The sequence below is a fragment of the Cervus canadensis genome, chromosome 25 (genome assembly GCF_019320065.1).
Source record: "Cervus canadensis isolate Bull #8, Minnesota chromosome 25, ASM1932006v1, whole genome shotgun sequence".
NCBI classification, from domain to species: domain Eukaryota; kingdom Metazoa; phylum Chordata; class Mammalia; order Artiodactyla; family Cervidae; genus Cervus; species Cervus canadensis.
Window position 1 is genome coordinate 8,147,670 of NC_057410.1, and position 72,089 is coordinate 8,219,758.

Here is a 72,089-nt window from a genome sequence, read left to right on the forward strand (position 1 = left end):
CTAAAGCATAGGGGTAGAATAGCTAAAAACCTAATTGAGACTAGGCATGTGTTACATGTGAGAAGTTGGAAGTCAGTAGGCAGTGATTGTAATTTAGAATAGCTAGGTAGAAAAAATGTACACAGAGCACTTAGAAACTTGGGTCAAAAGCAGTTAGAACTAAATACTGGTTTTGGAGTTCTCAGGTTGTAGTTTGTTAAGATGGAGTAGTAGGAATGAATGAGAGTTTCTAAGACCAGGACAGAAAGAACTTTGGCTAAAGCAAGAGTCAGCAGAAAGCTAGAAGTAAGACCAAAGGTGTGAAAGTTAGGGGAATGGGGGGGAGTTGGGAGGGGGGTTCAGGATGGGGAACACATGTACACCCATGGCGGATTCAAGTCAATGTATGGCAAAACCAGTACAATGTTGTAAAGTAAAAAAGAAAAAAGTTAGGGGAATAGAGTCATGAAAGAGAAGACTGGTTAACATTGTTCGATGCTAGAGAGTCAAGGAGAATGAGGAATAACAGTAAGAATGATATTTACAATTCAGAAGTGTTTATCTTGTCCTCAGAGTTGTTATTTAGACACACACAGAATTGAATCAAGTGGAACATAATATTTGAAAATTATTTACTTCATTTTTCTATTTTCTCATTTATTTACCTGACTGATCTCCTCTTGAGGTGAAAGTTTACGTTTCCTCATTAAAAAAAACAAAAACAAAACTATACTCCATTTTTAAGTGATAGCAGTGGAGCAATATGCAATGATGAGCAGTGAATGGGCAGTTAGTACACGGAGAAGAGTAGAATAAAGAAGTGAGAAGGAAAGGAGAACTGATAGGAGAAACTTGCACAAACAGTACAGTATTATCTCCTCTCAGGAACAAGTTTCCTTAGAAGGATCATTAAATTGTGACCTGGATTGATTGGGCTAGTGGGTCAGGAGTCAACGTAGATAAGGAAACATAAAGAAAGCCTCTGATTCAGGAGCAGAACAGGAAATCCAGATATTAATGCAGGGAGAAGTACATTGAGGAGAGTTGGATTGCTTTTGTTTTGATAGCATCCTTTCGGTTGCACTAGGTTGGAGTCCTAAACATATTAAAGCATTTAAGTTAGATTCAAGTTTAAAGATGAAATTAGCAGGGATTTTGTTTGTTTGTTTTCTCAGTATTGGATTTATTGTATTTGGTTGAGGCCATTGTCTCAGCAACAGAGTGCTGTAAGAAAACCGTTTTCAAACTGTGTCCTCAGTTCCTTTGTAGGTGTTGAGAAGGGGTGGGATTAGGAGTAAGTTTGTGGAACTCTTCTCCCTTCCCTCTACCAAGTTTACCCTTAAAAGCCAGATAATTATTACGAAAGTTTTTGCATCTAGAAGTACTAGCAGTTGGCAATGAAGGACAACGGTTTAAGATATCAAATGACCTGCTCTTTATTTAGTATTTCAGTTCAGTTCAGTCGCTCAGTTGTGTCCAGCTCTTTGCGACCCCATGAATCGCAGCACGCCAGGCCTCCTGTCCATCACCAACTCCCAGAGTTTACTCAGACTCATGTCCATCGAGTCAGTGATGCCATCCAGCCATCTCATCCTCTGTCGTCCCATTCTCCTCCTGTCCCCAATCGCTTCCAGCATCAGGGTCTTTTCAAATGAGTCAACTCTTTGCATTAGGTGGCCAAAGTATTGGAGTTTCAGCTTCAGCATCAGTCCTTCCAATGAGCACTCAGGACTGATCTCCTTCAGGATGGACTGGTTGGATCTCCTTGCAGTCCAAGGGACTCTCAAGAGTCTTCTCCAACACCACACTTCAGAAGCATCAATTTTTCGGCGCTCAGCTTTCTTTACTGTCCAACTCTCACATCCATACATGACCACTGGAAAAACCATAGCCTTGACTAGACGGAACTTTGTTGGCAAAGTAATGTCTCTGCTTTTTAATATGCTGTCTAGGTTGGTCATAACTTTCCTTCCAAGGAGTAAGCATCTTTTAGTTTCCTGGCTGCAGTCACCATCTGCAATGATTTTGGAGCCCAAAAAAATAAAGTCTGACACTGTTTCCACTGTTTCTCCATCTATCTGCCATGAAGTGATGGGACCAGATGCCATGATCTTAGTTTTCTGAATGTTGAGCTTTAAGCCAACTTTTTCACTCTTCTCTTTCACTTTCATCAAGAGGCTTTTTAGTTCCTCTTCACTTTCTGCCATAAGGGTGGTATCATCTGCATATCTGAAGTTATTGATATTTCTCCCAGCAATCTTGATTCCAGCTTGTGCTTCTTCCAGCCCAGCGTTTCTCATGATGTACTCTGCATATAAGTTAAATAAGCAGGGTGACAATATACAGCCTTGACGTACTCCTTTTTCCTATTTGGAACCAGTCTGTTGTTCCATGTCTGGTTCTAACTGTTGCTTCCTGACCTGCATGTAGGTTTCTCAAGAGGCAGGTCAGGTGGTCTGGTATTCCCATCTCTTTCAGAATTTTCCACAGTTTATTGTGATCCACACAGTCAAAGGCTTTGGCATTTAGTATATAGTACAGACTTAATTAACAGCAAACTGGACAAATCACCCTATCTTCCTGTGTCTTAGTTTTCTCACCTGGCTACTAAATTCCTGTTTCCTAGTTTATTGAATAGGAAGAAGGAGGTGTGCTTTTATTGCTATTATCTCCTATATAGCATTTTGTTCTTTCTTGCTGATATTTTCATTTCTAAAGATGTTAATCATCCTGGCACTACCCACAGGCTTCCCCCAGCATGCCTGTGGTCCACTCTGGTAGACTGAACAGGAGCACCCCTCTTTGCTTTCTTTTTCAGTCCTGTGAGCCAGACTCTGGTTTTGTGATCTTCTGCATTTAGAAGAATATTTGTTTAGCTGTTAGCACTGCATAACACTGCATGTTAATGTGTCCTGAGTGCTAAGTGTTATTTTAGCAGCTTTATGTTTGTTAACTCTTCCAGTCCTCACAATAACTCCATTTTTTCAGAAACTGAAGCTCAGGGAGATTAAGTAACCTACCCAAGTTACTAGAAGTTAGCCAGAGCCAGGCTTCAAAGCAGTCTGGCTTTAGAATCTGTGTTCTTAATCACAATACCATATTGTATTTTAAGTATTCATATATTGTTCCAATTTAATTTTCAGGGCCCAGAATGTGTTCAGTATCTTCAACAGGAATACCTGCCTTCCTTGCAAGTAGCTCCAGAGATAATTCAGGTAAGAGCTATTGTAGCAGATTTTCCTCTTAATCTTAATTAAAGAAGTTGTTGTTTAGTCCCTAAGTCATGTCCGATTCTTTGTGATCCCATGGATTGGAGCCCAAAGGCTCCTCTCCATGGGATTTCCCAAGCAAGAATACTGGAGTGGGTTGCCATTTCCTTCTCCAAGGGATCTTCCCAACTCAGGGATTGAACCTGCATCTCCTGCTTGGCAGGTGGATTCTTTACCACTGAGCCACTGTAATTCAGTTTAAATTTTGACTGGAGAAAGCCAAACCTGGAAGTTCCCTGGTGGTCCAGCGGTTAAGGCTTCACCTTCCGGTGCAGGGGGTACAGGTTCCATCCCTGGTCAGGGAGCTAGGATCCCACATACCTCTTGGCCAAAAGACCAAAACATAATCATTATTGTAGCAAAATCAATAAAGAGGCTTTAAAAGAAAAAAGAAAGCCAGAAACTATTACATTCACCTTGACTTAATACACATAGGATAGCCAAAGTCCAAACATCAGAGGGCCTGTGAAATTGAATGGGAAAAAAAAACTTTTTTTTTTTTTTTTTTTCAGTCTAACAAATCTAACTTCCTACCATTGTGTAGGTAACAGATCATAGTAGTATTCACATTGCCTGTGATTTTGTCACTTATAGGAATCACAGATATTTTTAAATCACATTACATTGTTCCAGAGATCTTGAAATAGCCACTAGACCTTGTTATCTAAGTCAGTAAGTCTTATTCTGCCACACATCACAAATATATTTCATAAGCATAATTCATTATCATTAGTTTCCTTTGTAACCCCATGTATTTTAAGAGTATTTTTTAAAACATTCTGAAAGTGGTCTAATAGGCTCCCCCAGTCTGCCAGAGGGGACTGTGGTATACAAATGCGTGGTCTGAAAGTTTGTGTCCGGTGGTTAATTTTACACAGGCCAAGCTCACCTGTGCTTAGCTTGTGAATTTGAAATCATATTTTGAGGTAAGTGGCACATCATTTTTATGATGGCATTCAGTTGTTTTCTGAGCATCTAGTTATCCAGACCTCTTGTGCAGTAGCACATAGTTCTAACGAGCTATCAGAGTCCCGATTGAAACTCGAGTTAGGATCTCTTGTGTAGATTCTAAGGATTGTTTCTTCATCAATAGTATTTTATAATGCTGTTTGTAAGAGGCACTGGAAAAACTGAGTGAAAGATAGACCTCACATAAGAGTGCTCACAAAATTCATTTTTAATGAATTTATGATCTCTAGTTTTATGACATATCTTTAACTTGGATATTAATTTTCTCACTTACCATTTGTTAGATAAGTAAATTAATATTTTATAAAAACTATGTTACTAATTACTTATGATCTTAATGCATCAGAAACAGAAGTATACCATTCAATTTTGAATAGCTCAAATAGTTTCCTAGATTCCTAAACGAAGCGCTATATATATATATATATATATTTCTGTCTAATAATTTGCTTGTAAAAGATAATGATTCCCAGTTTTCCTTTTCTCGTATGCCATCTGACTGCGCCTCTTGCACAGCTCTATTGGAGAGAATTTTCTCTTTCTCATTTGCTCTGGCTCCTCACAGTTACCCTTTTGCTAGATGAGAGCAGCTATAACCATGTAATCTCTGTCCCACTCGCCCTTCTGAGGCAAGAGTCAGTCTGCCCCAGAACAGCTGTGTTCTCTAGAGTAAAAACAGCCTGGCTGAAAAGCATTACCTTTGGAAATGTCATATAACCTTTTTGGTAAGGAACTGTTCAGGTTAATTTTGATAAATTATAATATGAATACTGGAGGTGTGAAGCAACCTGAATGTCTGTTGACGGGTGAATGGATAAGACAAGTGTGCTGTATACATAGAACGGATATGGTTCAGCCTTTAAAACAAAAAGGGAAATTTTGTCGTATGCTACAACATGGATAACCTTGAGGACACTACGCTAAATGAAATAAGCCAATCACAAAAACAGATACCACATTATTCCACTTAAATGAAGTATCTGAAGTGGTCAAACTCTTAGAAACAGAAGGTAGAATGTTGGTGGCCAGGGGGTGGGGGCTGGCGAGGAAGGGGGAACGGGGATTTGTTCAATGGGTGTGGAGTTTTAGTTTTGCAAGATGAAAAATTCTTGAGATCTGGTGCATGACAGTGCATATAGTTAGCAGTGCTGTGCTGTATATGTGGTTAAGATGGTCAGTTTTATGATTTTATTATCATAATTTTAAAAGAATATTGTGGTTTTGAATTTTGATGAGTTTAATACAAATGACTCATTCTTTTACCTCTCCTCCCCTCCTGGCCCCTCAGGAGTTTTGTCAAGCCCTTCAGCAGCCTGATGCTAAAGTTTTTAAAAACTACTTAAAGGTAGGTATTTGGAAAATGTACGTATCTTCATACAATTAGGGGATGTTTCAGAGCCAGTACATACTGCAGCATACTGTGTCATACTGTAGTTTGACCAGCAGTTACATAGTTACATATTTGGGAATCTCTGCTCTAAAACCTGCTTCTAAGAATCCACAATCAATAGCTATTACTACACTTCAGTTTTATGTGAAGGCCCTTTCAGCTGAGCTCCTACAAAAGGTTAAAGGAAGTTAGATAAGCACACTGAATTGTATATGCCTGACCATGGTGATAGGAAAATCTCATTTCCTTTTACAGTTTTGTGATGTAACTAAATAGGACCTAGAGAATTGGGAGAACAAGTAATATTTAAGAACAGCTGCCCATATAGAGTTGAAAGTAAGGAACTAAAAAAAACACAAGTATGAGTTACTTGGTTATATGCTATCTTGAAACTTTTGAATTTGCAAAATGGACAAAAAGTAGAATCCTCAGATTTGGCCAGTAAGGCTCTTTTTACATTCATAAAACCACTGAATTAACCAAACCAACCTCCAAGTATTTACTTGGTATTCATTTTTACAGTTAAGTCCATGAAACAGCTGTCTTGCCCTCACCCAGCTAGTCACTCAGTCAGTACTCTGACTGCCTTGTTACGTGACACATACTCTCCTAACTGCTGCAGACACTGGTATGAGTGACTTTCCCTGCCCACAAGGAGCTCATGGTCCGGAATTAAAGTTATAGTGTGACAGCTTGAGGAACTGTTCTTTACTTTTTTAATTATCTTCAACAAATTTCAGGGTAAAGCATGTGCTAAATTTCTTAGTGATAAGTAACTTAATGGCTCCCTGGTCCTTTTGCCAAAGGCATTCAAGTCAAGGGATGTCGCTGTGTGCTATCCTTCAACTTTGGTTCTACCATCTTCCCTTGCCAGTTTTTCCCCTAGTAATAGTTTGTCAGCTTAAACTGACCAAAGAGTTTGTGAGAAGAGAGTTATCATTGGGAACCCTCCCCTTTCCCAATTCCCCATAAAAGCAAAGTACCTGTGAAAGTAACCTCTGTTAAGTAACTGATCATCACACTGGATTAAAGGACTAAAAATAAATTGTAACTCTCTGTTAGAGGTATCTGTTCCAGCAGGTCTAGGTACATTGTAGGAGGCTTGTGCTCCAAGTATACTCATCCCAACAGCATTTATAAAGTCTTCCTCCCAAGCGCAGCTTCTCTATGGCGTTATTCTTCTAGTTGGAAAAAAAAATGAAGTTCCTTCTTTTGAGCCTCCTCTGTTCCTGTCTGATTAATCCTTAGATCTTGTTGATTGTCTCCTCCTCGCTGTCTCAGTTGTTTTCTGTCTCCCCTGCTCCCACTCTGGTGTAGGCTTCTGTTCTCACTCTGATTTCCCTTCCCTTGTTCTATCCAAGCTGATCCATTGGAAAACATTGAACAGTTTTCTGAAATTCATTCCTCTTCTTCATGATCTTCATATGCTTTAACTGTTGACTAAACAGTAACATATTCTTTAATTTGGCATTTAGGTGCTTTTTTTTTTCCAGCTTCTGAGCTCAGACTACCTTTTTGTTTTCTCTTGCAGGAATATCCCTTACTATTCCTGCTGTTCTTCAAATATTCACTCTTGTTAGCACTCTTCTCCTTTAGGAATTCTACCCATTCTTCAAGGCTAATCTTAATCATGGCCTCTATATAAGGCTATCTTTTGCTTATATAGTGATGCTTCTTTTCTCTCCACTTAGTCAATAAATAGTTAATAATTGTTACGTGAATGTCTGATCTACTAGGTGTTAGAGATATAATGACGAACATGGTCCTTATCCATAATGAGTTTACTGCCTTCTATTTACTCTTTCTGGTGCTTACTTAACAGGAACCCAACTACAGAAGGGAGTAATAATGAGCCAGTGCTTAGCACAGCCTCTAGCCTACACATTCATAGTCTTAGATGTTAAATTGGAAGTATTTTTTTATAATCAAAGAAATAAATAGTTAAGGGATAACGCCTGCTGTCTTTAGCTTTGACTTGTTTCTTCCTCAAAGTTTAATTTCCTGGCACTGACTTTGGCAGTAGTGCCAGTCAGCAAACCGTGGTCCAGAGCGTGTTTCCCTCTCGCTGCTTGGCTCTCACAGCACTGGAGGTAGCACCACACTTTCACTAGTTTCCCAGCTGAGTAATGGCAACATTAGTTATCTCTAGACTTTGCCAAGTTGTCCAGAAGAGAAAGTTTTTGTCTTGTATTATGTGTGGATTTATGGAGTATATGAAATGTTTTAGAAGACTGGCTAGCACCCAGTAACATGGAGCCCTTTCTCAGGTAAAAGGTGATAATCATCTGGCATCAGTACTAATTGAACTAATACTTTATTTACAGGTGTTCTTCCAGAGAGCAAAGCCCTGAGGACTAGATCTCCCCGTGCCTACGTCATGATCAGGAATTCCAGTTAATAATTTATAAAGAAACAATTTTTTGTGTGCCGTTCACACTGGTCTTTTTAACATTGCTTTGAGCTTATTGCAGTATATGTATTGGGATTTTTTTCTGTAAAATGGGTGTAATTTTCCCTAAATTACAGGTATGTGACAACATAGAGAAGTTGCATGCCGATTAAATCGTTCTATATAAAAATGCTGTTGTAAGATACAGCAGAGTTATTCTAGTACCTTTTTTTTTTAACTTGAAACTTTTAAGTCCTTTATAAAGACCATAGCAAGAAAGCAGTGTACTTCTTTTTCATTACTGAATATAAAATGTTTGAAAATTTAAATTTTTGTTTTATGTGTGCAGACTCATAAACTGTTTCATTTATGTGTGCATACTCATAAAAAAGTGGGGGGGAAAATCAAAATTAACTTTTTGTAGATAGCTATTACATTTCCTTAAACTGTTTCAATGCCAATGTGTATTCTACAAAACAGAATGGTTTCATAAATTAACTGATTGAAGAGTAGGTGCTGGTGTTATACATTTTTTATAAAAAAACAAATAAATTTTACATAGTGAAATATATCAAGTCTTTTGGAGTTATTTTAAATACTTGAGCCTTATTTTTCCATCTCTCCTGATTTTCCATTTAAGGGACTGCACATACTGTATGAGTGTCTGGATGATTTAATTGCACTCCTAAAAGAGTATATCCTACTTTGTTCTATTAAACAATTTAGAATCTTTTTTCAAGTGCACTACAAAAAGCCTGTGTGCATATGTTGATAGAATTAAAAATCTAATATTTTCCCTCTTAACTGGATTTACTTAGGGTACAACATACCTGTGTATTTACAATGCTTGTAAGTAGTAGCTGCCGGTTTAGTTCCCCTGCCTTGCCCCATTTTTATTCATAACTATGCAAGAAACCTTCCCTGGTGGCTCAGACAGGAAAGAATCTGCCTGCAGTTTGGGAGACCTGGGTTCAATCCCTGGGTCGGGAAGATCCCCTGGAGAAGGGAGTTGCTACCCACTCCAGTATTCTTGCCTGGAGAATTCCATGGACAGAGGAGCCTGGCGGGCTACAAGGAGTCAGACACAACTGAGCGACTAACACTTTCACTTTCATGCAAGAAACCAAGATGATAAGACCAGTAGTACTATTGGAAAATTAAGAAAGGATGGACAAAATTGAGCAGCAGAATTACTATAGTCATCATTTAAGTTTAAATTCCAAACTTCTAAGTAGGGTTTTAGGGTGGCTAAGGGTTTTTTTAACCTTTGGCCCATGTGGTCCCTAGAGGTTTCATGGATGGGCTTCAATGGTTTTCTAAATTTCCTAAAATTGTATCCTGAATTTTATATAAATATTCTCCTGGGGTTAATTTCAGAAATGATTTTAAACATTTTCCTAACATCATAGAATAAAGGTGCTAAACTAAGTTAACGGTTAATTGTAAAAAGAGATCAATGAGATGTATATTATACAGTCAGCCCTCTGTATGTGCAGGTTCCACAACCTTAGATCAGAAATACTTGGAAAAAACAATTTCCAGAAGGTTTCAGAAAGCAAAACTTGAATTTGCTGTACTTGAGAACTATTTATATAGTGTTTACATTGTATTAGGTATTGTAAGTATTCTAGAAATCATTTAAAGTATGTGAGAGGATGTGCATGGATTATATGCAAATACTGTGCTATTTTATATAAGAAATGAGCATCCAAGGATTTTGGTATTGGGGGGGAGGTCCTGGAGCCAATCCCCTGTGGATACTAAGGGATGACTACTTCAGTAAAAATGATTTTAAAAATAGATGAGTGAGAGCTATTGTTCCTTTGACAAGTTCCCCTGTACAGTGGGAGAGATCATTGCATATATTCCAATGATCTTTGAACTGATTGTTCAGAGTATACTGAATTGCATAGCATAATAGTTAAGAGCTTAGACAGGCTCGGGATCCAGATTCAGTAGGTTCAGATAGCAGTTATGCCAGTAATTGGTTTTAGAACCTTTGACGAGTTAGGTAAGTTCTCTCTGCCCCAGTTTACCCATCTGTAAAATGGGGGGGATAATGGTAACTACATTATAACTAAGAATTAAGTATGTTAAACATGAGAAAAGCTTACTGCAGCATCTGCTTATTGATAATAACTATTGTTTAGTTACTAGGTGGTGTCTGACTCTTGTGCCCCATGCTATTTTATATACTCTTTTTGTAACCTGCTAGGCTTCTCTGTCCATGGGATATTCCAGGCAAGAATACTGGAGTGGGTGGCCATTTCCTTTTCCAGAGAATCTTCCTGACCTAGGGATCGAACCCGTCTCCTGCCTGGCAGGCAGGCTCTTTACCACTGAGCCACCTGGGAAGCCCCCAATAGCCATTGTTACTGTACTGTTTATTCCATATGTGTGAAGGTGACACCTCCTTCCTTCCTGGCTCTTTAAAACCCTTCGGAAGATTCACAAGTGTTCAGAGCTAAGAGAAATCAAAACAGGGGCATTAAGAATCTATAATAGAGATTAAAACTTCATGTTATCTAATCCTGTAATATTTCACACCTTCCTTGCTTGAAGTTGTCTAGAGCACTTCACTTAGGGGGTGCCATAGCAGTTAGGAAACTGTTTCATCATAAATTGCCTTACCTGTATTGTATAACAGTCTCCAAAAGCAAACACCCCAATAATTGTCTCAAGGGTGAATCTCACCTTAACAAAGCCTCACTGAGGCAAAAAGACGGGGATTTGTATGTCTTAACTAAGGAATTACAAGTTTTATGAGGCCTGGTATAGTTCTGGGCCTAACAGTTTACTTAAATCTTAAACACATTAAATGCTTCATAAACGGCTTGATCTTCCAGAAAAAGTATTTCAGCGTTCCTCACGTAATGCAGTAAACATTTTGAATCAAGGCCTTCAGCTAATCACATTTTCTCCCATTCAGCTTTGAGATGTAGGTTATACTATTGTAAGGAATTTTGACTCAAGGCCGCCTTCTTGGCATTAGATAGGGGTGAACTAAAATTAGTGGGAATTGTAAGCAGTGAATAGACTTTGTTAGAATGATTCTATCATTAAACATTGTTTAATGATTTAATAATGTAAATTCCTTTGTAACAAACATTATAGTGGACTTTTGTTATCTCTGTTTTGTACCTATGACATGATAAAAACACGCTTAAGGACTTAAGTGTTAGTTGCTGAGTCGTGTCCGACTCTGCGACTCCATGGACTGTAACCAGACAGGTTCTTCTGTCCATGGGATTTTCCCAGCCAAGAATACTGGAGTGTGGTGCCATTTCCTCCTCCAGGGGGTCTTCCCCACCCAGGGATCGAACCCAGGTGTGCCGCATTTCAGGGAGATTCTTTACCTTCTGAGCTACCGGGGAAGCCCTAAAAAACAGGCTTAGGTTAAAAAACAAATTGTCTAAAGTCAGCTCATTTTAGTTGCTCAGTCGTGTCCGACTCTGCAACCCCATGAACCGCAGCACATCAGCATTTAGGAAAAAGCGCTGGGACTGCAATCCAGGTCAGCTCCATTCGAGAGCCTCTGCTCTTAAACCACTCTGCCACAGTTTCCTTCTTTCACCCCTTGCTCCTGTAGTTCTCACCTGGGAAGGACTCCCGCCTTCCTCCTCCTTCCCTCCGGAATTTATCCCTCAGCAGCAGAAGTCTCTTTAGCCTCTAGCTGAGAAAGGCTGCAGTGTTGTCAGTGGGCCAGAGGGATCTCTAGGGGATAGCTGCTTGAACTCTCAGAGGCACAAATATTGCAGGGCACGTGACTTTAGTCCCTAGATTCTCCAATATTGTCATTTTCCAAAGCAAGAGTACTGGAGTGGGTTGCCATCTCCTTCTCTAGGGGATCTTCCAGATCCAGGGATCGAACCTGCGTCTCCCGCGTTGCAGGTAGACCCTTTACCATCTGAGCCACCAGGGAAGCCCAAAATACCATCTAAAGAGCGGGAATTAAATGAGCTTGTTTACATTCGATAATCTGGCTCCCCTGCAGCCAACGTGGTCTTTAAAATACGTACGACTCTATCCCTGCAGCGATGGCCCCGCACGTGTCAGTATTCTGCACATCTGTGATTATTATGTTTGTAATCATCGGTCCCTATCTGTCTGCCCCACTATCGCTGCACTGGGGGACGCGGCAGAATTTGCCGCGTGGGAATCTGAATTCTTGCGCTCACCGCGCAGGGCTCTCCGGCTTTACCCTCAGAGTAAGCGGGAGACAGGGGGTGGATGTGGACTGGGTCGGACTCAGACACCCACCCAGCCTCCTGGCTCTTCGTCACAGAAAATCGCGGACCCAGCCGTGCGAGCAGCCTCGGCGGCGGAGGCTGAGGCCCAGGCCGGTCCGGCGGGAGTGCGCACGCGCACCCGCGCGCCGGCCGTCGGTCACGTGGCCTCTGTCCAGAGCTTGCGAAGCCGGAAGTGGCCTGAGGCGCAGGGAGGCCGCGGGAGCCCGCTGGCGGTGGAGCGGCGGAGACCGGGCGAGGTAAGCCGGGAACGCTCGGGCGGAGGGGCTGCAGACGCGTGGGGCACGGGCTGCGGAGCCAGGCATGGCCCGCGAGAAGCAATCCCGCCCCCGTGGGAAACTGGGGTGCTGAGTCAGGGCGGAGGCGGGGCGGGCGACCCAAGGAGCCTAGCGGGACCCGAGGCCGAGCCCTCCCCGACCCTGGCTGGGCGGATACCGCCTCCCGGGTGTCCGGGGCGTGCGAAGCCGGCCGGAATGGTCGCGCTGGCCGGTCCGCTGCGTCTGGACTCCTCGCCCCATGGCCGGCCCTTTGACCCGGGCCCTCACGGGTCTGGTGTCTTTGGGCACCGAGAAAGAGGATGTATCCGTTACTGGGGTTGGGCCTTGGCCGCCCGGGCAGGCGCGCATCGATGCCCCTTTCCCTTGGAGTTAGACTGGCTGCTTTCTCCCGTCTTTCCGAGCGTGAATCCGGTCGTTTGATTTTTCAGATGGTTAAGAAGACATGTCATTAGGGTTTTAATGAAAACAGCAAGGGTTGGCTCACCGGAAGCTAGAAGCCGAAGACGTTTTTAATGTACATACATGTAATGCATATTCCCAAACGTTTCCTTTGGGAAATGACTTACGAGTGTATTTTCCAGTCCGTTTTCCAGGTGTTTTCAATTGGTGTCCTCAAAACAAGTTCTCCCCAGTAATTGTCAGTGCGTAACCGAAGCCCGGCTTTTTTCGCTGTGGAACGCTGAATATTTTGTTTAATAAATGATTCACGTAGTGGTAGAGTTTAGAAATCCTGGAACTTTGTCCATATGCGGCGTCACCAAGCCGGTTTTCATCTATGGACAAATGGTAACTTTCATTTTGGACGGTATAAGGAAGTAAACTTAAGGCAGGATCACCAATCTCGTACTTGTTGAGTGCCTGCTTCTGTTGTGTCAACATTTTGGAAAGATTTATATAGCAAGCACCTTCTAGGTGTGCTGAGTCATGTTTTAGCAAGCTGTTGTTGTGGGGTAATTGGTAGATAGTTTGAAAAGGCATTTCCCCAATCATTGTGACACCGTAGTTTAATATCTGCATATAGAGAGCACCGTATCTTAGCTGATCAATGTGTTTTATATTACCCATTGGATGTAAATAGGTAGCTAATGACATTATTTGTCAGTTATAGTTAGCTCAAGCAGCAAAGTTACATTAATTAGGGAAGCTTTTCATTCTTGAGAAATACTTGAAGATACTATTGAAAAGATATTTGAGAATTTTATTATATCAGTAGCTGATAAATGTGTATTCCATATTTTGAAAACAGAATCTTATTTTTACTGCTTATTTCCCATAAATTGCTGCATATAAAATTATTCATCTGAATTAGATGGGGGTAAAATTATATTCGTGTATCTTAATATATCAAAGATTGTTGAAGTTTGGACTCTGCCCATTCTTTGTGTTCTTAACCCTACTTGGAATATTGGCATTCATTAATTCATTCCTGAATATCTACTTCTAACTTACTGTGAAAGGATGTTAAGATTAAATGTGACATTACATCAGGTTTATATTGGCATGGTGGAACAAATGTTTATGCTATTTAGCATACCTCATTTTTACTCCATCATGGAGCACAAATATTCACAATATCCTTCTAGATACACAGCTTTACAATATTGAAGGACAAAGGTGGGGGTATTGTTTTTTTTTTTAATAGACTTAATTTTTTTAGAGCAGTTTTAAGTTCACTGCAAAATTGAGCAAAAGGTACAGAGATTTTTCCATATACTTCTGCCTCTAAACGTACGTAGTCTCCCCTGCTTATTTTTTAAGACTTGTTAATATACACTTCATATGTGTGTATTTATGTATTTAGAGATTGGGAAAACTATCCTTAAGTAGAATTTGTGACTGAAAGGTCTCCTTTGAATCCTGGTTGTCAGGCTCTGAGTAGATGAAATTTTAAATTAGGAAAGTGTTATGTAGTGGCAACAATTGCTTTTGTTAGTGTTGCCTTGCACCTGAAAGAAACAAAGTTACTTTTTCCTATATTTCTGTTGTATTTTACCTTATTTTATTTAAGACACTTTAAAATATGATGCATCAGTGATTAATCTTTCAAAACATTTTAAGGAGGTAAATATCACTTTCATTGACAGAGAAAAAATTAGAAGGAAAATAGATATTTTTTTCAGCCCTGTGAATAAGTGAATTAAACTGAACATATAAGATGTCATTGGTTAAAGGTTTTTCAGAGCCCACGCAGCATGTTAGTCTTTAATATTGGTGGAAAGTTAGATTTTTATTGGACTGTTTGTACACTTCAATTTAGCAGTAAATTATAGGTGCTCTTTCTTGAGACTAAAAGTGGCTAACATTTGTTTCTTAAATGTATTATTCCCTTAAAACAAGCATGCAATTTTTTTTTCTTTTCTCCTAGTATAACAGGAGGATCGCCTGATTACACCGAGATGCAGAGCACTTCTAATCATCTGTGGCTTTTATCTGATATTTTAGGCCAAGGAGCTACTGCAAATGTCTTTCGTGGAAGACATAAGGTTGGTGCGGAGAGTTCTGTGAAAGCTCTGTATGTGCAGTTTTCTGAGATGTATGCTTACACGTGGTGGGTTTGATTATTTTGTCTAAAGAGAGTATGTGTTTTTGTGGTTATTTAAGGTATTGCTTGTGTCAGGCAGTGTTATCTACCTGGTGGTGGCAGAGGTCGTGTGCTGGGGAAAGGAGAAAACAGAAGGTTGTATGGAAAAAGGAACTAGGGAAAATTCATGTTGGCCTTTTTTTTGGTTCTTTGCTCCACCTGGTCCTCCTGCGGTGGAGAGTGAGCTCACTGACCGTTCAGTGCAGCGGTGATTTGGGGTAGGAGGCAGGAGAGGGAGGCGTGGTGAGGAGCAGATGGGAACTTCGGAGGGAAACCCACGGATGATTCTGCTGTGCTGTAGTAAGGCGTCCTGCCCCTGAAGTAAACCAACATTCTGCAGAGTAGATTGGTGTAAAGTGAAGGTACCAACAAGGAGCCCAGGTTTCAAAGGCTATATCTTGGTATGAGGTAATCAGAACTTGTTAGGGGCAGGGGAGAATAGAATAAAAGGGCTAATCCCAGAGGCATTTCAGGAACCAAAAGGACTCTGTGTCAGCTTCTATACTGGAGAATGAAATGAAAGATAAAATCATTTAAAAATGAAGAAAGTTAAAATCATTAAAATTCCTGTTCTGGGAAGGAAGCTGGAAAAATAATAGAATAAAAACATCCTTTTATGTTGCAAATAATCAGCCACTAGTTTTTCAGCACTAAGAATTCAGCCCAGGAGCTCAAAACACTTTAGTAAGGAGGAGTTTCTATATATTTTTCTGTAGCCCTGAGACCACCAGTCGGTTCTGTCTGTGGCAGTGAAATAAGTATTCATAGATGGGTGCTATTTCCTCTGTGGGTCTTAGGGAGTGAATCCGAAGTGTCGTACCGTTTTTAGCTTTTTTTTCACCTCCAATTTCTAGAATTATCCACAGGTTCCGGTCCTTGATCAGATTGATAGTGATCAGCCTTGGATATATTCCTGTCCTCGAAATTGTTTTTGTTCTGTGCAGTGTGCCAAGAAGAGAAAATGGGTGGCAGCACTGAATTTTAGCAGTGAGACACATCTGACCCTCTGTCTTCCTGTGACCCAAATTAACTTATCAGACTTTAATAATCACCTGGTATATGTCAAACACTATGAGTGGACCTAGTGATTTTAACCACAGATAAAGTACAGCTCCTGTGCATGAAGAGGTTTGGGTTTAGCAGCAAAGGTGGCATTGGAAGGAACGTAAATTAGAACCTGAGGGAATGACGGTAGTCAGTAGTGACAGGAACTGAGGGAGGCATATTTAAAGTGCCTGAGGCTAGAAAATATCTCTATTGACCAGTGCCTTTCCTTACGTAGATATCCAGTGTCCTTCATGGTAGTACTTAGATTTAGTAGGTGGTATATATGCTTGATGACTGAAAGAATAAATGAATGAATGAGGGCAAACTACAGTAGACTACCCTAACATGACCTGAAGTTCTTCAAAGGAAGTAAAAATGTTCTTTATCCAATAGAGTTCAAAAACCTCAAATAAGGATTTGAGAGGCATAAGAATTGACTTATAATATTGCCAACACCTAGTTTAGTATTCAAAATGTGTTTTGAGAAACCACATTTGTTCTCAGTGACATCAGTTTCAAGGGTTTAGGACTATACCCCCAAAATCCTGCTTGTCCTTAATTACTGTGTGTTTAAGGATCTTTCACTGTATTAGCTAAACCCTTTTTATGTCATTGCTGGGAGTGACCAGGTCCCTAAGTTTACCATTTTTTGTTGTTATTGATTAGTTACTAAGTCGCGTCCAACTGTTTATGACCTCATGGACTGTAACCCGCCAAGCTCCTCTCTCTGTGAGATTTCCTAGACAAGAATACTGGAGTGGGTTGCCATTTCCTTCTCCAGGGGATCTTCCCAATCCAGGGATTGAACTCCTGTCCCCTGCATTGGCAGGTAGAGTCTTTACCACGGAGCCACCAGGAAGCCCTATACAAAATATGAAAGTGAAAGTGTTAGTTGCTCAGTCATGTCTGACTCTTTGTGACCCCATGGACTATAGCCCACCAGGCTCCTCTGTCCATGGGATTCTCCGGGCTAGAATACTGGAGAAGGTAGCCATTCCCTTCTCCAGGGAATCTTCCCAACATCAGGATCGAACCCAGGTCTCCTGCATTGCGGGCAGATTCTTTCCTGTCTGAGCCCCATGCCAAGTTTATTACCTGCTCAATTTGTCTCTTTTTCATTAAGTTGCCTGGAGCTGCTACCATGTGTGGTTGGGTATGCGTGTGATAACTAGGTGGTATAACTAGATGGGTATGCGTGTGATAACTAGGTGGTATAACTAGAGGGGTATGCGTGTGATAACTAGGTGGTATAACTAGATGGGTATGCGTGTGATAACTAGGTGGAGTTAAAGGGGGAGAGCTGTAGGAAGGACATGTTGACCTGCACGTTGTATGTGTGTGTACTGGTGAATCTCTAAATAGTATTCGTGGTGCTTTGACTTAAGGACAGTGACCAACAGGTGACTGTGCAGTTGAATAGAGGGAAACTGGGACATGGTGTCATATGTCCCAGTGAACTCATGGCTATGTTGTAGACCACAGAAGAGTGGAAAATACTGGCCTTGGTCACAGTGAATATATTGCAGCATTGTGTTATTTCCCCTGCTTGCTCCTCTCTTAGGATTCTCCTCATTTCAGACTAAGCTTAAAACAAGTGTCCTCAAGAAAAATCTCTCTGTTGGGTGGTGATAGATTTGACAGTGTTCTTATCCTGCTGATCAAATGGTAAAACAGTATGATTGAGCCTTGGTTAACTTGTTCCATTTTCATTCTGTCTGAAAACGGTCAGTGGGTCTCTTCCTCGTAAAGAATATACGTATATCTGGTGTGGAGGGAGCACAGGAGAAAGGGAGGAGTGATCTCATCACACAGATGATGGTGTCCACAGAGTGCACTTAGACTGAGCTTGTGAGACGGCTAAATGGTCTTAAGAAGAAGATCATGAAATTCTAACGTGAGGGGAGGAGGGTGACGAGCTATAGGTGGTTAATCTGTGTGAGAAGCTATAGAGAGGGCTTCAAAGCAGGAAAAGCGCAGGGTCCTCAAAGACAGAGAGCCACGAGAAAGCTTTAGGAAAGGTATGCTTGAACCCCAAGCTCATAGAGGAAACGAGCTTTCCACTAACTCTAGGCGGGTTCAGCCTTGGGTTGTGGGAAAAGTAAGGTTAAACTCAGAGAATCTGGCCTGAGTGATTGGAACGAGGTGAGAGGGTCTGCAGGAGAGCCTTTAAGGTTGATTCTGTGAAGAACATGAGAATGCGATGTTTACCTGGAATGAAGCATGTGTTTTGTACTTCTAAGATACCTTCCCAATTTCGGCTGTGCTTTGTAATTCTGTGTTTGATGTACTTCCATGTGCCCTGGGAGAGTGAGAGTTGGGCTACTGCAGCTGCTTTGGTGGAGGAAAGGAAATGTCTTTGATCCTTTAGAAATGATGTGGGAAGCAGCAAGCTGCCCTAGTCATCTAGGTAAAGTTGCAGAAAGTTCCCAGCAGAAGCCATGGCGCAGTCCAACAAGAAGGGTCTGCTCTAACCTTACTCTTTCAACTCCTCTACTTCCACATGCACATACATGCACATTTTATCCAGCTAGGGAATCTTAAAAGCTAATTGCCTTACTTTGAGATTCTTACTAAAAATTTCATATGTGGAATATTATCTTTAATCTTTCTCTTCCTGCTTTGATTAGTTTAAAATTATTAGTTCCCAGAGAAACCTTGTGAATTTCACTTTCTATTTCTCATTCAAAATACATGTTCACCTTTACTACTGTTGACTGTCTTTGCCACATGTATCACAATGGAAGCTTTATTTATAATATGAAAGAAAATAGCCTTTTCTACATTCCAAAGCATACAATTTGAAATAAATACTGAGCAGTTGATTGATGTATTTTAGCTTTTTTTAAAAAAAGATCAGGAGTCCTAGTACAAACTACCAATGCTTAAAAATATTCAGGGTGTTCTACAAAAAAAAAATAAATTGCTGTATCTAGTTCTAATGCTACCTTTTTTATTTTCTTTATAAGTAAATAAATCTTTCTCTCCTTTTCTTAGAAAACTGGTGACTTATTTGCTATCAAAGTATTTAATAACATAAGCTTCCTTCGTCCAGTGGATGTTCAAATGAGAGAATTTGAAGTGTTAAAAAAACTCAATCACAAAAACATTGTCAAATTATTTGCTATTGAAGAGGAGGTAAGTCGTCAAGCTTTAGTTAATCCTGTCATGTTTATTGTTAATACAATTCAGGAGAAATAATCTGACATAAAAATTGTTTTATAAAGAGTGGGTTTTTTAATGCTGAAAATTAGGGCTCATACAATCATCTATTTATTCTCAAAAACAGATATATAACAATGGAAAGTCTCATGGAATCAGAAAAAGTAGTATAAGTAATAAAAGAATATACAATGTGGTTGCCAGTATTATGACTGAAAGCAAAAGCTAAGTGAAGTTAAATTGACATAATTACATAAGGAGAAAATCAAACAATGCAAGGAAGGCTTTATAAAGAATAAAAATCTTTGGAATCCAGAGAGTGATATATGCATCCAATTGTCAAAGACAGAATTGGTTTTAGTGGGAAACAGTGAAAATAAAAATGTCATTAGAAAAATAGAAATCTCATTAGTATGGGTAATCAAATCACACCTTTTGAAAAACAATTTGGCAGTTTATACTCCTATCAGTGATTTCATTTTTAGTGATTACTTCTTAGAAAGTAATCAGAAATGTAAACTATAATTTTATGCACAAAGATGTTCATTGCTGTCCTGTTTATAATAAAGAATGGTTAAGTAAGTTAGAATGTTTGATGGATTGTTACCCAGAGTTGGCTATACTGAAGATTAAAAGCATAGCCCTCTGGACTGCCAAGTCTGTTCAAGACTTCTCACACGAGCCACAGAAGAGTTTGGCAAGCTGTGCAATCGGAGAAGTCCCCATCAGACTGCTCGTTCAGACGCGAGCTGCAAGCTCAGGAGTCCTCAGGGCCATCTTCCCTTAAGACCAGCTGGCTACAGATTTGGGGCTTCCCATGACTGCCCTCAGGTTTGGTAATTTACTCGAACGCTGAATGACTCACAGCACTCAGGAAAGCACCATCAGTGGGCCCTCGGACTGCACAGGTTTGAACTGCACGGTCCACCAATGATACTGTGAATTTTTTCCCACTAAATATGAACTACAGTACTACATAATCTGAGATTGGTTGAATCTGCAGATATGGAACCACAGATACAGGGGGTTGACTGTAAAGTTACATGTAGATTTTCGAATGCATGGAAGGTCAGCACCCTTAACCCCTGCTTTGTTCAAGGGTCGACTCTACTTACAAGTTAGTATCTTAGCAAAGCAGAAGGATATAAATTAGAACTAAGCAGAGGAAGAGATCCATAGGGCCACAGGACAGAATATACGAGGGTTCCGAACATGAATCTTCCTTTCCACGAGGATACGTTATCCTCGTGGCACGGATGCTCACTGTGACAGTACGCTCAGAGCATTGTCAGCCCTGGAGGCTTACCCACGCCTTTGGTGTGCAGAGCTTTTACTGAGGCTCGATCACATACTGTCTGCATGGCCAGAGTTTAGTCTCCAGCCCTTCCTGTGGGTTCTGGCTGATTCCTTAGCCTCGGGAAGTCAAAACGGAAGTGCACGTCCTAAGATCCCCATCATAAATCACATTTTTAGACTGTCACGTGGCCAAAACCCCCAGACAGAGACACTTTTAGCAGATAGGACATTCTAGAGGTCTATTGAATCAGCTCCCAGTAGCCAAGGGCAAGTGCTAGACCTCTCTGGCTAAAATTAATTCTGTACTGCACAGTGGTTAAGCAGTAATAAAAAGAAATATTTAACAAAATTTCAGTCACCTGGGAGCATGCTTACATACGAAGTTTTGTGAGAAAATCAGTATTAAAAATATTTATGCAATATGATCTTGAATAGTATGGTATACAAAGTGTTACGTGTCTATAATGTGATTCATTACATAGAAAAAAGACTGAAAGGAAACACACCAAATATAAACATAATTATCTCGGTGATGAAATTAGAGGTATTTCTCAAATTTTCAACTCCTCAAAACTCAGTTATTTCATTATGTAAAAGCAACAGCTTTTTTCTTTTAAAATTATTTCTTTCATACCACCCAATAGTAAAGAAGTTTTTAAAATATAGATTTATTTTGGGGATATATAGAAAAAAATTATAAAAGGAAGAAAGAGTAAAAAGTGATAATGGCTACTGTATTTAAGACTCATTCACATTTTCAAGTTTCTGAAATGGGCATTATCTTATAATCAATGTGTATTTGTAATTTGGTAATACTTCTTTTATTCCTCTATAAAGCTATTGTTAAATTGATGGTGTATCTTATAATCAATGGTACATTAAAATCATGGTTTAAAACAGATCAGCAGCTCAGATTCCTGAGCTGACTAGAACTTTGCTCCAAGGGGACCACTCAGTTATTCTACCTATTTGTTTTTAAGGCTAAAACTCTGGGAACTCTCTGGCAGTCCAATGGTTAGGGCTCTGGGCTTCCATTGCATGGGGCACAGGTTGAGTCCCTGATTGGGAAACTAAGATCCCACATGCCACATTATACTGCCAAAAAAAAAAACGCTGAAACTCCACTCTTTGAAGTAAAAGTAGTGAAAGTGTTTGTCACAAGAAGAATTCAAGTGTTTTAAGAGTTTCATTACAAAGCTAATACCCTAAATGTACTATTATGTGTTAGAAATTAAACAATTTTGAAAAATCCATTATAACATTGTAGCAGTGATTTTCTAATTAGATTTAGCCAGCTTTTACTGTGGTTTGTCTTTAAAAACAAATCCAATTTTAATATTAATTTTGGAAAATGTTAACTCTCATCTGTACAGTCAACAAATATTTAACAAACCCTAGGTAAAAAGCAGTTCAAAGTACCTTCATTATTGTAGCAAATCCAACTTTTAAATGAAATCAGATGAGTATTGGCATATTATTAAAAATTTATTTTTTAGATTGAGTCAATGTCAGTGATTTTTTTTTTTTCCAGACAACAACAAGACATAAAGTACTTATTATGGAATTCTGTCCATGTGGAAGTTTATACACTGTTTTAGAAGAACCATCTAATGCTTATGGACTACCAGAGTCTGAGTTTCTGATTGTTTTGCGAGATGTGGGTATGTTTATTTATTTATATGATTATATATGTGTGTAAATATAATTTAATGACATAAGAATTTTTAAACATAAATTTCTTACATTCAAAGCTAAAGACCTTTATGGAGTGCTTTCTTAGATATGATATCAAAAGCACAAGTACAATAAGGAAAAAGTAGATAAATTTCATCGTTAACTTGTGTGTGTCCAAAGGAAGTGTCAAGTAAAAAGACAACTCGTAGATGGAGAGAAAATATTTGCAAATCAGATGTCTGGTAAGGAATTTTTATCCCAACAAGTCAACAGCAAAGAGACAACCTGATTTAAAAATTAGTAAAGGATTTGGTAGACGTTTCTCCAAAGAAGATATGTCGGTCCCCAACTAGTATATAAAAAGATCATTACGCATTAGGGAAATGCAGATCAAAACCGTAAATAGATGCCACTACATACCCACTAGGATGGCTGAAATCAAAAAGACAAAACAAGTGTTGGTAAGGATGTAGAGAAATTGAAACCCTCATATACTGTTGGTGGTATTGTGAAAAAAAGTGCATGCAGAAAAAAAAAAGTGCAGGCACTTTGTACAGTAGACTGACAGTTCTTCAAAAAGTTAAACAATTACTATATGACTTATCAATTCCATTACTAGGTGTTTATCTAAAAGAATTTAAAATATTTCCACACAAAAACTTGTATATCAGTATTCATAATAATAGCAACAACAAAAAAAGGAAGCCCAGTATAAATGGGGTACATACAATGGAGTATTATTTGTTTGTAACAAGAATGAAGTAGTGGTACATGCTGTAACATGGATGCACCTTGAAAAATTATGCTTAGTGAAAAACACCAGACACAAAAGGCAACAATATTTGTATGATTTCATTTATGTAAAATGTTCAGAATAGGCAGATCCCTAGAGACAGAAAGCAAAGTAATGGTGGTCAAGGCCTTGAGAGGAGAGTGAAGCCAAGGAGTGACTGCTAATAGATACAGGGGTTCTTTTTGTATAATGGAAATGTTCTGAAATTGGTGGTGATGGCTTGTATACTCTGTGGCTCTGTACTAAAAACTACTGAATTGTATACTTTAAAAAAAAGGAGTTTTATGATATGTGAATTTTATCTCAGTAAACCTGTTATTAAAAAAAAAAAAAGAATATGGCAGTCACAGGGAATAATATCTTCTTGGAAAGAAATGAATCAATATTTGAAGAATAGGAAAAGCCCAGTGTTACAAAGTATGACGTTAGTGGGAATTCTTGAAATTGATACTGGAAGCAGTAGAGGCTACATAGGTGAGGGTAAAATGAAAGAGAAGCCGTATAAGCTACAAACTATTAAGTCAAATAGAAGAGGTAGATAATTGATCCCTTCCTAAGTATACTGGTAGTCCTGAGTTTCCGTAATTGAATGTTGATATCTTTAAACTTACTTTTATATGTCATGCTTGGACATTTATCTATCAGCTGTCACACAAATGGTTCAGACTATCATTCTATGACACTGCATGTCAGTTAGCCCAAACAGCTTAATTTCAGCAATTGCCATTAATTTTTTTTTTTTTAACTATATTATGTATTGAGTCCAGTTTACTATTTTGTGGAATTTTTTCCCCAAAGTAAAAATTTAAATTATGGTGAAAGATTATTTTTCTTGGGAATCTGTATTCTTGGGTTTAGGTAGATGGCCCACAGGTATATAACAAAAAGTAATTCAGGAAGTCATAGGCTTAAGATCATTGTGTTCCATTTTCTTGACAGTATTTAAGAGAGACTCTTCCTTAGACCGTATTGATCCCTGTCCTTCTAAAATTTCTCATTACTCAAGCATGAAATACAAAATCTAAGTATAATCTATTACTTCTTTGATTAAAATGACTTTGGACCAACTTATGTAAAAACTTACATTGAGTGAATAAGAAAGAATTAACATTCATTAGTGAATCTGATGCACACACACATGCCTACTTATGATTTCCTTTGTTTTATATTTATTGTTGAAGTGGGTGGAATGAATCATCTCCGAGAGAATGGCATAGTTCACCGTGATATCAAGCCAGGAAATATCATGCGTGTGATAGGGGAAGACGGACAGTCTGTGTACAAACTAACAGATTTTGGTGCAGCTAGAGAATTAGAAGATGATGAGCAGTTTGTTTCTCTGTATGGCACAGAAGAATATTTGGTAAGTCATGCATCACTAATAATTTTATTTTAAGAAGCTGGATATATTATAAATATGGGTAGTTGATCAACCAGATCACTCTATAAAATATCTTAACTCTTAATGGCAAAAATTAAATTTTCTATTCTAATGAATATGGTATGTAATATGGAATTAGATATTGGTTTCTAAGGGTGTTGCTTTCTGTTAAAAAAAATTCTTGTAAGATTTATAATACTCTTAAATAATTTCACTAATGTTATGCATCTTTGTTAAAAGAAAGAACTATCTGTATACTCCAGAAGCATCTAGCTAGTAAAGGCTTCCTTATTTGGATCAGAGCAGTTAATATATTTACAAGCTTGTTATAATACTGTTCCCTGTAGAGCAGACTTCATTATAATTCTGAAGCAGAAGACTCTCTTCAGGGAGGCTGGTTACTGAAAGATGAAAAGAACCATTGTTAGAAACACACACAAAAAATGAAATGCCTCTAAAAGATCTAACTTGAAATACTAGAAAACTAGAAAAGCTCTGTGGTTGAAACAGTTTATGTAGATGTGTTTGTGTGAAGTTAGTAAACATTTGAAACACTTAAGAAAGGCACTTAAAAATAAGTACATTTAACATGTAATCAGAAAGTTTATAATATATAGCTATCACTGATTGGTTATGGCTCTGAGTTTTATTTTAAAAGTCTTAGATTCTGTGACTTTTTTCCCAATTGGATTCCGCGGTTGTAATTTTATAATTTGAATGAAGTCAAGGTGCCCCATAGCTTTATTCAGATTATTCTAACTCTGGCATGAATTAAGGTATCTTAATTCTATCTTGTTCTATCAATATGAAACCACTAATTAATCTGCAGTTGTATTTGGATAATCTTTTATTAAGAGTACTTAAAAACAGGGACTTCTCTGACAGTCCAGTGGTTAAGACTTCACACTTAGAGTGTGGGGGCACAGATTTAGTCCCTAGTCAGGGAATTAAGATCCTGCTGTGCAGTGTGGCAAAAAAAAAAAAACCACACACACCTAAAAACGGGTTATATTCATCCAACAGCTATCTATGTACCAAGCATTGTTGTAGGAATTGAGACTTCTTTGGTGTACCAGAAATACATGATTTCTGCTCCTATGGAACCCTCAATCTAGTGAGGACAGTAGACAAGTAGATAAATTCAGATAATTAAAGTGTTGGAAAGACAATAAGGTAACAAAGCAGAAGAAAGATAGCTAGGGAAAGCTTCCTTTCACTCTTAAGTCAACTAATACTTTAATGATGAAAACAGGCAAGTCATGCAAAGATTTGGGGGGAAAGCAGCATTACAAGCAACTACAAAGGAAAGCTTGGGGGCAGGAGGAGAAGGGGACGACAGAGGATGAGATGGCTGGATGGCATCATCGACTCAGTGGACGTGAGTTTGAGTAAACTCCGGGAGTTGGTGATGGACAGGGATGCCTGGCGTTCTGTGGTTCACGGGGTCGCAAAGAGTCTGACATGACTGAATTGAACTGAACAAAGGCATAAAAACAGAAATGACCGTAGATGTTTGAGAAACAGAAAGGATGACGGAATAGCTGGACTTAGTGAGTGAAAAGGCAGGTGATAAGAATTGGAGAAGTAAGCAGAAGCCAACCAGAGCATACGGACTAGTGGTTTCTACCCTGTATGATCACCCCCTGTTAATAATAAATGTTTTACAATATTCTTTTCAGTATCTTGAAATGGAATTCTTAGATAATATAATCAACCAGCATACCTAATTAAAGGAAGAGCATAGTATCTTAATGATAATATAAAGGAAAATATAATAAAATCATAGATGTTTAATATGTAAAAGTTTACTGGCAAAAGTTTACTATCAATTTCACCAGCAAACAATTGAAATAATTAGATGCTGTACCTGTGTATAATGTTATCTCCAGTGCACATGCAGTGATAACCTGTACATTGAATTGGTGAGTCATATATCATAAGTCTTGTGTTGTTACTGATATCATTTTCCAAAGCACTGAAGAATTCCTGATAAAGTTTGTAACTTAACAAAGTAGATTTATGTATACTGCATTCCTATAGCTACAAAAATACTGTTTACTTTATATTCAAAAATACACTGTTTAGACCCATCACAGGCAAGGAAATCGAAACTGTAATCAAAAATCTTCCAGCAAACAAAAGCCCAGGACCAGATGGCTTCACAGCTGAATTCTACCAAAAATTTAGAGAAGAGCTAACACCTACCTTACTCAAACTCTTCCAGAAAATTGCAGAAGAAGGTAAACTTCCAAACTCATTCTATGAGGCCACCATCACCCTAATTCCAAAACCTGACAAAGATGCCACAAAAAAAGAAAACTACAGGCCAATATCACTGATGAACATAGATGCAAAAATCCTTAACAAAATTCTAGCAAACAGAATCCAACAACATATTAAAAAAATCATACACCATGACCAAGTGGGCTTTATCCCAGGAATGCAAGGATTCTTTAATATCCGCAAATCAATCAATGTAATACACCACATTAACAAATTGAAAGATAAAAACCATATGATTATCTCAATAGATGCAGAGAAAGCCTTTGACAAAATTCAACACTCATTTATGATTAAAACTCTCCAAAAAGCAGGAATAGAAGGAACATACCTCAACATAATAAAAGCTATATATGACAAACCCACAGCAAGCATCACCCTCAATGGTGAAAAATTGAAAGCATTTCCCCTGAAATCAGGAACAAGACAAGGGTGCCCACTCTCACCACTACTATTCAACATAGTGTTGGAAGTTTTGGCCACAGCAATCAGAGCAGAAAAAGAAGTAAAAGGAATCCAGATAGGAAAAGAAGAAGTGAAACTCTCACTGTTTGCAGATGACATGATCCTCTACATAGAAAACCCTAAAGACTCTACCAGAAAATTACTAGAGCTAATCAATGAATATAGTAAAGTTGCAGGATATAAAATTAACACACAGAAATCCCTTGCATTCCTATACACTAACAATGAGAAAACAGAAAGAGAAATTAAGGAAACAATACCATTCACCATTGCAACAAAAAGAATAAAATACTTAGGAGTATATCTACCTAAAGAAACAAAGGACCTATACATAGAAAACTATAAAACACTGATGAAAGAAATCAAAGAGGACACAAACAGATGGAGAAACATACCGTGTTCATGGATCGGAAGAATCAATATTGTCAAAATGGCTATTCTACCCAAAGCAATCTATAGATTCAATGCAATCCCTATCAAGCTACCAACGGTATTTTTCACAGAACTAGACCAAAGAATTTCACAATTTGTATGGAAATACAAAAAACCTCGAATAGCCAAAGTAATCTTGAAAAAGAAGAATGGAACTGGAGGAATCAACCTGCCTGACTTCAGACTCTACTACAAAGCCACAGTCATCAAGACAGTGTGGTACTGGCACAAAGACAGAAATATAGACCAATGAACAGAATAGAAAGCCCAGAGATAAATCCACGAACCTATGGACACCTTATCTTTGACAAAGGAGGCAAGGATATACAATGGAAAAAAGACAACCTCTTTAACAAGTGGTGCTGGGAAAACTGGTCAACCACTTGTAAAAGAATGAAACTAGAACACTTTCTAACACCATACACAAAAATAAACTCAAAATGGATTAAAGATCTAAATGTAAGACCAGAAACTATAAAACTCCTAGAGGAGAACATAGGCAAAACACTCTCCGACATAAATCACAGCAAGATCCTCTATGACCCACCTCCCAGAATATGGAAATAAAAGCAAAACTAAACAAGGGATCTAATGAAACTTAAAAGCTTTTGCACTACAAAAGAAACTATAAGTAAGGTGAAAAGACAGCCGCAGATTGGGAGAAAATAATAGCAAATGAAGAAACAGACAAAGGATTAATCTCAAAAATATACAAGCAACTCCTGCAGCTCAATTCCAGAAAAATAAATGACCCAATCAAAAAATGGGCCAAAGAACTAAACAGACATTTCTCCAAAGAAGACATACAGATGGCTAACAAACACATGAAAAGGTGCTCAACATCAACTCATTATTAGAGAAATGCAAATCAAAAACCACAATGAGGTACCATTACACACCAGTCAGGATGGCTGCTATCCAAAAGTCTACAAGCAATAAATGCTGGAGAGGCTGTGGAGAAAAGGGAACCCTCTTACACTGTTGGTGGGAATGCAAAACTAGTACAGCCACTATGGAAAACAGTGTGGAGATTCCTTAAAAAACTGAAATAGAACTGCCATATGACCCAGCAAAATACCACTTCTGGCATACACACTGAGGAAACCAGATCTGAAAGAGACACGTGCACCCCAATGTTCATCGCAGCACTGTTTATAATAGCCAGGACATGGAAGCAACCTAGATGCCCATCAGCAGATGAATGGATAAGGAAGCTGTGGTACATATACACCATGGAATTTACTCAGCCATTAAAAAGAATTCATTTGAACCAGTCCTAATGAGATGGATGAAACTGGAGCCCCTTATACAGAGTGAAGTAAGCCAGAAAGATAAAGAACATTACAGCATACTAACACATATATATGGAATTTAGAAAGATGGTAACGATAACCCTATATGCAAAACAGAAAAAGAGACACAGAAATACAGAACAGACTTTTGAACTCTGTGGGAGAAGGTGAGGGTGGGATGTTTCGAAAGAACAGCATGTATACTATCTATGGTGAAACAGATCACCAGCCCAGGTGGGATGCATGAGACAAGTGCTCCGGCCTGGTGCACTGGGAAGACCCAGAGGAATCGGGTGGAGAGGGAGATGGGAGGGGGGATCGGGATGGGGAATAAGTGTAAATCTATGGCTGATTCATATCAATGTATGACAAAACCCACTGAAATGTTGTGAAGCAATTAGCCTCCAACTAATAAAAAAATTAAAAAAAAAAAAATACACTGTTTACATATAAAATGAAGTGAGATCATTATAAACAGACTTCTTAGGTGCACAAATATCTGGCAGGATATTTAGAAGTCATGCAGGAAGTCAGAAGCTTGTTTTTCAGAGCTGTTTCATGTTCAACAGAATGTCTCTCATCTCTGGTCTCTGCCCACTAAATTCCAGTAGCCCTTCCCAATGACCGTGGTGATCGAAAGAAACAACAGCAGTACCATACTAGCCTTAGTGAGGGTGATCCCTCTTAACGACTGTTAGCTTTCTCATAGTCTCCGAAGACCACAATTTAGCCTCCGCCACTAACAGACTTGTAAAATGGAAAGAACACAACATTAAATAAATAAACTTCCAAGTCCATGCTGTTCTCTTGGCTGAAATTCTACTGTAGTCTGTTTTCCAATTTCAGGTTATTCCCAACTCTATTTTCTAATAAATTACACCAGCAGTTATGAAACTCAGTAGTCATGAAACTCAGCAGTCTAGAAATATTTCTATATTTGAATGAAAACTTTTCTCATTTTGGAATTCCTGGACCAGATGTTGAATCTTCTCCTTTTTATGTGTTTAAGACCAAAGGAAGCACCAGCATTTTTCTTCTGTTTTTAATATGATGGCTTTCTTAATATGAATTGCCCAAAAAGTTCATTCGGGTTTTTCCATAAGATAGTGCAGGAAAACTCAAACAAACTTTTTGGCCAACCTGATTTAACCTGAGAACTTACAGTAGGTTTGTCCTTATGCTCCTGTCCCAGATGCAGGGGCCCGGGCGCAGTAATACTAATCCCTATGCAAATATAAGTAGCGCGTTCAGGAGAGAGCCTGTGGGCCCAGAAATGTCAGACCAGCATGCATCAGGCCATTCTCAGCTGATCATTCTCAGCCTAGGGAAGGCCTTCCAACTGTACTAGTTAGGAGGTATGTTAGTGCACCTTTTGAGGAGGTCCCGCTTTGTCTCCTTCTAGAATCGCTGTATCTGCTCTTCCCAGGTTGGCAGCCTCATGTTCTTTGAAGATATCAGGCATGTCCAGGTACTCTTGGCCTCTTCACAGTGCCATTGATAAAGTAAGAACCTTCTGCTAGGACAGAGGTCTGGCTCATGCTTCTTTAGACAATAATGCCTTACGTACTATGCCACAGAATCTGCAAAACCACTCAGACCCTGTGCATCTGGTAGCCATGTTTGGACATACGTCTTAAGCCCCTCAGGCTTGTCACCTCTTCTAATTCCTCATTAAAATGTATTTCCCAAAAAAGTCCCATCCATCCCCCCAAAAATAATCCAGAGCTTGTGACCCTTCGAGAGATGAATTCATAAACTGCATCATTTACAGTAGAGACACCCTCCCAGCACTGTTATCTGTGTTGGTTCCCAGTCCGTTGGGCCACTGCCGTATACCACAGTGTCATAAGGCATTGTTTTAGTTTGGGATCATTTGGGAGATGACTCTGCTCTGGTCCAGAGTACACTCTTACAGGTTTATCTACCAAAAACCTTGGCGTTAAAGCACGTAATTTACATAAAGACAGTGTCACGGAGGCTAAGCATGTGTGACCCCTGGCTGTCCTTCGCAGAGCTTAATGTCCGTAAGAATCTCAGTCTGGATCTGTGAGCTCCTAAGCCACGCCCTATAAATTCCATCTGTTCTTCACAACTGTATGGTAGTGTCTTCTGTGCTTAAGGACCATGTGGTGAACATCAGACCAGCTACTTAGCTGAGTTGCTGTATCCTCCAACATACCCAATCAGGCTAGTCCTCCGAATTCATTCTAGAAAATTAGTTTTCATCTCAGAGCCCTTATGACTTGCTCACATGGATTGCATATGAGGTATGAGGGAAAGGAATTGAGGCTGCCTGATATGTTTTGGGTATGAGCAACTGGGTAGATGATGGAACCGTTTACTTAAAGGGTAAAGATTAGAAGGAAACAGGTTTGAGTCAGAAGACCAGGAGTCTGTTTTTGATACCTTAAGTTTAAGCTACCTGTTAGACATTTGAGAAAACAGTAGGCTATATGAATCCAGAACTCAGGACAAGAAATGGTTTGGAAAGTTAAAGAATATAGGTAACACTTAATGCCATAGGCCTGAATGGGAGATGAAAAAATAAGGCAGTTGTTAAGTGTGGATGGCTGTTTTGAGTTTTGCTATGGAGGGAAGCAGAAAATTGAATGATAGGTCAAAGAGATTGTAAGGTCAATTTAGGGGCTTTTTTAATGGGAGATATGAAAGCATGTGTGTAAAGCTGAAAGAAATGAGCCTATAGAAAGGGGGGAAATGATGCATAAAATTAAAAGGGTAGTTTCAGGAAATGATTTCTAGAATTGGTGAGATGATATGATGGGCCCCACAGCACAGATGTGGCGCTAGTGGTAGACAGCCCGCCTGCCGGTGCAAGAGACATAAGAGAAGCAGGTGTAATCCCTGGTCGGGAAGATCCCCTGGAGAAGGAAATGGCAGCCCACTCCAGGATTCTTGCCTGGAGAATCCCATGCACAGAGGAACCTGGCGGTCTGCAGTCCACGGGAGTGCAGAGAGACACAACTGAAGCAACTTGGTACACCACAGGTGGAGAAGCTAAGCCTTCGATAAGAGCCGTCCCATTGTAACTGGTTCTGAACACAGATTCAGGTAGGTTGGCTTTTGGTAAAAGATACAAAGGAGAGTTAGTCTCTGCTTCCGTTTTCTCACTGTAGTATGAAGTGAGGTCATCAAAACTGAGGGTCAAAGGAGGTGGTGTTGGAGGTTTGAGGAGAGAGAGGAAGATATGAAATGGTCTTTTCAGATTGGAAAAGTAAAATTATTAGGAAAATAGAATTTCCAGACATTATTGAATACCCATTTTTGTGTAATGTATTTCATAGAATACAAATTAGTAGCTTTTTCTTTTCTTTTTAAAGCATCCTGATATGTATGAGAGAGCAGTGCTAAGAAAAGATCATCAGAAGAAATATGGAGCAACTGTGGATCTTTGGAGCATTGGGGTAACATTTTACCATGCAGCTACTGGATCACTGCCATTTAGACCATTTGAAGGGCCACGTAGGAATAAGGAAGTGATGTAAGTGATTTCTCCATCTAAAATTAGAAATAATTTTTTAAAATGTGTATCTATCTTACTTTATTTCATCATGTTAGAGAGGTACACTACTGAATATTGATCTAGCCATCATTTCTGATATTTTAAACTATTTGATTTTTTAGTAAGAGTACAACCTTATAAAAATGCATAGAGATAATGTTTCATACTGTGTTTAACTATCTTATGTACAAAGTATAAATGGATCCAAATTTGGTCCATCCAGTCTTTGGTCCATATTAAAAATATTGTGCCTTCTGAAATTTATTTCAGCACTATTTAGTTCTTTTTGTGTGCTTATTAGTTTTTTTCCTCCATATAACTAAAAAAATAAAAAAGTACTTTCATGAAGTAATAGAACCATTAGTGGATCAAAAAGAAATATGAACTGACCTGATTTCTTTAACCATTTCAAAAATAACATTTAATGTAATATTTTTCTAGTGTTGCTGTTTCAGTCGAAAACATTTTGCTGAATGCATTTTACTAGTACATTATACATTTATGCAACTGCCATAGTTACTAGGAAATAATTACTATGTATGAAGTCACTGTTATAAACCAAATAATGGAAGAAAAGAGGGATGGATTGTTAGATGTGAAATTTATTATAAAACTCATCTGTACATTGGCCGCACATCTTTCTGTTTTGAAAGAAGTTACTGGTTGACCTTGCCTCATGGGAAATACCAACCTCTGTACACATAAATAAGGTGAGGTTATGAATGTTGTTCAGTTCAGTGAGGTAACTCACTTGACAGCCTTAACGTGTTCAGCTGTTTTTTTAGATCTCAGATCTTTATATATTTGACCCCACCTTTTATAAGTGGGGCTTCCCTGGTGGCTCAGATGGAAAGGATCTGCCTGCAATGAGGAGACCCAGATTCAGTCCCTGGGTGGGGAAAATTCCCTGGAGGAGGAAACGGCCACCCACTCCAGTGTTCTTGCCTGAAAAATTCCATGGACAGGGGAGTCTGGTGGGCTACAGTCCATGGGGTCACAAAGAGTCAGACATGACTGACTAACACTTTATAAGTAATAATCACAGATGTAAACATACAATCTTTAATCTCATCTCAGTTAGGAGAAGCATATTTTTTCTTTTGTTTGTTTGAGGAGGTAAAACTAGTTCAGCTGATACCATGACTTTTGCTAAAACCTGAGTATCTAAATGTTTTCCAGCAAGGAGAGCATACATATTTGTGCGAAGAAGTTATCCATTAGTGTACTGATTTTGGTATAGCATCATCTTGAACCCACTTTACAACAGTGTCCTTTTTATAAAATCTCTTCATTAATGAAGGCTTAGAGTCAGTTACTGTCTTTCCTCATTAAACATAAAGTGTGCCCAACAGTTAATCATGCTTTGCTGTCATGGGCGTTTTAAAGCAGTATCAGCATGTATTGCTGCACTAAGAATGGGTTAAATAGAAGTGTGGTGCTCTGTAATAAAGGAAACATGACTCATAAACAACTGGGAGTACCTAATGTTATCTGCCCACCATGTAGGCAGATAACAGCATTAGAAGAATTTTTTTCTTTATTTGCACAGAAACTAAACGTTTTATGAACATTGATGCTAATGAATGCTCAGAAGCACTTTAAGAAATAATAAGGATGGAGGAGGAGACGGCAGCCCGCTCCAGTGCTCCTGCCTGGAGAAGCCCATGGACAGAGGAGCCTGGCGGGCTGCAGTCCGTGGGCTTACATGGCTGAGCATGTGTGCATGAGGGTGGAGGGAGATGGGTTGGTAGCAATAAAGCGGTAGAACTAAAAAAAAAAAAAAAGAAATAATAAGGATTGTTTTGCTTGACTATTGAGTGATGTATTCATCTCACATTATAGGAGTATTGATCCCTCAGAATCTTATTTACATGTTAATAAATGTATTTAGATATGTATCTTAACAAAATAAGTTTTTTCAAGAGTTTATAAGCATTACCTTAATTAGCAATTCTGCCATTCATTCTATTCACTTCTCTTCTTGCATTAATGTCACATATTTCTACTTATTTCTCCACAATCTGATCCTTCTCACATGAATGCAACTTATATTTTTCACATTAATTTCCTTCTTTGAAAAATCTCTTAGTGCACAAATCCTGACTGCCTCTACTGAAGAAGCAGCAAGCAGCTCAGATCAGCTGTTCTGGTTTCTTTCACTTTTTTAAAGAGTTTGTTAATCTGCTCAGAGCACATTTATGTAGCCGTTAAACAAATCGAAAAATTATGTCAGAAATACTATCCATAAACTTATATAAGATTCTGATGTGTTATGATTTACATTTTCATCTTGAAGGCATGAACCTCTTATTTCTCTCCTAGTTTCAGGTTTTGTTTTAGAAAAGGGCTGACACTTGTAAGGCTGCTTTCATTGCCCCGCCTCCATCATTATTAGTATTCTTTCACTTCTTCATTCATCTCTTTCTTGACTTCATCTTTATTTTTATCACCATCATCAAGAAACAGATTAAGCTTGGCTTTTAATTTTGGTACACGCATCTAATCCTGTTATGTATATATATTTTCTCAATATGCAAAAACTTTCTGATACTGTGCTATGTATAGTTTTATCTTTTTTTTTTTTTTTAAAGAAAGCTATTGTTCATTCTATAGTAATTTCATGGTCCAGTTGACTGTGCCTTTGGATAATGTGGGTAAGAGTGATGAGATGCTTTTTTCGTGGTCTAGAGACATTCTGTAACATAACTTTTTTTGTGTTTGCTCAATTTTTTCAGATGGAAAAATGAATATTTTTGTTGTGGACATCAAGATGCTGTTATATGGCAGTCTGAGAGCCCAAATGAAAATTAATTATGGCCTATGTAAAATAATCATACAGCCACAATTCTACTTCAGTCAGTCAGATTCAAAGTATTTTGATTGTTTTATGGATCCTGTGAACATCAGTCACAAAGTTTTGTATAGTAGATAATTGTAGGTGCAACTGAGGAAATATTTTTGCAGAGCCCTTTGATAGGATATGCAGTAACAAACTGCTTATTTTAATCTACTTTTATTCCTCCCAAGGTATAAAATAATTACTGGAAAGCCTTCTGGTGCAATATCGGGAGTACAGAAAGCAGAAAATGGACCAATTGACTGGAGTGGAGACATGCCTGTTTCTTGTAGTCTTTCTCGGTAAGTATAGCATATGTACCCTGTTCTTTTTGGTGTTGGGACCTTTGTTGATTAAAGGCACCAATACTTAAGTATAGTTTTGTTCTTAATTTTTCGGTAGGTGTTATTAAAGCATGCCTTGATTAGTAATTTTTGTCTTTGTGGCAATGTAAAGATTGACTTGGGTCTATGTAAATAATTTTGCCAGATCTCTTTTAAGACATAGAGCATACGTACATTTTTCAAATTGCTAATCACTTGTCTTAGAATTGTGTCCACTGTGGGCTTCCAGCTTAGGACTTTTGGTGTCTCTTGTGCTGACCTTCATTATAGCAGAGCACAAATAGTGGTACAGATAGGAATAACTAGAGTTCTAAGAAACAGACATTGAAGAAGTCTAATATTACCCTCATTTTCAAAAAGTAATCATATTATTCAAAAGGTGAGAAATAACAGTTTTCTACTGCTTTTTCCAGCATTTCAAAAGTTCATATGGGTCTTAATATAGCAGCCAGAACTCAAATTATACATGAATCCTGTTATCACAGAGAGAGATTTAAGGTAAAGGAAATTAAAAGTAGAGAGTAAATCTTTTTTCTGTTGTATATCTTTTTTATTGACGTATATTTGATTTACAAAGTTGTGCTAATTTGGGAGTAAATTATTTTAGATTTTACTCTGGAAGTAAAGCCAAGGCAATCATCAGTATTTAGAATTTGTAATTACTGAATTACTTTCCATTTTTCTTGAGTGTGGGGATTGTATAATCTACAAGTGAACATACATAGGTTATGTTTTATTGGTTTAACGCCTTTTAAAATCTGTGGGTGCTTTTTGTATTACTTTCAACATATAAGTAAATATGTTTATTCAAAATATTTATTTAGACTGTACATATATAATACGTATACCACAAGTTAATGAAATATGTCATCATTTTATGTATTAATATCTGTGAAAACTCATTTAAACCAGTAGTTCCAGTGCCGAAATGATTTTTGAAAACCACTGGCCTGACAATTTCATTTTTGTGTGTTAAAAGTCTCCAAAACTGAATTGTGTCATGCAACTAGAGTTACCCAGAGAAAGTCACTTTATTGGAGAGCAGAAATTCAATGTTATAATAGTGATCTTGGTAAAATTTTGATTTAGAAAAGTACCCATTTTGGAAATCTTGGGCAAAAAAAAAAAAAATTTTTAAAAATTAAAAAAATTAAAAAATTTTTAAAATTTAAATTAAAAAATTTAAAAAAAAAATTTAAAAGGATCAGGAAATGAGCACTTGCTGTTTAGTGTCTAACTACATTGCAGACATTCACACAGTGTTTTGTCTGTCTGAACTATAGATTGCATGTCTCAGGAGCGTAGCAGGCCTTATCTGTCTAATTATTCTTTAGTACACTAAGTTATAAATTTTTTTATAAAAATTGCTTAGGTATCAAAGTATGTTATATGATTTTTTTAAATACTAAGGACTTTAAGTACTAACAATCAACAATGAAAACAACTACCAAAAATGTAAGAACTACAGAAAAAAGATAACCATCTTCTTTCTCATATGTATTAATTAGTCAAGACTAGATAGCCAATGAGACAAACCTAACTCAGCTGTGAGTGAAGACAGACATAAGTGAAACATAGATTGACGTTGTAATTCAGAGTTTATGTGTGTATGTAACTCAAAGCTCCACCGAATCATCAGATTCAGATTGTCATCAAGACTTGGTGGGCTTCCCTGCTGGCTCAGCAATAAAGAATCCACCTGCAATGCAGGAAATACAGCAAGAGACCTGGGTTTGGTTCCTGGGTCAGAGAAATTCCCCAGAGAAGGAAATGGCAACCCACTTGAGTATTCTTGCCTGGAAAATTCCATGGACAGAGTCTGGTGGGCTACAGTCTGTGGAGTCGCAAAGAGTCGGACACGACTGAGCATGCACATACTGCGTACACATACCTTAAAAACTGTTAACAGTTATTTCAGTGTCTGCCATGTAGTCAAGAATATATTTTTAAGATGACTTGAAGTTCAATAATTGAGTCTATTTAAACATATTTTAAAATTCAGGTAGTGCATGAGAATTAAGTTCCTTCCATTCATTTTTTTTTTAATATTTAAGTTCATTAGTCAAAGATGGGGGGCTTCCCTAACAGCTCAGACGGTAAAGCATCTACTTGCAATGCAAGAGATCCCAGGTTCAGTCCCTGGGTCAGGAAGATCCTCTGGAGAAGGAAATGGCAACCCACTCCAGTATGCTTGCCTGGAGAATTCTATGGACAGAGGAGCCTAGCGGGCTATAATCCATGGGGTCACAGAGTCGGACAAGACTAAGCGACTAACAGAGTCAAAGATTATTCCTAGTTTAATTGGCATTAATTGATTGCTAAATGATTATAGTGATTTTCCTTCTTGAAGAAGTATGCTACAAAAGGCATATGAATTCAGCATAAAAATTAGGTGTTGGAGTGACATGTTAAAAGGACATTAGTGACCCTGAAGTTAAACCATTATCCTCATGACCACAGGGTTCCAGTCAACTGATCTCATCTGGATAGCCATGTATATACAATGTTAGGATGTTTGGAAAAGTGAGGAAACTTGGGAAGGAGAGAATCAAAGAAAATAAAATGTAAAAGCCAACATAAAAATACCATAAGCCCTGGTTCATTGACAAGTAATATTAAATCAAGGTTACCTGGCTTTCCAAAAAGTTGGCAGATTGTTTGCAATTTTAAATTAATCTTTTCTGATAATAGTAATAGCAGTTCCTTTGATTTGTTGGTAAAGGTTATGATTTTGTACTTAGAATGTAACACATTCATTCTTCATGTAACTCTTTTCAATACTATTTTAGGGGTCTTCAAGTTCTACTTACTCCTGTTCTTGCAAACATCCTTGAGGCAGATCAGGAAAAGTGTTGGGGTTTTGACCAGTTTTTTGCAGAAACTAGTGATATACTTCACCGGATGATAGTTCATGTTTTTTCACTACAACAAATGACAGCTCATAAAATTTATATTCATGGCTATAATACGTAAGTACCTCTTTATATTTTTTCCTACATCATGATGTTGTGTTATATAATAGTTACATATCTTCACAAATCAGGAGAAGAAATAGGAAAAATGATTCAGCTTCATCAGATGTACCCATTTCTGGGTAGAAAGTGTTAGAAAATGTTTGGGTGCTTAGTAAATTACTTTTCACTTATCTTTGAAGTAAAAGGATTAATTTTCTAAAATTTACAGGTAAATTAATTTGTTCTTAAACTACAAATTTTACAAGACTACTTTCCTTTATGTGCCTTCTCTCAAATTACATAACCACATAACTACAATTAGCATTTACTAATAAACGAGCCAGGTTTTATTAAGAGTATTGTCCTGTCACTTAAAAATATTAAAGCATAAGTCTTATAGTTCATGTAATTACTTGCATATGTGGCCTAAAGCCCTTGAGTGCTGGGGAAAGACCTGTTCCTTTTATCTTAAAAAAATAGATTATACCTACGTGATAAAAATCTACCCATGTGATAAAACTACATACAATTAAATCACACACACCCTTAACATGTGAAACTAGGGAAATCTGAATAAGATAGGTGGATTATGTCAGTATCAAGGTCCTGATTATAATAGTGTACTATACTTACGCAAGATGTTACCATTGGGGGAAAACTGAGTAAAGAGTATTTAGTGTCTATACAATTTCTTTCAACTGCACATGAACCTACAGTGATCTCAAAATAAATTTTTTTTTTTAAATGAAAGGGGAAAGCATTGCACCCATTCTACATGCCGTAGTTTCTATTTTAACAAGGCTCAGGTAGCAGTTTTGATGCCTCATGAAATTAAAAAAGAGACTTTCACTGGTTATTTATTAACAAATAAAATCAATTCGATGGAGTAATACTTTAGACATTTTGTCTAATATCTCTATCCAATAAGGCACTTCCCTGGTGGTTCATATGGTAAAGAATCTGCCTGCAGTGCAGGAGACCCGGGTTTGATCCCTGGGTCAGGAAGATCCCCTGGAGAAGGCAGTGGCTACCCACTCCAGTATTCTTGCCTGGAGAATTTCATAGACAGAGAAGCCTGGCGGTCTATAGTCTATGGGGTTGCAAAGAGTCAGACACAATTAAGTGACTAACACCAACTAACATTACAATATTATAAACATTGAAAATAATATAAATAGAATGAATAAAATAATATAACATTGGGTTCAGTTCAATTCGTATTGTCGTATCTGACTGTTTGCAACCCCATGGACCACAGCACGCCAAGCCTCCCTGTGCATCACCAGCTCCTAGAGTTCACCCAAACTCATGTCCATTGAGTTGGTGATGCCATCCAACCACCTCATCCTTTACCATCCCCTTCTCCTCCTGCCTTCAATCTTTTCCAGCATCAGGGTCTTTTCAAATGAGTCAGTTCTTTGCATCAGGTGGCCAAAGTATTGGAGTTTCAGCTTCAACATCAGTGCTTCCAATGAACACCCAGGACTGATCTCCTTTAGGGTGGACTGGTTGGATCTCCTTGCAGTCCAAGGGACTCTCGAGTCTTCTCCAACCACCACAGTTCAAAAGCATCAATTCTTTGGCGCTCAGCTTTCTTTAGAGTCCAACACTCACATCCATACATGACTACTGGAAAAACCATAGCCTTGACTAGGCGGACCTTTGTTGGCAAAGTAATGTCTCTGCTTTTTAATATGCTGTCTAAAATACATTAATCATCATCTGTATTTTGGTGCTTAATAGCCTGAATCGAAATGTAACTTAGTTAGGTGTTGGCCACTATTTCATTGTAAAAGTATATGTGTACATAGAAAGCCCACCTGAGCCCAAGCCAGAAATCACAGCAGAGACTTTTGGCAGAGAAAAATCACAACATTGCTGCTGAAATGTTGATTTGTTTCTTTTTTTCATGGATTTCTTTAGGGAGAATCTGCCTTTTCCCCCAAAACATCATTTTGAAAATACCTGATTTTATTAGCTTATTTAACACATATTATATACTCATGTTGTAAGTGATATTCTCAATTCTTTATATATTTAAGTCATTTAATCCTCACAACAGTTCTGTGAGGTGAGGACTGTTATTCCCATTCTGTAGATAAAGAAACACAGCGCAGAGAAGTTAAGTAGTTTAAGGTGGTGAGTAAGTGGAAAGCAAACAAACTGAAATTTGAACCCAGCTATTCTGACTCCAATCAGTGACCTTAAACTGTCTTCTGTTTTGGCTCCCATTTATTGAAATATTAAGACTCCTCTGAATTGCACATATCCAATATAGGTGTCCAGACATAAAAATGTCTTGGAATTGACTGCCATATCAACAGACTATGTGGAATTTTCAGTTTAGTAGACTTCATAGTGTCCACATCAACAAAGCAGCGTTTCTGTGGACTGGATATGATCTAAAGTTTTACTGAGAAATGGATGTCGTGGCACTGGTATAAAAAAAATGATTTTACCTCTCATTTTATCCCAATTATGTTGTCCTTTTCGATTTTTCTCACACAGTGCTACTGTATTTCATGAACTGGTGTATAAACAAACCAAAATTATTTCTTCAAATCAAGAGCTTATATATGAAGGACGACGTTTAGTTCTAGAACCTGGAAGACTAGCACAGCATTTCCCTAAAACTTCTGAGGAAAACCCTATCTTTGTAGTCAGCCGGGACCCTCTGAGTACCATAGGATTGACATATGAAAAAAGTAAGCTGGGATTTTTCTTTTTTTTTTTTTTAAGTTGGGATTTTTCTTGTTGTTCTTACTAGCCATTAAAAAACAACAATAAATTGGGAATTCCCTGGTGGTCTAGTGGTTACAGCTCCACACTCTCACTGCTGAGGGCCTGGATTCTGTCTCTGGTTGGGGAAATAAGATCCCACAAGACACACAGCGCAGCCAAAGGGGAAAAAGCTATAAAAATGATTGTCATCTTCATAAAGTTGATTAATGATGACATTAATGTGGAACTTTTGTAAATGTTAAAATTTGTAAGTTAATTGAATGAGAGTAGTAGTAAAATTTAAAATCCTCATCAGTAACAAGATTTGACATTAAATATTTTGTTTATAAAATGGTAAAATACTTTGTCATACATGTTTTACTGTAGTTCTCTGCTTTTAGTATTTTACTAATCCTCAGAATAACCTTTTGTATCATAAATTGCAACAAATGTCTTGTCTCCAGGGTGAATTGGACCCTTTGCCAGGCTTTGGAATCTAAGAATAATTAGATCTGTATTTTGGAATCTTTTAAATTATTAATTCTGATGGTGAAAAAAAATTACCTGGATGTTTACATTTTTATTTAGACCTTTGGGATTTGATTTAGATTTAAAGAAAAGCATTGAACTTGTTGTGTTGGAATATATTTAAGAAAAAGAGGTGAAACTCCTTAGAAATAGTGCAGGTAGTAATTTGTTAAGGAATGAGCTTTTTTTTTTAACCAGGGAAGGAACATTAAAGAGTTTTATCATTAATGTTTAATTTAAAGGTAATTTAGAGGTTAATGTTTAATTTGGAGGTTGATATATAAAGGATAAAATAATGCATTTTTTATTTCTGATTTTAACTATTTTATTTCATATTTCAGTTTCCCTCCCTAAAGTACATCCACGTTATGATTTAGATGGGGATGCCAGTATGGCTAAGGTTAGTATTTAGTTAAATTACTATTTAAACATCAGAATTAAAATTATCAATAGTGGGAGCAATAAAAAGTGTATCTTTATATACACCTGTATAGCTTAGGAAATTATTCATTTAGATTGTTATCCATTACAAATTGTTTCATGTTCTCTCTTCTTTATATCTTTTCTTGAACTCACAAGAAAATGTTCTCCATTGAGAATGCATGTTTACCATTATTATATTAAGGATGAAATGTTTATTGCAGTTATATCTGTCCTTAGCTTTTAGGAACTAGTAGCTTATCCTGTTTTCAATGATAAAAATAGGCATGTTTGAAAATTTTTATGTGAAAGTTTTTCTTACCCTATACCACAATTTAGCACCAAATATTAACACTTTGTATTTCTTCATTAGGCAATGACAGGAGTTGTGTGTTATGCCTGTAGAATTGCCAGTACCTTGCTGCTTTATCAGGAATTAATGCGAAAGGGGATACGATGGTTGATGTAAGTAATGGATTGAAATTTGAAAATTGATCTGCACATAGGCCTCACTAAATAACTGATCATCTCTTCATGGGTACTTTACCTCTTCAGACTAGGTAGGGTCACGTGGGTGATTTTTACTGTAGTATATTTGTTTCACATTTAGTTTACAAAATATTTAGCAGCTTTTTTTTTCTTTAATTTTATTCCTACAAAATATAAGACAGGACAAATAGTATCTGAATTTTAAAATTTTTTTAAATTAAATTTTAAAACAAATCAGGAGACAATGGGACTTCCCCAGTGGTCCAGCAGTTAGGATTCACGCTTTCACTGCCATGGTCCCATGACTCTAAGAAATGTTTTGTGGATGAGTATATATGTCCTCACAGAAGTGGAGAATGAATGGTCTCTTTTAAAAATTATGCCTCTAGTTCTAGACAACGTCATTTGAAGCTTTTGGATTTTATAGACACATAATAATGGACTCATGGTGCTCTTGGGCTTTAATGCTTGTGACAGTTTATGTATACCCACCTCACACCTGTCCTTCCCGTCTCACAAAAACATACATGAAGCATTTCATCACTCTTGTTCTGCTGCTTTTTCTAAGAAGAAAAAAGTATAAGGCTCTTTTTTTTTCTGTCACCTTTATCTTAAATCTGTCATTTATGCTTCTGATATTTTTTATGTGTTCACATAAAGTGAGTGAAGTCGCTCAGTGATGTCTGACTCTTTGTGACCCATGAACTGTAGCTTACCATGCTCCTCCGTCCATGGGATTTTCCAGGCAAGAGTACTGGAGTGGGTTGCCATTTTCTTCTCCAGGGAATCTTCGCGACCCAGGGGTCAAACCCGGGTCTCCCGCATTGTAGGCAGATGCTTTACTATATGTGCCACGCATAGCCAATTTGTAAACCTATGCTTTTCTCTTTCCATTAAGAAGCCTGTTTATTTTTACTAAATGGTTTCTGGAAAAATCTAAATGTTGACTTCGTTCAGTATCATAGCATTGCTACTAACAGCTCTTGTTTTCTCTTGCTCTTTTCTGTCCAAGTCACAGCTCTGTGAAGCTTTTCTTTACTTATTAGTTTTTAGTTCAATAAGTCATAAGAAAATAGTTTTTCATATAGGCCACTGTTGGCAAATTTTTTCAAATAGTAAATATTTTAGACTTTGTGGACCACAAGTTCTCTTTGTTTTCATTTTGTTTATACAAACTTTAAAAATGTAGATACTCTGTTTAGCAGAAACAAGCATCAGGCCTTAGTTTGCTGACTTGATACAGATCAAAAGCTTTTCAGTTATATTATATACTATCTCATTATATGTTTCCTTAGAGATCATATTAACTGATTTAAAGTATAAATCAGTAGTCTACTATGAACAGTAAAAATTAATTCTGGTGGTATAAAATGTAATGCTGTTCAGCTTATTTGTGTCATTGAAGGTTAATTTTTTTCCTTAATGTAATTTTAATGCCTTAGATTTCCAAACTATTGACCTGGTAATGGTTTGTGCCCTGAACAAGTGTTACAGAGATGCTTTCAGTAATAAAAAGATAACTGGCTTTCATAATATAGCAAGACTGTGAAGACATTTGTTTGAACAGACAGTTGTACAGCAGTGTAATTAGTGAAAGACAACCGCAAATAAATAATTCCCTGGATAAACTAATGAGAATATTATTATTTTTTAGAGAATTAGTTAAAGATGACTATAATGAAACTGTTCACAAAAAGACAGAAGTTGTGATCACATTGGATTTCTGCATCAGAAACATTGAAAAAACTGTGAAAGTGTGAGTAGATTGCTGTCTTACTGGTAATGGTTAAAATGTTAACTATTATTCCATTTCTGTTTAATTTGTTTAGTTATTGTTAACATGATAGAGCATGCCATGCAAGTCTTCCTGTTAAGGGACAACCTTAGATTAAGTCATTTCCTCACAAGGGCAGAAATATCCAGTTGTCTCAGTAAGAAATGAATGCCATCTCTTTGGTAACATTTTCTCTTTCCCTTTGAAAAGGAAAAGGAATCTGAACGCCATCTCTTTGGTAGCATTTTCTCTTTCCCTTTGAAAAGGAAAAGGAATCTGAAATAGAAACATTTCAATTTTTTACTTTGCTAAGCAGACAATTCTGCATAGGAAATATAAAACCTGTAATCAAAGGAAGTAGGAAGTTATTCTAAAACTGTATTTCGAAAGTATTTTTAGAATTTTGGGATTACTTCCAGTTTATTCTTCAGTTCACTCGCTCAGTTGTGTTCATCTCTTTGCAACCCCGTAACTGCAGCAGGCCAGGCCTCCTTGTCCATCACCAACTCCCAGAGATTGCTGAAACTCATGTTCCTCAAAGTGGTGATGCCATCCAACCGTCTCATCCTCTGTTGTCCCCTTCTTCTCTTGCCTTCTGTCTTTCCCATTATCAGGGTCTTTACCAATGAGTCAGTTCTTTGCATCAGGTGGCCAAAGTGTTGGAACTTCAGCTTCAGCATCAGTCCCTCCAATGAATATTCAGGACTGATTTCCTTTAGGATTGATTGGTTGGATCTCCTTGCAGTCCAAGGGACTCTCAAGAGTCTTGTCCAACACCACAGTTCAAAAGCATATTCTTCAGTGCTATATTAATAAGTTTATTCTTACATTAGTATTTAATTGACTCTTACTTATTATTATTTAGTTTACTCTTTAGTTTACTCTTACCTACTGTTACTTAGTTTACTCTTACTTACTATTGTTTAGTTTCCTCTTACTTATCCCTGAAAATGCCTTTTGAAACACAGTGATATTTTAAACTGCCCTGTTCCTAGGCTATACTACTTGTACTGCATAGGAAATATAATAACTGAACCTGTATATACTGTTGACCTCCATTAAATCAGAAATCTAGTATTTTGACAATTATCCTGCCATAAGACTGAAGTAAAGTTGTCTTTTATAGTTTATCTCTTAATCTGCACATTTATAAATACAATATATAAAATTTCATTTTTACAGAGACATCAAGTTTTCTTGGAATTGTTGATTGTAGGCTTTGCACTCAATATTCTGTTCTTAAACGATTATGATAATAGGTCAAATATAACTTATGAAACATCTTTTAAAATCTATGGTCATTTAATTTTTCTGTACTTGTTTTTGTACAGATATGAAAAGTTGATGAAGATCAACCTAGAAGCAGCAGAGTTAGGTGAAATTTCAGACATACACACCAAGCTGTTGAGAGTAAGTGTTTACAAAATTATGACAATTGTAGGTTCATAGTCTGTTCCTTTGGTGACAAGATTAGAAATGAACTTTCCTAGAGAGATGATGTAGCTAAAGATCTCAGGAGAAATAGTAGCCTTTTCCCACCATAGAAAACTATTTATAATTATTTAAATACCCTTTACTGCCATGAAGTTCTTCATGACATTTCCAGATGCCTTCTTTGCTTTAAGCCCATTTCTCTCTCTCTCTTCTCTCCCTCTCTGTCTTTAGAATTCACAGTGCTCTTGTGTTGCTTTTGTGGAAGTTAAAGCAAGTTCATGTAATTTGACATGCAGAATGTATAAACTTGTTTAGAAATAGATGCAAGTTAGGAAAATACCCAGTCTTTTCTAAAATAAAAAGTAAGGAAAAATTTGAGTTCCTCAAGGCAATGATTTGTTTCTATAATTAAAAAAGAAATTAGGACAAAATCTCTGCTGAAAAATCAATAGCATTTCAGGTAATCTCTGGATCTCTTATTGAAATGTGTGGTAGAAGAGCATGAAATTATGTATTGAGAACTGACTCCTAATCCTAGACATGTCCCTGTTAACCCAGCAATTCCTGCCTGGCTACTTAAGCAAGGCCTTCAGTTCTTTGCATTCTCGCTTTTTTCTTCTTTAAAATGGGTAGTTTCTTACTCTGCTTACCTCACAGGTTTTTGTACCAATTAAATGAGATAAATAAAAATGCTATATATATTCCTGCAAGCTTTTAGTATTTCAATTATTCTTACATGAAATGGATGTTAAGAGTTTTAGCACTTGCTATTATACTCCTTTTCTCTTTCCAAGCTTAGGCTGATTTTTAGTTATTTCTTTTCCTCAGTTTTAGATCTGAAACAGTGGTTTTCAAAACCTGAGCCATGAGCACCTAGTAGTTGTAAAGTTTAGTGCGTTGCAACCAGCAATGTTTTAAAAATGAAATAGAATAGAAAGTCAGAATGCATCACATATAAGGATATTTCTAGTCCATGAAACTTTCTGTTGAGTTTTAGTATTTACACTTTAATGATACTGGGTTAAAACAAAGTGAATTTCTTTCTATAGGTCATGATCAAAAAAGTTTGAAAAATGTTTCTATAGAATAGACATGAAAAGTCAGAGAAACAGGAAGTAGCTTTCCCCAGTATTTGTCCATATTAAAATACAGGCAGTCATATTGCTGTAAATGTTTTCTATTTTTTTTCTGCTTTTGTTTTAGAACTTGACTTACCAGCTCATAGACCTCATGACACTTGCAAGTGCCAGTGTCATTTCAGCACTTTGAATTGCAATTGTATGTTTTCTTTCATGGAGTCCAAAATGTTTCTCATTTTTATGACATTTTTGTGAGGATTTAGATTTCCTAGGAGAATCAAAGCATGGATGGTTAAATAGCTCATATTCACGGAGTCTTACAAAGTAAGGGCTTTAACTTCAGGCCATTTATTTTTCACCAGATTTCAGTGTTTTTCCTCATACATGTTGAGTTGTTGTGGCTCCTTTCCTAATGGAGACCTCAAAATTTTTTCCCACCATAAAAGTAAGATATATAAGTTAGAAAAGATTATGTATATACATACCAATCAAAAATGATTATTAGAAGTTCTGTTCAGTGTCCCGCAGCAGTGATTCTCAGAGTAATTCCTAAAGCAGCAGCCTCACCTCACGTGAGACCTTGTTAGAAATGCACATTTGGGCCCACCTGTTGGATCAGGAGCTGATGGTAGGGCCAGCAATCAGTGCTGCAAGCTCTCCAAATGATTCCGATGCTGCTAAAATTTTGTCAATCAGTGGCTGTCTTTTTATATATATAATTAAATGCTTTTTTTCCCTGTGAACACACAATTGTTTTTTTTTTTTTTTTGTATGACATTATAGTAAAAGCATTTTCCAGTTTTGTTTTGTTGGTAATACTACTTTTTATTGTTTTTGACTGTACTTCAGCATGTGGGATCTTAGTTCCCCAACCAAGGATCAGACCCACATCAACTGCGCTGGAAGTGCAGTCTTAACTGCTGGACGGCCCAGAAGTCCCACTAATTTTTAAATAGACATTTAATAATATTGCAGCCAATTGATTTATTATTAGTTTTATTTATTACCCCTCTAATGTTGGTCCTTCAGGCTGCTTGCTATTTCACACACTTTTGTGCTGTAAAAAAATAACTTTGTAAACTATTTTCCATATTTTAGAACTATAAGGTAATACATTCTTAACATTAGTGTTAAGAAAGATATAAAACATGAAAAGCAAGATATGTATTTGGCTATATAAGAATTTAAAATCTTTTTTTCCCCTTTGGTCTGTTCCACATGGCTTGTGGGATCTTAGTTCCCTGACCAGGGATTGAACCCTGGCCATTGGCAGTGAAAGCATGGAGTGCCATGGAATTCTCAAGATCCATATATGTTAAATGAAAAAAAAAAAAAAAAAGTTAAAAAATAGATTGAGAAAATGAGATAAAGGGTTTTTTTGTTGTTGTTGTTGTTTAATAAACACAGCTCATACAAATGCATAAAGTGAAGTTACTCAGTTGTATCTGACTTTTTGTGAACCTATGGACTATAGCCTACCAGGTTCCTCCATCCATGGAATTTTCCAGGCAAGAATACTGGAGTGGGTTGCCATTTCCTTCTCCAGGGGATCTTCCTGACCCAGGGATTGAACCCGGGTCTCCTGCATTGCAGGCAGACTCTTTATCGACTGAGCCACCAGGGAATTTTTTCCCTAACAAAAGCATAAGGGAAACATTAAATCTGCAGTAAGTAGACATAGAACATTTAGAAATGATTTAAAAATGAGTAGATCTAAGTGAAATTCCTGGGGAAAAAAGTTAAACCCCAATAGTAATAGAAAATTGCCTCTTAGGGTAACAGTAAGATACCATTTTGACTTTCAAATTAACAAGGCTTTAAAAATTATCCCTTCTCTCCAGCCTTACCTCAGTCTTTTCCTGTCTCTTTTCACTCCGTGTCCATTTATTTCTCTGTCCATTTAAACAAATGAGCACACACATAACTCGGGCCAGGCCTGTTCCAGGCAGCAAAATAGCCATGATGACTAAGATCCCTGCACTCCTCAAGTTATGGATGTTTGCGAAATACTCATTTCTGACTCCCTGTCCTGAACTGGCTTAAGGCTTTATCTCCTTTTCCTTGCTATGCGTGATGTTATGGGCTGGATTGTGCCCTCTAAAATGATATCCTGGAATTCTCTGGCAGTTCAGTGGTTAGGACTCCATGCTTTCACTGCCGAGAGTTACAGGTTCCGTCCCTGGTGCAGTAACTGAGATCCCACAGAGCACACAGCACAGGAAGCAAGCAGGCAAATAAGTAAATATCAAAACCATATTTAAAAAAAAAACGTATAATACCAATGCTAACAGAGTGGACTGGAAAGGGCACGTTTGTTCGTTGCTAGTAGCTGCCTAAACCATCACTTAAAACTTTATTTGAAAAACAATAATATGTATCAGGACATGTAAAATATTCAAATATATTTATCCTTTAAGTCTAACCATCTTTTCTTTGTAAGTTATACAAAGTTATGCTCAGATCTTTGGTAGATAAGTGATAAATTTATTAGGCTTAAAATGAACAGGGTCTTAGATGAGGTTTCTTTGCATTTTTTGTTTTTATGAGGACTTCCTTTTTTTAATCTCTAAACAAAGAGAGCACAGTATTGCATACCTGCATTTATACTTGGGGTTATGCTAGTAGTTCCCCTGTTTGATTTTCATGAGATAGAGTACTAACACATACTTTGTAACTAAAGAAACAGAAGCTTAATTGAATGATTACAAGTATTTTGTTTTTTTTTTTAAAAAGAATATTTGATGTAAGCAGTGTTTATAAAATGTATTCATACTCATGTTTTATTATCATATTGTCATATGATAATTGTCATTATCATATTGAATACAACCTAAGAAATTGTCCTTGCATTTAAAGGTAAAAATAATTATTCTGACCTTGAAGTAATCTACAAAAGAAATACTATTCAGACATTCATCTCCATTGGCACTGTAATTTTCATTTCTGATTTTTGGTAACCCAGATCTAAACACTTTGGTTTTATTTAGCTTTCCAGTTCTCAGGGAACAATAGAAACCAGTCTCCAGGATATTGAAAGTAAATTGTCTCCAGGTGGATTACTTGCCGATACATGGACCCATCAAGAAGGCACTCATCCCAAGGATAGACAGTAGGTTATAAGTGCATTGGTAGTTTCTGCTCTTATTATTAAATGTCCTTTTTCACATTGACTCAGTTAATTTATTTGGATTTTTCTTCCTAAAACAGTGTAGAAAAGCTACAGGTCCTGTTAAATTGCATCACAGAGATTTACTATCAGTTCAAAAAAGACAAGGCAGAACGTAGTAAGTAAAATTTCCCATTTGTTAATCTAATGAGTCAGTCCTACTAGTTGTAATTCAGTTGAATTATTTGCTATATTTAATAAAGATGTCTACGTAAGTGATTTATTTCAGAGACTTGATTTCTGTCAGGAAAGAGGTTGAATGTATTGAAAATTCAACCTTTTGAGTATTTCAAATCAGGGATCGTGGTCTCTCAAACCTCTAGAGGCCATGCACGTAAAAGAAAGGAATGAGATTCGCCAGTGGAGACCGAGGGGAGCCAGAGAGGAACCCCTCCCCAGCCCTGCCCCCAGCGAAGGGGAGAGCCAGTACTCAGATTCACCTAACTGTTTTTCCAGTCTTCCTAGATCTCAAGAGAAGCTAGAAATAGACTTTACTAGAAATATCCTTATTTTTAAATGTTGACAATTTTTTTTGACAATTCTTTTTTAATGTTAGCACTATATAGACCAAATAAAAGAATTTGTGGATTATATCTACCCATGTTTTGTAACATCTGCTTTAAGCTCTTAGGCTTTTTGAAGTAATAATCTCAGAATACAATTGCATGTGATTTTATGATTCTACATTTATAAAAGTAATATATATTTTTATTTTTAGGACTAGCTTATAATGAAGAACAAATCCATAAATTTGATAAGTAAGTGTTCAGATTATGGTTTTTTAATTTACTTATTTTTAATTGATGATTGCTTTACAATATTGGTTTGATTTCTGCCATACATCAGCATGAATTAGCCATAGGTGTGCACCTGTCTCCTCCCTCTTAGACCTCCCTCCCACCTCCCATCTCCCACCTTTCCCACCCCTCTAGGTTGTGACAGGGCCCCAGTCTGAGTTCCCTGAGTCATAGCAAATTTCCACCGGCCGGCTGTTGGATGTGTTAGTTTATATGCTTGCATGCTACTCTCTCCATTCATCTCACCCTCTCCTTCCTCTCAGATTATGTTTAATAATTATTTTTGGTTATATTGTTAATCAGATTCTTCTTAAAGTTGTGATTAATCACATAAAAAATACATCTTAATATTGGCCTTATATAGAACTGTGACTGATGTGCACATATTTGAGGCCTACTCACCTGGCTCCCTGGTTCAGAGGTTGCAGCGATAGGAGGATAAGGGGGACAGTCTTCTTCTGCCCCCTGCTCTGACTACAGGAGGACAGACAATAGAGAACATAGGCGAGGGCACACTTAACCACCTCTTTGACCTTAACCTCATTCAGTAAATAGATTTTGACCATTCTCCACTATGAACCTTCTCTTTCTTCTCTTGCTGCTATAATGTCTGTCTTAGAAACCTTAGGCGCTTTCTACTGTAAATATCCTAAACCTACAACAGTCGTTACAGGAAATAAATTTCATATATTTTAAGAGTCTTTAATATTGGAAATAGAAACAGTGACATTGCTTTAAGTCTGATCATTTCTAAATTACAGGCAAAAACTGTATTATCATGCAACAAAAGCTATGACCCACTTTACAGATGAATGTGTTAAAAAGTATGAGACTTTTTTGGATAAGTCAGAAGAATGGATGAGGTAAGTAAACTTTTGGGGGCTGATTAGTGGTTGGCTGCACAATATACAATCTAATCTATATTACATATTTTAAGTAAAGGTAATATTTCCTTAGACTGCCTATTAATTAATTCTTTTTGGTTTTCAGAAAGATGCTTCACCTTAGGAAACAGTTATTATCCCTAACTAATCAGTGTTTTGATATTGAAGAAGAAGTATCAAAGTATCAAGACTATACTAATGAGGTATAGCTTCAAAATTATCTAGAAAAAAAGCCTTTTTCCTATTAGGAAAAATTAAAATTCTTCTCAGTTTATATCTGATAATGATTGAAAAAAGAGACATAGGATATAATATGCCTGTATTCAGTTCCACTTGCTCATTTGTGATATGTATTTTTTTAATATACACAGTGTAACATTTACCATTGAAATCATTTTTAAAGATGTTTATTCGTTTATTTAGCCTTCCCTGGTGGCTCAGACAGTAAAGAGTCTGCCTGCGACGCAGCAGACCCGAGCTCTACCCCTCAGTCAGGAAGACCCCCTGGAGAAGGGCATGGCATCCCCTCCAGTACTCTTGCCTGGAGGAGCCCATGCACAGAGGACCCTGGCAGCCTGCAGTCCACGGGCGGCAGGGAGGTGCGCGTGACGGAGCGGCCGACACGCACGCTTGCTCACGTGCCTGTGTCTGGCCGCAGTGCCGCACAGGCCTCGTCCGTCGCGGTGAACAGACTCTAGTTCCGGCACTCGGGCTTTCTCGTGGTGCAGACTCTCGAGCGAGTGGGCTGAGTGGTTACGGCTGCTCCACAGCAGGTGGGATTATGAGCTCCCCAACCAGAAATCACGTCCCCTGCACCGCACAGTGGATTGTTAACCAGCGGACCACCAGGGAAGTCTGTGTGATACGTATTTTGAGCCAGGTTTCAAGAACTTAGATGTTTTTTAATTATAAAACATCTAATAGATCATTTTTTATCATCTAAAAAGTTTTTTTAAAAAGAGTTTTGGTTGAAGTATTGTATTATTGATGGTTTTGAAATTACAGCATAAAGCTATAAGGGGCTTTTTAAAACCTGTAACATTTGTTCCAAGATCTGTAGTAAGTATTCTGTTCTGTGATTGATGTGGATTTTTTTTGTTTGTTTCTGATGTTGTAGTTACAAGAAACTTTGCCACAGAAGATGTTTGCAGCCTCCAGTGGAATCAAACATACCATGACCCCGATTTATCCATGTTCTAACACATTAGTAGAAATGACTCTTGGGTAAGAAATTTAGTATTTGGTAACTGTAATGTTTCTATTTGTTTTTATTTTGTTTTACTTGCTCTTTTATTTTGAAATGTTTTATATTTGTTAGGAATACATTTGCTAATGTTATTTAATGGCTTAGATCAATCTAGAGAACTAAACATACTGTAAATATAATCATAGAACATTTGCTCACTTTTTTTAAGCAGAGATACTTTTATCTTTATTTTGAATATAGTATGAAGAAATTAAAGGAAGAAATGGAAGGGGTAGTTAAAGAACTTGCTGAAAATAATCATATTTTAGAAAGGTGAGTAATTAAAAAATCATTCTTCCTGGTGATTATGCAATTGAGTGTGTACATATATATCTATACTTGTATCTGTCTGTCTTCCTATATCAATAGGTTAAGCAGTGAGAAAGGAGTATTAAGTCAGAACCCTTAGGTTTTGTGAATTTCATGCCTGTTAATGTTTGGGGTTGTTTGGATAAAGAAAAGTCAATTGTGATTGATTTCATTTTATAGAAGCACTGGTTAATATTAGGTTGGTGCAAATGTAATTGCAGTTTTGGATCTTGAATGTTAAATCATTATAACTAGGCTCAAACACATCTTTATTAGTCAAAATAGGCACTATTAAAATCAACAAATATTTGCCAACGAGAGATAAGTGTGTTTATTCCTATAGCATAAAAATCCATGCTTCAGGATTTGACGAACTCTTGGAAAGAATTTTCTGCTTCCTACTGGAAGCATTTTCCCTGCAAAAAGTTGTCTAGGTGCTTGAAGAAGTGGTAGTCGGTTAGCAAGAGGTCAGGTGAATATAGCGGATGAGACAAAACGTCATAGCCCAATTTGTTCAGCTTTTAAATGCTGGTTGTGTGACATGCTGTTGGGTGTTGCCGTGGAGAGGTGGGCCCTTTCTGCTAGCCAGTGCTGGCTGCAGCTGTTGCAGCTTTCTGTGCATCTCATCGATTTGCTGAGCATACTTCTCTCAGAGGTAATGGCTTCGCCAGGACTCAGAAATCTGTAGTGGATCAGTTGGGCAGCAGACCATCAGACAGTGACCATGACTTTTTTTGAGTGTAAATTTGGCTTTGGAAAGTGCTTTGGAGCTGCTTCTTCGTCCAGACACAGACCTGGTCATCACTGGGTTGTTGATAAAAAATCCATTTTTCGTCGCACATCACAACCAATCGAGAAATAGTTTGTTTTTGTTGCATAGATTAAGAGAAGATGACACTTCAAAACGACAGTGTTTTTTTATTTGTGGTCAGCTCATGTGTCACCTGCCTGCCAATTCAGGAGACTTAAGAGATGTGTTCGATCCCCCTGAGTTAGGAAGATCCCCTAGAAGAGGGCATGGCAACCCACCCCAGTATTCTTGCTTGGAGAATCCCATGGACAGAGGAACCTGGTGGGCTCCGGTCCATGGAGTCTCAAAGAGTCAGACACAACTGAAGTGACTGACCACTCATGCACATGAGGTACCGACTTATCAAGCTTTTTCACCTTTCCAGTTTGCTTGAGATGCTGAATGACCATAGAATGGTTGACGTTGACTTCTTTGGCAACTTCTTGTGTGTTTGTAAGAGGACCAGCTTTGATGGTTCTCTCGATTGGTCATTGTCAGCTTCCGGTGGCCAGCCACCACGCTTCTCATCTTCAAGGCTCTCATCTCCTCTCAGACTTCTGAACCACCGCTGCACTGCATGTTCGTCAGCAGCTCCTGGGCCGGATGTTTTGTTTATGTTGCAAGTTGTCTGCTCTGCTTTATGACCCATTTTGAACTCAAATAAGAGAATCGCTCAAATTTGCTTTTTGTCTGACATTTCCATAGTCTAAAATAAACATAAAATAAACAGCAAGTAATAAGTCATTAGCAAAAACACATAAAGTGAGAAATGCACATTAATATGATGTCTGACAGCATAACCACATTTATCTAAGAATGTATTCCAGTATCAAATGGCAAATTTCAACAGTGTAAAACCACAATTTTGCAGCAACCTAATAGAATTCTTTGAATCAGTCTGCGAAAACAAAAATGCTTTGCATATTATTTTTCCAAACATTTTCTCATTAGAATCATCATTTTCAATTCTGAAATCAGAGCTGCTTAGGAGATGACAGCACTCTGATAGTGTAACCCACAGAACCCTCTGCACACCTCCTTGCACATGAGCATCATCTGTTCATTGAGTTCTTTAGGAGCTGAGTGTCTCCTTATCTCCAGAATCCTAATACATCAAGGAGAAAAAGTTGGAAAACATACAGAGCCAATAAAGCCACTTTATTGGCTGTTTTCCTCAGATTCCTTGTCTGTGTTTCTCAGAGAAGTGAAGTCATATTTGGCTCATGAAGGAAAAGCCTTCTTTTTCCAGCCCTTAGGTGTTTCTCCAGAGGTCCTCTCACCACCAAGATGTTAATGCAAGGACATCATGGGTGTTCTGTACACTTGAAGGGCACTTTCATGCTGTATGGCCTCTCTCAGCGTGCATTCCAGCCTTACATTCCAGGGTCTAGCACATAGTCTTTGTCAGTGTTCCACAGATGCTGACGTTCATACCTGAGAAGATGAACTGGAGCTGGAACCCAGCCTCCTATCTCCTCACATCATCTTCCCCCTACTAGCCCTGTTCTCTCAAATAAAAGACCACACAGCTTCCTAAGGCTTGAAAAGATTAAATGTCAGGAAATTACATGATATTCGAGCTACATGCAGAAAGTTATCAGGCACTTCCGTAGTATCATCAGCCTTCCTAATGAATTTAATGAATTGGTAAATCAACTTTTAGCCATATGTAATTGTAAAAATTGAAATAAAATTCTTCATCTACTTTCTCATACTTCTCCACCCCCATAGAAGTAATCAGTATTAATAGTTTGTTGTGCATGTCTATTTTATAAGAATGGAATCATTCTGTTCACACTGGTTTAGTCTTTTTTCATTTAAGACTATATAACAAGAACACTTTTTCACATCCATACCTATAGCTTTAGTTTTCTCATTTTCAGCAGCTGCCTGGTTTTCTAGCGTATTCATCTACCATACCTATTTAGTGCATCCCTATTTATTGGGCATTTAAATTGTTTCTAATTTTTCACAATTACAAACCATACTTCAGTGAACATACGTGTTCATATACCTCTTCATGTGCTTGTGTAAGAATTTTTGAAGGGTTGATTTCTTGACGCTGCTAGATACGGAATTGTTGGGTCTAAGGTTATGCACATTTAAATTTTATCAGCTTTGTTAGTTCTCTAAAAGACTTGCTTGTTATCCCATTGTCAACACTGAATGTTACCACTTTTTCAAATGCCAATTTGTTTAGTTGAAGCTGGTATCTTATTTTAGTTTGCATTTCTTCAGTTAATAGTGATGTCAAACGTCTTTTTATATGTTCCTTCTTTTATTTTTTTCCTGTGGATTGTCTGTTAGGTTTTAAAGTCTTTTCCTATTGGTTTATAGCATCTGCATAGTAATTATCTCTTTATAACTTCATAAATTTATTCAAACTAGTTTCTTCACAACTTTAGCTAAATTCTAAATTTATCCTGAAAGGCCTAAGATTAGCAAGTAGAAAAGATTATTAAAATTTTTTAACAAAATTTTATTGATATATTCAATCACTTCTGTTTTGTGAAAGAAAATCCCCACTTCCCAAAGCATGTCCACTAAGTCATGTTTTATTTGCTGGCTTGACAATTCACGGGTAACCAGACATGGCAGAATCGAAACTTAAATGTTTGAGTGACCACTTAAGGATTTGTGCCAGAACAGGTAATAGAAACCAAGTCTTGTGCACTGTCTCCACATAGATATCTGTCACTTCAGATTTTTTTGTATCTAAAATCAATTATCATCCTTCCCAACTCAGTTTCCACTGTAATTTCCTCATCTTCTTGCTCTTTTTTCTCCTTCCATGAACATAAATTATTTTAGACACTAACTCTTTTTTTACCTCCTTTCATCATATTTGGTAGTCTTCCTTCAAAATGTTCCCCTGTTGCCCTCATCAACCTCATTTAGGTCTCCTTTCCCCCTCCCTCGTGAGCCGTTGGCATAGTCTCCCACCTGTATGCTTAACCAGCCCTTCTCATCTGTTGTGGGTTTTACAGCCAAACTAATCTTCCCAAATACTGATCTAATCTGATCATACCAAATACTGATCATACCACTCCTTTGACTCAAAAATTTCTAAATTCCTGCTACCTAAAAAGTCAAGTATAAATTTGTACTGAATTCAAAGAATATAATAGTCTGATGCCAGCCTAATCACCCAATTTTATTCCTCCAAATAACATTCTGTTCTAGCAGGATTCCATTCCTCACTGTCCCTGACTCCCAGCTCCACATCTGTGTTTATAAATCCCATCCTGAAGAAATTACCCAACTCTTCCTAATGCTTTCTAGATTATGTCACTCCTCGTTTTCTCTTAAGAAGTCTTCCCAAGCCATTGAGTTGTATTTCTTCAAATATTTATAATAATACCACTATGTTTCAAATTAGAGCAAATTTATTTTGCTCTATTTTCAAAATAGAGCAAATTATGGTTGGTTAACTCTTTAAAAAGAATAGTTTGTTCATCTAAGAAGTGTTTTATATTCTTTAAAATATTAGAGGTCAAATAAATGAATTTTGTGAGATTACCTTTTTTTCTTTTGTGTTTTAGGTTTGGCTCATTAACCATGGACGGTGGCCTTCGCAATGTTGACTGTCTTTAGCTTTATAAGAAGTTCGAGGCAAGTTTCGGTTTGCACAAGAAAATAATGTCGAGGCATTAAATGAATGCCTGTATAGGTGGTCTCTTGTTTCTATATTTCACTATTTGATGTGGTCATGTAAATATGTATAATATTGTAAATACATAAAAATATATAAATTTTTGGCTGCTGTTAAGATGTAATTTTACCTTTTAACATTCATAATTATATGAGGACATTTGACCTCAGTTAGCACTTAGAAGAAAGCCATGACCTGTATTCTGAGATACTGATGGTCGACTTTTCTGAGTAAGGCCAATTAAGTCATGTATCTCCGACTGCCTGCTGAAAACATTTTTAAGTGGAACCAAAATTGGCCTCCTTACAAGTCAGTAAAGGCTGATTGTTGACACGTTTGTGACAGAATGGTGAGATAGCTTTTGTGAGTGGAGAGCAGAACCGAACCACTGTCGTACTAGGATCCCAGTTTTTTTGAGAAGGATAAAGTGGCATTATCCCAGTTATCCTCCTATCTGTTTAATTTCAGGTAAATTACTGAGCAAAATTTTTAAAGTGATGAATTATTAAAAACTGTTCATTTTTTATTTTGGCCATAAATGTATAATTGTGATAAAAATTTTAGGATCATTTCAACTGTTTTAGGCTGTACATTTCTTCTTTACTTTAATTCTGCTTACTATTTCATGAAGAAATATCAATAAATTTCTTGATTTTAATGTAACAGTTTGTATTTTCTCTGTGTACAACAGTTTGAGAAACAAAAGTTATCTTTTGAAAAATAATGTGGGTGGTAATGGTCAATTAACCTCAGAAATTGGATGAGGGGCAATTCAGTGTCTTTTCTAAACCATTGATTCCAAATTTAGTAGAAGTTCTTTCATAAACATACACTGTACAAATCCAAGAGAGCTTTCTCTTTGGAAAATGTACCCAAGGTTCTAGACAAAAGAATTGTGCTCAGTACGAAATTATTTTATCCCAGAAGGATTAGGTTTTGGTTTTGGTTTCTGATTTCTTAGATGATTGAAGTATGACTGTGTACAACCTGTATATCATGAAGAGACCATGTTCTAAAGAGTAAATAAATTTTGGCTCCCATGGACATTGGAAAACTGAAAACAGATTAGGATGTTATTTGAAATCTCAAATTGATACTTTATTGTGGTGGGGAATTTTAAGTGTCATGTACACATTGTAGAAATAAATACATGGGTAAATGACATTACTTTACTTTGACATTACTTTACTTTGATTGTGACAGTTATCATCAAAAACTGTTTAGTCAGAGAATGTGTGGGGCAAGGGGGTGTTTAATCTCTTATAATTTTAATTTTCCATTTGACCATCTAACATGAATGTCTTTAATTGTGTAGTTTAAAAGTTTATGTCACTGAATACTAGGTAAAAATTTTACCTAAGTTATATGGTCAGTTAATATATTTGCAGATTTCATTTTTATTCAAGCACCTCTAGAAAAGAACATCAATAAACACACCCGTGCGTGGGGACTGTATCTGTGTAACTTGTGTAAGTTGTCCTGGTAAGATCCACACCGATCCATAGTTGGGTAAGACTTACTGTTCTGTTCCTCATTACAGCAGCATGTAAATCAGGCACACTTGCTTTCACTAGACTACTGTCAAGAATGCCTGTTCATTCAAAACACCTTATGTCAATAAATGCATAGTGACATTGGTCTGCTAACCAATTTTTCAGAGTTCCTATGTAAGTAAAATTAGCTTTAAAATAAGTTACATCTCTAGTTTAGTAGCTTTTTTTTTCAGTATTTGGATATATTTCCAAAAAACGGGGATTAAAAATATTAAATGTAACAAGTGAAAGAGTTGATGGATTTAACTCTTCTTTCTTTTTTTTTTTGGTAGTTTTTTTTAATTAATGTACAGTAATATACAATATTATATGTTACAGATGTACAGTATAGGGATTCACAGTTTTAAAGGTTATACTCCATGTTTAGTCATAGAATAGTGGCTATATTCCTTGTTGTACAGTATATACTTTTAGCTTATTTTATACGGAGTAGTTTATAGCTCTAAATCCTCTACCCTGTATTGCCCCTCTCTGCTTCTCTCTCCACACTGGTAAGTACTAGTTTGTTCTCTTTATCTGGGACTCTATTTCTTTTCTTATATTCACTAATTTGTTGTATTTTTTAGATTCCACATACAGGTGATATCGTACTATATCTGTCTTTTCTCTGATTTATTTCAGTTAGCGTAATACGCTCCAAGTCCATCCACATTGTTGCAAATGGTAAAATTTCATTCTTTTTTAATGATTGAGTAGTAGTCCAGCAAGTATGTATACACCACATCTTTATCCATTCATCTGTCGATGAACACTTAGATTGCTTCTGTATCTTGGCAACTGTAAATAATACTGCTGTGAGCATTGGGGTGCACATATCTTTTCAAGTTAGTGTTTTTGGGTTTTTTTGGATGTATACCTCAGAGTAGATTACTGTCATATGATAGCTCTCCTTTTAGCTCTGCTTTAGTTTCCTACAGTGACTGCATCAGTTTACGTTCCCACCAGCAGTGTGCACGGGTTTCCTTTCTCCACATCCTCACCAACATGTGTTATCTGTGTTCTTTTTGATGATAGCCTTTCTGACAGGTGTGAGGTAGGATTTAATTCTTAATGTAAAAAAGAGATTATGGTTCTGATAGAAGAAGTAATCAAAAATGAAATAAGTGAATGTAAATTATGTGGGGAAAACAGGGATATCTTTTAGTAAATAAAAATTAGAGGTTAGGGAAGAAATGTGGAAAATAATCCCATCATGTCTTCTAAAGCTCCCATTTCGATTATTTTGGAAATGACCAAATACTGTGTAAGTGGTTTATAGCCCTTGTTACACTGTCAGAGTGTCTCTTATTAGATATAAAAAGATCTTTTCCTCAAAATATTCCTTAAAAATATAATACCTGCATCAGTAAGTTATCCAGAATGTGTTTTTGTTTGTTTTTCTGAGGTTTTTTTTAAGCGATGAAGTTTGCTTTTTGTGGTGTTCTGTGCTAAAAGAGGTTTGTTATTTGGAATTAAGAAAGGAATTATGAATTATCAGTAGGAATAAACAGTCTCAATTGAAATGTCAGAACTTTTATTGTCCCTTCAGAATCAGAGCCACAACCAGAGCTAGTCTTTTTATCTTTGACTTCACTCCACCCAGAAGGGCATTTTTCACATTGTACTTTTTGTCTTTGAGGAAGTGCTGTAGAAAATTTACAGTTACTCAAACATTTAAAACGTGTGGGGGCAGACACTGAAAACATAAAGAAGTCTTAATGCTGTCATTTTGGGCAAGATCCACCAGCCTACATCCTATTTTTAGGAAGAGGAGAGTATCAGAAAGTCTTACACTGTGGTTTTAATTGGACTTCCTCCCCCACTTGTCACTTAAAAGCAGACTCCTAAGCAAATTCATGAGAACTCACGGAAGTAGAGTAGGAAACCAAAACATCTGACTTGGAAACAGAAACTGGTGATAAAAGAGTTTCCTTTTGTGGGTGTGTATAAATCAGCTCCAGAAATGCAGTGTGTCCCATTAAAAAAGCCTGTCCAAACATTACATCAGGCTGTTTTAAGGAATGATGTATGAATAAGTTTATTTCTTTTGACATAAACAGAATACACAAAGATCAGTTGTTAGATGTAGTTCTAGGAGTGATGATGGGTCTTTGTCTTTTATTTACTTCTTGACTTGTAAGAATCAGTCAAATTCTTTCTTTCTGCGATAAGATTCCTGCCAAGGTTTAAAATACATTTCATTTTTCCAATAAAAAATGTACAAAACAAAAAAAAAAATGTACAAAACAAATGGGATCAAGGCCATGGCTTTTTAGAAGTAGCTTGGTTAAACACCAGCAAGTCCTGCAGACTGCCGTTGACAATTCTCTTGGATGCTGTGTTAGTGGATACTAGTGACTTTGTCCGTGTGTGAAAGTAATTGTAATTCTTTGGAGGAGGTGGGGCAGGGGTGGCGTCTATACTTAAAAATTATCAAGTGTTGCATTAGGTTAGAGTTTCTGAAGCTTAAAACTTTTTATTTAGAAAGAACATCTATTAATACAGTTTCTAGTTATGAGGGCTAAGGTCCAAAGGACGGACCAGAGGGATGACAGGGGAAGGGGATTTAGGGCTGACAGGTGGTCCCCAGACATATTGGCTGAAAGAGTTCACAGCTAAAGTGTCACATGTGGGTCTTGCTGTGTTTTCCTCATCCACGCTCATGGAGGGCTGTTCTGAAGCACTCAGTAGTGCTGGCTATGGCTGTGAAAAGTGACTTTAACAAGACATTCAGAAGAATAGCCCAGCTCTTCTACTGGTTCCCCAAGTCACTAACCTGCTCGAAGAACCGGAAATCCAAGTTGCTCTGGAGCCAGGGGCGAGGTAAGTTATCTGAGGCTAACGCTTCATTTGAAATACATTTTTTTCTGTTACTAAAATGGGGCCTCTCTCAAGTAGAGGGGAAAAAATAAAGCTCTTAAAGCCATGAGCATCTTATAATCCAGTTTATGCTCTATAGGCATTTGGGTTCAGAGAAGTTTTCTAAAGAGAGAGGGAGAATGTTTAGCTTTTAAAAAAAAAAAATAAGAAAAAAGTAGCTCTTATTATCAATGAATCTCAATTTGCTTGTGGAATTAAAATAGAATAAGCGAAAAAAGAAGAATCAAATGCATTCCCCTTCTCATAGAAAATTTAAAAAGTCAAAGGACCATTTTATTTCTTTGGGTCAGTTTATACAGCATGTTTTAGTCAAGCATTAAGGTAAGATTTTAAAGCACCTTAAGTGTACCGCTGCATTTCCGTCTAGTCCTGCCTGGCTGGAATATGAGGGGTCCTCGGACGGGGGATTGAGGGAAGGGGTCCCTGACACCTGCAGAGCCCAGCTCTCACCTTCCTACTCTGCGCCCGGGAGGACGTCTGGACACGCCCCCGGGAACGAGGCGAGCGGATGCTCTTCCTTCAGTGTTTCATCTTGCAGTTGACTAAAAACTTGGAGCTTTTTGACACCTGTGTCGCTCTGCGTGATACATAAGAGCTTAACATTTACCCGTTGTCTGGTAGGTGATCCAACATAATCTGATGATATGATAGAAGAGCCACCACCACATCTTCCTTCAACTGATACAGAAATGACTGTGGGCATCTGATTAAGAACTTTACAAAATGTAGGGCCTAGTATATTTCAGTCATCTCTTTTTCCTTAAACTGATACTTCCATTCATTTTCACTGTCAAAATGTGTATAATCTAGCTTAATAGTTTAAAACTCTCGGGGGATGTGTGTGTGTGCACGCATGCCCTCGGATATGGAATAGTATAACTGGGGATGTTAGAGCCCCAAGGCAACTTAGAAACATAATCTTCTCCAATCCCTTCATTTTAAAGGTGAGTGAACTGCCCCCCAAAAGTTAAATATCTTAACTTCCAATACCGTTTCATGGGAAGAACCAGAACTTTATCCTAAATCATCTGTTTGTCTACTGTGCCTTTTACCAGTCCACAGTGCTATGGTTTGTAAACATCAGAGAATGTGAATGTGTAAATCTGACTGAATGTGAGAGTTGATGGAAATGTGTGATATCTTCATTGGGGTGATGGCTACTTGAGGGGTGTGCATCAAAACTTATCCAACCGAAAGTCTATGCAGTTTATGTGAATTATACTGCAAGGAAGTTAATCTAAATTAGAAATTATTATATCATTAATAATTATTAAGCATGTTGATGGAAATAGCACATTTAGATCAAAACCCGCCACACAAGTTCTGAATAGATGTCAGCTTCTATTTCTAGTCCTAACAGTGCATTCAAGAAAGCTAATTTTTGATCCTTGAAAGCAAGAAAAAAAAAAAAATGTAGGTTCTCAAATGGGAGCCTAGATATATGTGTTAAATATGAATGTGGTGTTTCACTCCTCTGGATTCCTGTTACTATTCCTGCTAGCTAAGAAGTATTGAGGTCATTACTGAAAAGAGGACACTGAAAAAAAAAACCAAAATGACTGACTGAAATTGGGGGTGTTGATGTAGCCTCTGGGTACATTAAAGTCTTAGAATAGACAGACCTTAAATGTCTGTGAGCCCAAGAACAAATGCAAAATTAAACAAGTGGGATTTCTTAAAGAAGCTTAATAATTTGCCCAAGACACACAGCTGAGAAGTGGCATAGTCAGGGGAAGTGAATTTTGGTTTCATCTTTGTTTTGCCTGAGTTTGAGCTCTTCACCCCGCTTCAGTGCCCTCCTGGATCTGTTCCCCCAAATAGTGAGAACATAGCCCTTCTACTTGCTGCGCTGATCTCATCTCTAGAAGAGAGGGGGAGTCTGTGAAACTACGAGAAGTTCAACTTGTGAAGCTTCAAATTTTTAATTCCATACTTGTAAGTGCTTTAGAAAAAGCAGACCTTTTTGGAACACCAGGAGGCATGAAAGCAAGTACTTTTGGAAATGCAGTGTTTCCTGTGACATGGTGTTCTAGACAGATCTGCAAAGTTCAAAGTAGAACACCTTTGAAAATACCAAAAAGCCTGTGTTACAGAATGAATCTTCTCTAGGCTCAAAACTTTCTTTTTTTGAGAGCATGTAAAGTAATAATAGAAATCGCAACAAAGCTTGTTTCCCAGATGTCAAGTCTATTATTTTCATCTCAGCTCCTGCTGGAGGACATAGGGAGAAATTGGCAAGGACCCGCCTTTAGCTTCTTTTAGTCACCAAAACCCCAGCATGGTGATAGACCCATGGTAGGACATGCTCAGTGCTATTGAAGAAATGTGTGGTTAAGATGTTTTAATTCTTCATCCCACCCTCTCACCTGGCCCAGAAGGCACACAAAAGAACACAAACATGTTATGCATACACAGCATCTAATCAAGTCTTTTGTCAACAGCAATTTTAGGACTGATCACCATCAAATGATTTGGATGATTTGCCAAGAGAATTGAGAACTCATTCATGATAATGACCAGAAGTATACCAGGAGTGCCAAACCAAGAAATTAAGGGGCCAGAAGTGTCCCCCTCTCCCACCCCCCAAACTATTTGGCTGTGATTTCTATAGTGATCCACCTACTTGGTTTCAGCTAACGAAGCTGGGGATTCCACAGTTTCTCTGTCCCAGGATGGGTTTAAGATGTAACAAAACAAAACATTTACAGAACTAATCCTGAGAATCTGATTCCCTGAGAAAGAAAGAAGAGCAAGGATTTCCTCGACTCTATCCCCTCCCACTGCTTTGGGTCACTGAACCCCTCTGGGAATCCAGAATAGTGTTGCTTCTAGAGCAGCTACATTTTCCAAACCCAAGGTGTCAGGCACAGGGACATGGGTGTGAAGGGATGGGAGCTGAGCATTGATTGATTCCAGGGGAAAGAAAGATGCCCACGTTTTTTTCTCTGAGATCACTTCTCTGTTCATTTGCTTAAAACCACATGGGCTTCCTTGTTTGGACGCTACTGTGTAGATAAAAATGTCCTCTGTGGGCCCAGAAAACCCCTCCTTGCCCCCCCAGGTCTGCCAGGCTTCAGCAGGAACCCTCTGTAAAGACCAGCTCCCAAATTTGTATATGATCCAGAGTCACTTATAGCATAAGACCAAAGTCTCTGAATTTGGGGATGGAAAAAGCAAACTGCAACAAGCACAAATGTTTTTAACAAAGTGGCCTTCACCTCGGGCTGATCTGCCCACAACCCAGTTCCTGAGTGGGTCAGTTGACCAGGGAGGGGCTGGAAAGCAGTGGTGGGAGGGAGGTCCCGAGTCCCATCGGATTACTCTTGTCACTTGCTAGCTGTTCTTCTGGCTTCAGTCATTCTTCCTTCTTCCCTTCCTTCCTTCCCTCATGCTCCCAGCTTCCCCCAGAGTGAGGTTTCTAAAGCATGTGTGTGCTCCCGTCACTGTCCCTCCTGAGACACACACTGCATTGTAGCTCCCTGTTGCTTACAGTTTTGGGTTTTTTTCTGATTCTCCTGCACCACTCACGCCCAGAACACCTCTCATGATGCTCCATGGTGTCAAGGTGCAGGGTCTAAAGAGGGCACCAATGCTCTATTTGAGATCCGCTGACTTTTAAGGTACCGACTGACTCCTTTGTATGCCATCCAAGGCCCAGCTCAATCCAGCCCACACGGCCAGTCCCATCTCCACATCCTTCCTGCATCGCATCCTCTGCAGTAACTACATCAGCGTCCCCATCGTGCTGATACACAAACTCAGATGCCCACAGAATTCCAGGTGTGACTTAACCAAAAGCAGAGACTTCCCTTGTGGCTCAGCTGGTAAAGAATCCTCCTGCAATGCAGGATACTGAGTTCAGTCCCTGGGCTGGGAAGATCCCCTAGAGAAGGGAAGGATTACCCACTCCAATATTCTTGCCTGGAGAATTCCATGGACAGAGGAGCCTGGCGGGCTACAGTCCATGGGGTTGCAAAGAGTAGGACACAACTGAACAACTAACTTTCATTAACCAAAAGGAAAGGTGTTGGGGTGTAAGAAAAATGGGAAATGGGGGGGATTCTGGCAACCTGAAGAGCTCAGGTTCCAGCTTCATCCTGTTCATCCAGTTGTTGGGCATCAGGTCTTAGAGTTTCAAAACACTTTTTGTTCATCTGCGCATCAAACTTTATACCTGTTTCAAGAGATTTGAACTTCTTTAACGGTACTTGTTACCATCTTGTACTTTGTCGTTGTTTGTGTACATTTCTTACCTCTTTTCTAAACTGTTCATCTGAGAGGGACTAACCAAAACTTCATGTCCTCCTTTTCAGAAGCTCTGAAAGCATTCCTCTCCTCTTTCTCCTCCTTTTTCTCTCTCACTTTTTGGCACATCTGACTAGCAAAGGTGTCCTGGGGTACAAGCGTCTCTTGTCCTCATTGTCTCTTTGGAAGAGACATACACATTCTTCCACTATTTTTCAGCCTTTTAAGGCCCCGTATACTCAGCCTACTTGCGATCATAGTGAGCTTCGGCTGTGGAAGGGGGAAACAGGCTGGGAGGGGGCATCATTGAGTGTGGGTGAAATTCTGCAGACCTAGAATTTATTTGACTCTGCACTGAATTTTTTCAAAGCTTACTTTTCTACTGTTATCTGTTCTGGAGTTTCTTTTCTTCTGGTAGGGTGATCAGGGACATAGAGATCTGCTGTCAGAACCGACTTGAGAATACAGATCAATTGATTCCTTGCTGCCACTGTGATGTGTAAAAGGAACAGTTGAAAGAGACATGATGTCAGCTTGTTACTTCTGGCCCACAGGCTGCAAACAGCCGCAAGTAGACAAGCCAGGTGAACAAGGGAGGGAGAGAAGTCAGTAGTGAGCTCGTCTCCCCACAGCTACTCATTATTCTGATTATTCTGAGGACTACAGCTTCTCGGTGTGAGACCACAGGTCCTCCTACTTCAGAATGTCCTGGGGTGATTGTTAAAACTTCGCCTCCGGGCCCTCCAGCCGAAGGACCCGTGTTCCTGGGGGAGGGGCTGTGACTCTGCAGCTTTATCAAGCTCCCCAGGTGATGCCCACACTGCCCTCATCCCGGGCCTGCTGAATCACACACCCCTGCCTCCGGGTCGCAGTAAATCCTCCACGCTGCACCGCCGTCCACGGTCACCATCAGCACCAGGACCAAGAACATGGATTGAGGTCAGACCCTGGCTCGGCCACATGTTGGTAAGAAAGCAACTTCCCCTCTCTCCGCCACTGCTGCTTCTTTGATAATATAAAGATGATAATAACAGTACTTATTGCTTAGGATTGTGAGAATTAAGTTAATGCTTACAAAGTGCCAGGTTCCTGGCTTGGTAAATTGTAGCTCCATTTCCCAATCCAGGAATTCCTAAACTTCTGTCATTCATAGGCCTTTGTTGCAATTTTTTGTCATATTTGCATAAACCTCTACTAGAATTTACTTAATACATACATATATATATATAACTAATATACCCATTTTACTTAGCATCATCCTAAGAAGAAATACCTGAAAAATAATTGACTTGGTGTACTATTATATTTTTACACATTAAAATGTGTGTATGATTTAGGAAAATGTAAAGTGTTCATTTCGGGTACCACCATGGTAAGTCTACCTACCATGCAGCAGGAGAAACCCTGATCAGATCCAACTGTTCAGGAAATTTGAGACTCAGGTTAAGTGGATTTTCAGAAGTCATACAGGGAGTGGTGGGCAAAGGCAGAACTAGAAGAATTCAGGTCTCCCTCTAACTAGGGCAATGCTCCTTCCTCCACATCAACCTGGTGCTTCTGCAGTGTTCTTAAAAGATACACTGAAATGTACTGAAAATAGAACATTCCTTCCTGAGTCTGATATCAGTAAACGGAAAATACCCTTATACATTAAATTGGCTACAAAGGAAAGCTCTCTTTCGCCTTGAGGAGAAGACACTGAAAGTGCAGGTTCATCTCATTTTATCCCTAATAGCCTCTTAGCGGGTGTTGGAGAACAACACACAGGACAGGTGAGGCTGAGAAGCCAAGCTCCTGGGGCGGACCTGTGCGCCTGGGGCTCCTGGTAACGGGGCAGACAGGCCTGCACCTTCGGGGGGCAGCCCAGGGCAGGCTCTCCTCCGCCTCACAAGCTTGACCTCACCTAAGTTACTCAACCTTTCTGGACCTGTCTGTAATATTCTCATAGGATTGTTGGAAATTTTAAGTACCATCTAGAGAAAATGCTTACTACAGCAGGGGTGGGGTGCTTTTCTTTTTTCCTTTTTTTTTTTTTTTTTGGCTGTGCTGGGTCTTTGTGGCACAAACGGGCTTCTCTAGTTGTGGCTTAGTTGCCCCATGGCATGTGGGATCTTAGTTCCCCGACCAGGGATTGAACCCACGTCTCCAGCACTGGAAGGTGGATTCTTCATCACTGGATCACCGGGGAAGTCTCTTGTGTGTTTTCCTAGACTGAATGATCATATGCAAAGAAATACAATTAGCTTTGAAGTCAGAGCTTGAAAGGAATAAGGTATAGAAAATCTGCTACACCGCATGGTTAGAACTTTAGTGTCTTTCCCGATCAAGTGAGTTCATAATTCTATGTATCTTTAATACAGAATGCAGCTACTCCCCCATAGTCAAGCATTCAGGGAGTGCAATCAAGCACCATGTTAAGCTACTTGGTAGTTCTTCGCAGGGGTTCATGTTGAAGGTGCAGTGGGTCTCTGGTTTTCTTTGAGAAACCATTCATTTCCTACTTGGAGTTGAGCCCAGGGTGAACACATGACCCAAGCCTGGCCAGTCAGCATTTTTTAACACCTAGACGTAGACATGTAAGTCCATCCAACCAGAGTCAGCCCTGGATCTTTCGATGGAACTTAAGAAATCCAGAAGCACTCTGTCTGCTGGGTGCATGCCAGGAGTTGCTGACAGTCATCTTGCCACCCTGAGAGGAGACCTTCTTGAAGATGGAGCCGTCACAGGCAGGAGAATGACGAGGTGGAGATACAGCAAGGGCCAGGGATCCCGTTTGAGCACTGGATCCAGCCACGCCTGAATCTAATGTATCCTTGCACTTAGAGACAGTATCATTTGTCTGCAAAAATACAGGGAAGCCTAACCAGCAGATTGTTCACTCGAATTACTGCTATGACAAGTGAAGAGAAGAGATAAATCTCGAGGGGCTCAATTTTCATATCTTATGGCAATCAAGCTGGGTGAGACATTTCCATTCAAGTACTATGCACATGCCCTGCTCCCTGGGACCCTATACGCTTTTCTACCAAGCTACTCCCATCTAAGAGCTTAATAACTTGGGAGTCACTGCAGTCAAAATAATGAACATATCCATCACTCCCCAAAGCTCCCTCATGCCCCTCTATCATCCTTTCACCCCTCTTGCCCCCGCCACATAACCCCTCATCCACTTTCTGTTGCTGTACATTAGTTTTCACCTTCTGGAATATTCTATAAATGGGTTCTTACAACATGTACTCTTTTTTTTTGGGGGGGGGGGCTGGTTTCTTTCACTCAGTATAATTATTTTGAAATTCATTCATATCGTTGTGTATACCAAAATAGTTTCTTTTTAAAATCACTGAATAGTATTTCAATGTGCCATAATGTGTTTATCTGTTTATTTGCTCATGGACATTTGAGTTCTTTCTAAGTTTAGGACTATTAAAAAATAAAGCCGCTGTGATATTTTTGGACAAGGTTTTGTATGAACAAAGCCTTCCCTTTCTCTTGGGTAAATACATAGGAGTGGTATGGCTGAGTCATATGGTAGCTGTATATTAAATTTTTTAAGACACTCAAAGTTGTCCTACCGCTTGACATCTGCATCAGCAGCATGTGAGGAAGAGTTCCAGTAGGTCCTCCCCAGCACATGCTGTGGCCACTGTTTCATTTTAGCCATTCTAATAGGTGCCTAGCACTGTGCTTTTCACTCGCATTTCTCTAGTGACTAATAATATCTGGCATCTTTTCATGTACTTATTTGCCATCTGTGTATCTTCTGTTTTTTTGATGAAGTCTGTTCAAATCTTTGGCCCTTTTTTAAAATGTATTTTTTTATTGTGTGTTTACTTTTGACTGTGCTGGATCTTCACTGCTGAGCGTGGGCTTTCTCTGGCTCTGGCGAGTGGGGCTGTGCCCCAGCTGTGGGTGCGTGGGCTTCTCAGTTCAGTGGCTTCTCTTGTTGCAGCCCATGGGCTTAGGGCACAGGCTGGGGAGATGTGGCACGCAGGCTTGGCTGCCTTTTGACATGTGGAATCCTCCCGGATCAGGGATTGAACCCATGTCCCCTGCATTTGCAGCCGGATTCTTAACCACTGGACCACCAAGGAAGTCCTGGTCCATTTTTTATGTTGACTGTTTACTTTCTGAATGTTAAGTTTTGAGATTCATTATATTTTTCTGTATCAGATTTGCAAATACTGACTCTCAGTCTGTGGTTTGTGTTTTCAAGAGAAGAGTCTTTTGAAGAGAAGAGGTTCTTAATTTTGATAAAATCTGATTTGCAATTTTTCTTTTATTAATTATGCTTTTGGTATCTTATCTAAGAAATCATTGCTTAACCCAAAGTCATAAAGATTTCCTCCTATGTGTTCTTCTAGAAATTGTATAGTTTTGGGCCTTACATTTAGATCTGTGATACATTTTGAATAAATTCTTATACATCATGAGAGTTATGAAGTTTATTTTAAACTATGCAAAAAACACACGCATGTCCAATTGCCCCAGCACCATTCGTTAAAAAGATCATCCTTTCTCCACTGAATTTTGTTCTTCATTGAAAATCAGTTGACCAAGTACATGTGGGTTTATTTCTGGACTCTCTACCTGAATACTGTTTTTTTTTTAATGTGATAAAAATATATATAACAGAAATATTGCTATTTTAACCATTTTTACATATACAATTGGGTGGCATTAATTCACAATGTTCAACCATCATCACTACTTTTTCCACTGAAAAAGTGAACATATTTAAAATCTCATTTTTTCCTTGAAAAAAACTTGGAAATTTTGAACTGCATTCCATCACACTCCCAGTTTTATTTTAATGTAAAAAGTAATGTTGATGCTTCAGGAAGATGAACCATATTAGCCTTTAGCTTTATGAGGGTTCCACGGCACGCCTCCCTCCCTGTTTGTGCAAACCCCAACTCAGAGGAAGTCAGAACTACAGAGACCGCACAGGTCACCTAGACGTGCCCCTTCGTTTTACAGATGCGAAAACTGAGAACCCAGATCACACACTGGTAAATGACAGAGCCAGCTGAGAAATGAGAAAGGCTATTTTGGGGCTGCTGAGGGTTTTGTACCAAATCCTGGCCACTTCCCTCTATGAGATCCGGCTTTGGTGAAAGCAACTCCCCTCTCTGCCTCCAGGCACCAGAAAAGTGAAGCAAGCCTACGACCACCCTCACAGGACTCACCTGAGAGTTTAAGCAAGGGATAAAAGTGCCTCAAAGTTGACAACAGGGGGTGATCAGGGACAGGAAGCACAGCCACTCGGGAGAGAAGCCCACAGTGCTCACAGGGGGCGGGAGCGACACCAAACAGCAGTTCGTGCACTCAGGAACTTCGGGTTTTCAGAGCAAAGACAAAACAGTCCCACTGACGGACCTGCCCGAAGAAGGCAGCCTCACTTCTCCTAATTCTTGACTGCTGTTGTAAGGGGGTCCTTTTCCCCAAACAGTGGGACTCGTGACCTGACTTAGTGTATGATACTTTCCTAGTATCCTTGGAAGTCGTTAAAACCTGTTACCCAATCAATTAACAGCCGTGCTCATAAATGCATATTTTCTTAATAGGAAA

General features: G+C 38.1%; 2 protein-coding genes across 4 annotated transcripts in view; both read left to right on the plus strand.

Annotated features, from left to right (window-relative positions):
* The window catches only part of XPOT (exportin for tRNA), a 153,444-nt gene extending 144,877 nt beyond the window's left edge, over positions 1-8,567 (plus strand). For all 3 annotated transcript variants that reach the window (XM_043447489.1, XM_043447488.1, XM_043447487.1), the window contains 3 exons: positions 3,123-3,194; positions 5,506-5,562; positions 7,932-8,567. In XM_043447489.1, the coding sequence (XP_043303424.1) occupies positions 3,123-3,194; positions 5,506-5,562; positions 7,932-7,958 (156 nt within the window). In that variant the 3' untranslated portion in view covers positions 7,959-8,567. The remainder of the gene's footprint in view (positions 1-3,122; positions 3,195-5,505; positions 5,563-7,931) is intronic.
* A 3,794-nt stretch (positions 8,568-12,361) lies between these two features.
* TBK1 (TANK binding kinase 1) lies at positions 12,362-58,527 on the plus strand. Its single transcript, XM_043446773.1, has 21 exons — positions 12,362-12,482; positions 14,887-15,004; positions 19,144-19,284; positions 22,136-22,265; positions 24,253-24,434; positions 32,260-32,420; positions 35,469-35,579; positions 38,411-38,590; positions 41,084-41,280; positions 42,166-42,224; positions 42,618-42,709; positions 44,388-44,489; positions 45,839-45,917; positions 50,008-50,129; positions 50,228-50,304; positions 50,905-50,944; positions 51,745-51,846; positions 51,974-52,070; positions 52,985-53,091; positions 53,315-53,386; positions 57,755-58,527. The coding sequence occupies exons 2-21, from the start codon at positions 14,918-14,920 to the stop codon at positions 57,804-57,806; spliced, it is 2,190 nt and encodes a 729-aa protein (XP_043302708.1). The 5' UTR covers positions 12,362-12,482; positions 14,887-14,917; the 3' UTR covers positions 57,807-58,527.
* The last annotated feature ends 13,562 nt before the right edge of the window (positions 58,528-72,089 follow it).

Bases quoted from the DNA above. Each gene is read 5' to 3' on its own strand.
- TBK1 (XM_043446773.1), top strand. From the start codon at position 14,918: ATGCAGAGCACTTCTAATCATCTGTGGCTTTTATCTGATATTTTAGGC. The intron at 24,435-32,259 runs GTAAGTCATGCA...TTCTTTTTAAAG, and splicing joins ATGGCACAGAAGAATATTTG to CATCCTGATATGTATGAGAG. The intron at 52,071-52,984 runs GTATAGCTTCAA...CTGATGTTGTAG, and splicing joins ATCAAGACTATACTAATGAG to TTACAAGAAACTTTGCCACA.